Source organism: Oncorhynchus mykiss, chromosome 6 (assembly GCF_013265735.2).
Source record: "Oncorhynchus mykiss isolate Arlee chromosome 6, USDA_OmykA_1.1, whole genome shotgun sequence".
Classification (NCBI taxonomy): Eukaryota; Metazoa; Chordata; class Actinopteri; order Salmoniformes; family Salmonidae; genus Oncorhynchus; species Oncorhynchus mykiss.
Window position 1 is genome coordinate 9223377 of NC_048570.1, and position 72089 is coordinate 9295465.

At 42.6% G+C, this 72089-nt stretch overlaps 1 protein-coding gene across 3 annotated transcripts; it reads left to right on the forward strand.

Moving 5' to 3' along the window:
* The first annotated feature begins 5193 nt into the window (after nucleotides 1-5193).
* Nucleotides 5194-50618, forward strand: LOC110525088 (pikachurin). Of its 3 annotated transcripts, XM_036979361.1 has the most exons (24): nucleotides 5194-5765; nucleotides 12563-12672; nucleotides 15905-15991; nucleotides 17248-17274; nucleotides 19591-19708; nucleotides 24992-25127; nucleotides 27946-28112; nucleotides 29975-30090; nucleotides 31531-31951; nucleotides 32644-32744; nucleotides 32844-32944; nucleotides 33195-33339; nucleotides 33696-33885; nucleotides 35304-35429; nucleotides 36313-36556; nucleotides 36796-36907; nucleotides 40617-40733; nucleotides 42805-42985; nucleotides 43440-43463; nucleotides 43828-43906; nucleotides 44214-44357; nucleotides 46632-46715; nucleotides 47415-47518; nucleotides 48685-50618. In XM_036979361.1, the coding sequence occupies exons 1-24, from the start codon at nucleotides 5660-5662 to the stop codon at nucleotides 48834-48836; spliced, it is 3192 nt and encodes a 1063-aa protein (XP_036835256.1). In that variant the 5' UTR covers nucleotides 5194-5659; the 3' UTR covers nucleotides 48837-50618. The 3 variants fall into 3 exon arrangements, with proteins under 3 accessions (XP_036835256.1, XP_036835257.1, XP_036835258.1); XM_036979362.1 differs by lacking the exon at nucleotides 43440-43463 and having other exon boundaries at nucleotides 48685-50617; XM_036979363.1 differs by lacking the exons at nucleotides 5194-5765; nucleotides 12563-12672; nucleotides 15905-15991; ... (11 more) ...; nucleotides 36313-36556; nucleotides 36796-36907 and adding an exon at nucleotides 38908-39350 and having other exon boundaries at nucleotides 48685-50595.
* Nucleotides 50619-72089: the final 21471 nt, after the last annotated feature.

Below are 72089 nucleotides of genomic sequence, written 5' to 3' on the forward strand. Positions count from 1 at the left end.
GGGATGATTTTCAGCGGCAGGGACTGGGAGACTAGTCAGGATCGAGGCAAAGATGAACAGAGCAAAGTACAGAGAGATCCTTAATGAGAACCTGCTCCAGAGCACTCAGGACCTCAGACTGGGGCAAAGTTTCACCTTCCAACAGGACAATGACCCTAAGCACACAGCCAAGACAACACAGGAGTGGCTTGAGTGGACCAGCCAGAGCCCAGACTGGAACCTGATCGAACATCTCTGGAGAGACCTGAAAATAGCTGTACGGCAATGTTCCTCATCTAACCTGACAGAGCTTGAGAGGATCCGCAGAGAATAATGGGAGAAACTCCCCAAATACAAGAAGACTATGCTGTAATCGCTGCCAAAGGTGCTTCAACAAAGTACTGAGTAAAGGGTCTGAAATCTTATGTTTAGTGGCAAGAAAAAGTATGTGAACCCTTTAGAATTACCTGGATTTCTACATAAATTGGTCATCAAATTTGATCTGATCTTCATCTAAGTCACAACTATAGACAAACATAGTGTGCTTAAACTAATAAATGATTGTATTTTTCTATGTTGAATACACAATTTAAACATTCACAGTGTAGGTTGGAAAAAGTAGGTGAACCCCAAGGCTAATGACTTCTCCAAAAGCTAATTGGAGTCAGGAGTCAGCTAACCTGGAGTCCAATCAATGAGACAAGATTGGAGATGTTGGTTAGAGCTGCCTTGCTCTATAAAAAACACTCACAAAATGTGAGTTTTTTATTCACAGGAAGCATTGCCAGATGTGAACCATGCCGTGAACAAAAGAGATCTCAGAAGACCTAAGATTGAGATTTGTTGACTTGCATAAACCTGGAAAGGGTTACAAAAGTCTCTAAAAGCATTGATGTTCATCAGTCCACGGTAAGACAAATTGTCTATAAATGCAGAATGTTCAGCTCTGTTGCTACTCTCCCTAGTGGCCGTACTGCAAAGATGACTGCAAGAGCACAGCGCAGAATGGTCATTGAGGTTAAGAAGAATCCTAGAGTGTCAGCTAAATATTTACAGAAATCTCTGGAACATGCTAACATCTCTGTTGACGAATCTACGATACGTAAAACACTAAACAAGAATGGTGTTCATGGGAGGACACCACGGAAGAAGCCACTGCTGTCCAAAAAAACATTGCTGCATATCTGAAGTTTGCAAAAGTGCATCCTGGATGTTCCACAGCACTACTGGCAAAATATTTGGTGGTTTGATGAAACTACAGTTGAGTTGTTTGGAAGGAACACCCAGCACGGTGTGGAGAACAAAAGGCACAGCACACCAACATCAAAACCTCATCCCAACTGTAAAGTATGGTGGAGGGAGCATCATGGTTTGAGGCTGCTTTGCTGCCTCAGGGCCTGGACAGACTGCTATCGTTGGTGGAAAAAGGAATTCCCATGTTTATCAAGACATTTTGCAGGAGAATGTTAGGCTATCTGTCCGCCAAGTGAAGCTCAACAGAAGTTTGGTAATGAAACAGGACAGTGACCCAAAACACAGAAGTTAATCAATAACAAAATGTTTTCAACAGAAGAAAATACGCCTTCTGGAGTGGCGCTGTCAGAGTCCTGACCTCAACCCAATTGAGATGCTGTGGCATGACCTCAAGAGAGCAGGTCACACCAGACATCCCAAGAATATTGCTGAACTGAAACAGTTTTGTAAAAAGGAATGGTTCAAAATTCCTCCTGACGGTTGTGCAGGTCTGATCCGCAACGACAGAAAACGTTTGGTTGAGGTTATTGCTGCCAAAGGAGGGTCAACCTGTTATTAAATCCAAGGGTTCACATACTTTTTCCACCCTGCACTGTGAATGTTGACACGGTGTGTTCAATAAAGACATGAAAACGTACAATTGTTTGTGTGTTATTAGTTTAAGCAGACTGTGTTTGTCTATTGTTGTGACCTAGATGAAGTTCTAGTTCTGATGACCAGTTTATGCAGAAATCCAGGTATTCCAGGTATATCCAAAGGGTTCAGATACTTTTTCTTGTCGCTGTCAATGTGATATATCCTTCTTTTTTTTCAATATAAATCAGCTAACATTTCTGAAAAATCTATTTTAGAATAAGGCTGTAACCTAACAAAATGTGAAAAAGGTCAAGAGGTCTGAATACTTGCATTTTTGCCCTCGGAACAGCCTCAATTCATCTGGACATGGATTCTAAAAAGGTGTCGAAAGCGTTCCACAGGGATGCTGGTCCATGTTGACTCCAATGCTTCCCACAGTTGTGTCAAGTTGGCTGGATGTCCTTTGGGTGGTGGACCATTCTTGATACACATGGGAAACTGCTGTGTTAAATAAACAGCAGCGTTGCAGTTCTTGACACAAACCAGTGCTCCTGCCTGGCACCTACTACCATACCCTGTTCAAAGGCACTTAAATATTGTGTCTTGTCCGTTCACCCTCTGAATGGCACAGATACACAAGTCATGTCTCAGTTGTCTCAAGGCTTAAAGATCCTTATTTAACCTGTCTCCTCCCCTTTATCTACACGGATTGAAGTGGATTTACAAGTGACATCAATAAGGGATCATAGGGTTCACCTGGATTCACCTGGTCAGTCTATGTCAGGGAAAGAGAAGGTGTTCTTCATATTTTTATTGTAGACTAACCCTAGACTGAAGGTGTTCTTAATGTTTTTATTGTAGACTAACCCTAGACTGAAGGTGTTCTTAATGTTTTTATTGTAGACTAACCCTATCTGAAGGTGTTCTTAATGTTTTTATTGTAGACTAACCCTAGACTGAAGGTGTTCTTAATGTTTTTATTGTAGACTAACCCTAGACTGAAGGTGTTCTTAATGTTTTTATTGTAGACTAACCCTATCTGAAGGTGTTCTTAATGTTTTTATTGTAGACTAACCCTAGACTGAAGGTGTTCTTAATGTTTTTATTGTAGACTAACCCTAGACTGAAGGTGTTCTTAATGTTTTTATTGTAGACTAACCCTATCTGAAGGTGTTCTTAATGTTTTTATTGTAGACTAACCCTAGACTGAAGGTGTTCTTAATGTTTTTATTGTAGACTAACCCTAGACTGAAGGTGTTCTTAATGTTTTTATTGTAGACTAACCCTAGACTGAAGGTGTTCTTAATGTTTTTATTGTAGACTAACCCTAGACTGAAGGTGTTCTTAATGTTTTTATTGTAGACTAACCCTAGACTGAAGGTGTTCTTAATGTTTTGATTGTAGACTAACCCTAGACTGAAGGTGTTCTTAATGTTTTTATTGTAGACTAACCCTAGACTGAAGGTGTTCTTAATGTTTTGATTGTAGACTAACCCTAGACTGAAGGTGTTCTTAATGTTTTGATTGTAGACTAACCCTAGACTGAAGGTGTTCTTAATGTTTTTATTGTAGACTAACCCTAGACTGAAGGTGTTCTTAATGTTTTGATTGTAGACTAACCCTAGACTGAAGGTGTTCTTAATGTTTTTATTGTAGACTAACCCTAGACTGAAGGTGTTCTTAATGTTTTTATTGTAGACTAACCCTAGACTGAAGGTGTTCTTAATGTTTTTATTGTAGACTAACCCTATCTGAAGGTGTTCTTAATGTTTTTATTGTAGACTAACCCTAGACTGAAGGTGTTCTTAATGTTTTTATTGTAGACTAACCCTAGACTGAAGGTGTTCTTAATGTTTTTATTGTAGACTAACCCTAGACTGAAGGTGTTCTTAATGTTTTTATTGTAGACTAACCCTAGACTGAAGGTGTTCTTAATGTTTTGATTGTAGACTAACCCCAGACTGAAGGTGTTCTTAATGTTTTGTCTACTCAGTGTAGACTAACCCTAGACTGTATCTCATTCTATTTTACTTTCTTTCATTTTTCTTTTTTTCTATTCGACTTTCTTATCTTGGTTTCATTAGAAAATAAGAGATCAACTTGACTCTCCTATAACCCTATAGAGGAAAAATAGTAGAATATTTCTGTGCTTCGGTAATGAATTCAACAATTTCCTCTTGACTTCTCCTTGTGATTCCTCATTTCCTTCCCAGGCAAGGAAGGTTACGGTTGTGGTGACCTGCAGGGGAAAATAATAGAGGTTGAAGAGGAGTGTTGATAAGACTGACCACAGAACAGTCATTGACATTGTCAGTGTAGATTTAACAGACTAATCCCACAACATGGATTCCACACCGAACAAGGTGTATCTGTGCCATGTTAGAATAATAGAATGTGTTTGACATGGATTTACGTCCTGACTGGCACCCTATTACCAATATTGTGCACTACTGTGACCAGAGCCCTATTGGCCTTCGTCAAAAGTAGTGTAGCGTAATATATAGATAGGGAATAGGGTGCCATTTGGGATTTATCTCATGGAATAATTAAAACGGTTTGATACGGGACATTTGAAAGGAGGCTTCTGAACTTTATGATGAGCAGGATTATCACAACAGAGTAGACATCTTCTATGTTATGAAGAGCTTTGATTGGATTTATTATGTTATTAAATTGATCGGAGGTAGTTATTAATCCTATCCATTATGGGGTTCCGATTTGCACGTGTGTGTGTGTGTGTGTGTGTGTGTGTGTGAACGCTATACTAGACAACATGCTGCGCTACAACAAATATTAACCTCCTAATTCTACATTTCACATGTTCCTTCATTTCGATTAGAGATGATTCATTTGCTACACGGCTTTGCAAGATGGCCTCTGTTTTCAATAAAGTAACAATACATTTCCCGGGGAAATAAGACAGGAGTTCTTCATGGGATTCTTCTATGGGGGAGGAGGGAATTGGCAAATTTACTTAAACCATTTGTCTGATCTCCCCAGAAAACGTATCTACCAGTGAGCATTAACTCACAGCGAGAGAACCCAAGTAATTTCCCAACAAGAAAATTGAGTTTACCAATCAGTCCTTTTACTTGGTCAAATTAGTTATACCCGAGTCAGCGGGTCATTGTTTTGAAATGAGAGTCAGCACTACATACAGTAGCATAGCCTATGGAAGACTACAATACCTTCATATGCTCATTCTCCAGTCATTTGTTTTTTACAATATTTGTGCAAAAAAGCCTAATTCTCTTTAAAAGTTCATATGAAATATTGAATTTAATTCATTAATTCATTGATTATTTGTTTTCTGTTACGCGCGCGGTCAGTGTGTTTCTATATTAGTCTGAGTGGCTGTAGTGAGCTGCCAAGTCTCCAGCTGGGTGGATTAGACTCCTGTTATCCTCTTAGCTCTAAATGTCCCCACGTTTCGGCTCTCTACTGCCATTTCGCAAACTTCTAAATCACAAGACGAATGACAAGAAGAAGAGTGTCGCGCGTAAAATTAGTACCCACTCGGAATTCCAGATTGTGTTTTTTTTTACGTTTACGCAGGACACTTGTCTCCATTTGCGCGTCGACAATGTCACAGTAACTCGTGGTGCGTTCAATTGATCTTAATAGCTTGCAATCTTATCCGTGTCAAACCTCAGTTGCCTTCCAAACATAATTTCGTTTGCATTCTTTGAGAGCAGGTTGTGGAGGAACTTTGAATGACTAATTGTCTTTGTCATCAGAAACTTTGATCAGTTGCGTCTCTCGTCAGTTCTTATAATTAAGCGCAAGGAGTTTTTTGTTGTTGCATGTAGCCTAAAATGACCATTTGACCTTTTTAACTTTAGACAAAGATATGGAGTTTACCAGTAAACAGAGGAGCGTTTTTTATATATTGTTTTTTTCAATATGCATGATCAACGTTTCTTTTTCTGCGAAAAGGACAAACGTTCGAAGATCGGGTAAGTTGACTATTGATCATATTCTCGATTGATATGTAGGCCTAGGTCAAGAGATGTTTCTCCTGATTTTAATAAACATCAAAGACAAAATCATACATATTATAATTTTGTGAATATTCATTTGGCCTACATCAATTACAGCAGAATCAAAAGGAACTATGACCAATTTTCTGATTGTCTTTTCCATATAGTACATGAATTGTTACATGTTTTGGAATACAGTAGGACAATTAGCCATATTACTATATGGTAATAAACTCATAATAACGCTAATCTGAAACAAGTCTGTGTCATCATACTAGGTGACAGACACATTATCATACTAGGTGACAGACACATTATCATACTAGGTGACAGACACATTATCATACTAGGTGACAGGCGCATTCTCATACTAGCTGCCAAGTGCCAGGCACATGTCAGTGTTGTTCCTGTCAGTAAGGAAGGGGATTTGCAGAAGTACACAATTTATACTGAGTAGTGGTGGTTGAGAGAATAGAGGAACATGGTATATTTGGTGTATATGTTGTATGACTTGATTTACCACATGAGGACCTTTGGATACCCAAAGACTCCTGTGCTGAGCACACATGCTGCATTGGTTATTACATGGGCACACACAGAGGCTTTACACCTCCCTTCCTCCATTTTACACATCCCTTACCAGCTACAGTTTGTCTAACCACTGTATGACATGCACCATAAAAAATGCACAGCCCTTGAAACGTAAAACATAAAAATGTGCCCTCTTGTACTTATTAACAAAGTGGCATGATTGCAGAGTGACGGATATTACTCTGGCAAAACCTACTGCACCAGACCTACTGTGTAATGTAATGTAAACTTACTGCCCCAGGCCTACTGTATAATGTAATGTAAACTTACTGCCCCAGGCCTACTGTATAATGTAATGTAAACTTACTGCCCCAGACCTACTGTGTAATGTAATGTAAACTTACTGCCCCAGGCCTACTGTGTAATGTAATGTAAACTTACTGCCCCAGGCCTACTGTATAATGTAATGTAAACTTACTGCACCAGACCTACTGTATAATGTAATGTAAACTTACTGCCCCAGACCTACTGTATAATGTTGTGTAAACCTATTGCACCAGACCTACTGTATAATGTGATGTAAACTTACTGCACTAGACCTACTGTATAATGTAGTGTAAACCTACTGCACCAGATCTGCGGAATAATTCAGTGTAAACCTACTGCACCAGATCTACTGAATAATGTAATGTAAACCAACTACACCATACCTACTGTATAATGTGATGTAAACTTACTGCACCAGATCTACTGTATAATGTGATTTAAACTTACTGCATCAGACCTACTGTATAATGTGATGTAAATTTGCTGCACCAGACCTACTGTGTAATGTAAACTTACTGCACCAGACCTACTGTATAATGTGATGTAAACTTACTGCACCAGATCTACTGTATAATGTGATTTAAACTTACTGCATCAGACCTACTGTATAATGTGATGTAAATTTGCTGCACCAGACCTACTGTGTAATGTAAACTTACTGCACCAGACCTACTGTATAATGTAATATAACCTTACTGCATCAGACCTACTGTATAATGTGATGTAAATTTGCTGCACCAGACCTACTGTGTAATGTAAACTTACTGCACCAGACCTACTGTATAATGTGATGTAAACTTACTGCACCAGATCTACTGTATAATGAGATGTAAACTTACTGCACCAGACCTACTGTATAATGAGATGTAAACTTACTGCACCATACCTACTGTATAATGTGATGTAAACGTACTGCACTAGACCTACTGTATAATGTGATGTAAACTTACTGCACCAGACCTACTGTATAATGTTGTGTAAACCTACTGCACCAGACCTACTGTATAATGTGATGTAAACTTACTGCACCAGACCTACTGTATAATGTTGTGTAAACCTACTGCACCAGTCCTACTGTATATTGAGATGTAAACTTACTGCACCATACTTACTATAATGACTACCAAGTTAAAATGTCCCTCTTACTGCAGTCAAAGAACGACATCCTTGGATGTGCCTTACTCTGTTGTTAAATCAATCAATCAATCAATCAATCAATCAATCAATCAATCAATCAATCAATCAATGTATTTATCCTTAGGCCCTTTTTACATAAGCAGTTGTCACAAAGTGCTTATACAGAAACCCCGCCTACTTTTATAACACCTCACAGGTGTTATTTAAGTCAGTTATTCATTTGACATTCATCTCAATTAGTAACCGTTCACTGGCCATCAATGAACATTATCACTATAGAGGAGCATTCAGAATGTTGCAGTGTGTTCATTTTACTGCAGCTTGGTGACCTGATGTTGGTCAGCAGGAGTGTATCAGAGCATACCTTCATCAACAACAACAACAAATATGTCTTTCATGGATATTAAGTGCTACAAAGTTTGGGTTCTAGTCTACTGTGCCTTTCTCTATTTCCTGTGATAGTGTGTTGCTCTGTCCGCCTGACCTCTAAGGCTTTTGGATTGAGACTATTATATCTCCCTGTAGTGTAGACTGTGCTCAGAGCAGTTGTTTCTGACACACAGCTTGTATCCTGATCTCTTTCGGGCAGCGACGGCGGTATGTCTTTGTATTCTGCGGTGTGTTTCCAGTCATTCTGATCACATTCTACGAGGAGGTTGACAGGGACGTGTCCACATGAATCACATCCCCTCTAAAACACAAGACTGGGGGCGGCGTCCCAAATCGCACCCTTTTTTCCTACATAGTGCTACATAGGGAATAGTGTGCCATTTGAGACAGTCGACACTCTTAGAAGAAAAAGGTGCTATCTAGAACCTAAAATTATTATTTTGGCTTTCCCGATAGGAGAACCCCTCGAAGAATCCTTTTTGGTTCCAGGTAGAACCATTTTGCACAGAGGGTTCTACATGAACCCAAAATTATTCTACCTGGAGCCAAAAATAGTTCTCCTATGGGGACAGCTGAAGAACCCTGTTGGAACCTGTCTACCTGTCGGCATCTGAAAAATGACGGACTAATTTAGCCTTAAAGCTAAAGGATCATCAACTAGACTCAGCCGACGTTTTTGCCCGATGTTTATTTGAGCGGCTGGTCAGCGAACCGCAACATAATTACAAATAGTTTGTAGACTTCAAGTTGACCGCAAGAAGCCCAAACAGATATAAAGGCTAGTTGGGGAACCCTGCCTTAAAAGGACAGTTGGGGAACCCTCTTTAAAAAGGCTAGTTGGGAACCTTGCCTTAAAAGGCTAGTTGGGAACCCTGCCTTAAAAGGCAAGTTGGGGAACCCTGCCTCAAATGGCCAGTTGGGGAACCCTGCCTTAAAAGGCTAGTTGGGGAACCCTGCCTCAAATGGCCAGTTGGGGAACCCTGCCTTAAAAGGACAGTTGGGGAACCCTGCCTCAAATGGCCAGTTGGGGAACCCTGCCTTAAAAGGCAAGTTGGGGAACCCTGCCTCAAATGGCCAGTTGGGGAACCCGGCCTTAAAAGCCTAGTTGGGGAACCCTGCCTCAAATGGCTAGTTGGGGAACCCTGCCTTAAAAGGCCAGTTGGGGAACCCTGCCTCAAATGGCCAGTTGGGGAACCCTGCCTTAAAAGGCCAGTTGGGGAACCCTGCCTCAAATGGCCAGTTGGGGAACCCTGCCTTAAAAGGCAAGTTGGGGAACCCTGCCTCAAATGGCCAGTTGGGGAACCCTGCCTTAAAAGGACAGTTGGGGAACCCTGCTTTAAATGGCCAGTTAGGGAACCCTGCCTTAAAAGGCAAGTTGGGGAACCCTGCCTCAAATGGCCAGTTGGGGAACCCTGCCTTAAAAGGACAGTTGGGGAACCCTGCCTCAAATGGCCAGTTGGGGAACCCTGCCTTAAAAGGCCAGTTGGGGAACCCTGCCTTAAAAGGCAAGTTGGGGAACCCTGCCTTAAAAGGCCAGTTGGGGAACCCTGCTTTAAAGGACAGTTGGGGAACCCTCTTTAAAAAGGCAAGTTGGGGAACCCTGCCTCAAATGGTCAGTTGGGGAACCCTGCCTTAAAGGCTTGCAAAGTTGCCTTTTAGTCTTCTTCAGAAAAACATAGTAGCTTGAGGAAAGGGAAACAAAAGGATGATTGACAAACTCTTGTGTGACATAACTGTCTTTTTTTATCCTGGACGCTGCACAGTCTTGGTGTAACGTACCGGGAAATGCTTTGTAACATCCTAAAAACGATCTTAAACCACTACATCTTACTACAGACCCCCACATTATCACATCATGTACTGTCTGCATGGAGATCCGTGAGCATTCTATTCTATTCTATAATTTCAATTCTATTCAATTTGATTCTAAGAATCAGTTCTACATGACCTACCCAAGTGCACCTGGGGACAGGAACAAGTCAACTTCACATACTGCATTATCTGCTCAGAGAGCAGTGCAGGCTCCCTACATGTCCTTTCCATTTGGCCATGGAGGTCTGCTCCCTATCAGACATTTACCCCAGTGGAAATATGTCCTTGCTTGGCCCTCTTCTCCTCTCCCCTCCCCTCCTCTCTTCTCCTCTCCCCTCCTCTCTTCTCCTCTCCCCTCCCCTCCTCTCTTCTCCTCTCCCCTCCCCTCCTCTCTTCTCCTCTCCCCTCCCCTCCTCTCTTCTCCTCTCCCCTCCCCTCCTCTCTTCTCCTCTGCCCTCCCCTCCTCTCTTCTCCTCTCCCCTCCTCTCTTCTCCTCTCCCCTCCCCTCCTCTCTTCTCCTCTCCCCTCCCCTCCTCTCTTCTCCTCTCCCCTCCCCTCCTCTCTTCTCCTCTCCCCTCCCCTCCTCTCTTCTCCTCTGCCCTCCCCTCCTCTCTTCTCCTCTGCCCTCCCCTCCTCTCTTCTCCTCTCCCCTCCTCTCTTCTCCTCTCCCCTCCCCTCCTCTCTTCTCCTCTCCCCTCCCCTCCTCTCCCCTCCCCTCCTCTCCTCTCCTCTCTTCTCCTCTCCCCTCCCCTCCTCTCTTCTCCTCTCCACTCCCCTCCTCTCTTCTCCTCTGCCCTCCCCTCCTCTCTTCTCCTCTCCCCTCCTCTCTTCTCCTCTCCCCTCCCCTCCTCTCTTCTCCTCTCCCCTCCTCTCTTCTCCTCTCCCCTCCCCTCCTCTCTTCTCCTCTCCCCTCCCCTCCTCTCTTCTCCTCTCCCCTCCCCTCCTCTCTTCTCCTCTGCCCTCCCCTCCTCTCTTCTCCTCTCCCCTCCCCTCCTCTCTTCTCCTCTGCCCTCCCCTCCTCTCTTCTCCCCTCCCCTCTCTTCTCCTCTCCCCTCCCCTCCTCTCTTCTCCTCTGCCCTCCCCTCCTCTCTTCTCCTCTCCCCTCCCCTCCTCTCTTCTCCTCTCCCCTCCCCTCCTCTCTTCTCCTCTGCCCTCCCCTCCTCTCTTCTCCTCTCCCCTCCCCTCCTCTCTTCTCCTCTGCCCTCCCCTCCTCTCTTCTCCCCTCCCCTCTCTTCTCCTCTCCCCTCCCCTCCTCTCTTCTCCTCTGCCCTCCCCTCCTCTCCTCTCCTCTCCCCTCCCCTCCTCTCTTCTCCTCTCCCCTCCCCTCCTCTCTTCTCCTCTCCCCTCCCCTCCTCTCTTCTCCCCTCCCCTCTCTTCTCCTCTCCCCTCCCCTCCTCTCTTCTCACTGCTCTGGAAAGGTCTGTTCTAAGTGCAGTGCTGACATTAGGTTCCAGCGAGTGAGTCACAGCGGAAGTTTTGGTACATGTATCTACTATGTAGTGTTTTATTCTGGCTGCCTGGGTTTGTCTGTATCCCAAAATGGCACCCTATTCCCTACATAGTGCACTACCCATGGACAATGGTCAAAAGTAGTGCACTATATAGGGAATAGGATTCCATTTCAGCGCTCAGAGATCCATTCAGACAGAAAGGGTACCCAGTTATGTGTCCTCTTCAGGAGCCATACTGATGACACAAGTGTTAACTCTCCACACTTTCACATCAGGGAAAATAATTAGGCAAAGACCAATGAGACCATCAGCATCACAAGGAATTTACTATGAAGAATGGGGCTGATTGTGATTATTAGCCATGGCAGAGCAAATGCATCTTTTGTGTCGTCATTCAATAAGCCTTATTAAAGGTGCTGTCTGAAATATAAATGAAATCACCTCGGAAGTCTGGGGTGTGGAATACACCATTCCTGTGGTCACTTCCACACCCCAGACTTGCATCAGAGCTTTATTATATGGGTGTTTACTCAAGAAGGGCATTATATGAAGAGATTCATTAGGTCTTCTGAAAATTCTGATGCCGAGGCATTGTCATGTCAAATATTAGCAGTGTATCTGTTACGGCAGTCAAACACATCATTTTTATAACAGACTGTGTGCGTTTTGACTCTTGAACTCATTCACAGAGGGACAGTATTTGTACTGTATTTATGATTACATATTGGTTGTAGATCACTCTTACAGTGGGGCAAAAAAGTATTTAGTAACCAACCAATTGTGCAAGTTCTCCCACTTAAAAAGATGAGAGAGGCCTGTAATATTCATCATAGGTACACTTCAACTATGACAGACAAAATTAGAAAAAAAAATCCAGAAAATTACATTGTAGGATTTTTAATGAATTGATTTGCAAATGATGGTGGAAAATAAGTATTTGGTCAATAACAAAAGTTTATCTCAATACTTTGTTATATACCCTTTGTTGGCAATTGACAAAGGTCAAACGTTTTCTGTAAGTCTTCACAAGGTTTTCACACACTGTTGCTGGTATTTTGGCCTAATGAGTCCCACTGCCTTTTCACTTTGACTCATTGTGATGACATCATTTCCTGTCCCATACAGAGCGCCTCAGCCCTCCTTTGGACATCCAGTTGGAGATGGTGAACTGCACAGCCTTCAGTGTGCGGTGGAAGATGCCCCGGCGTCATGTTAGCACCATCACAGGCTACAAGGTAACAGTTGGCTTACATACACCGACACAGTGGTCACGTTTCGGGCCGACCACTTTGCAGTCGTCTGTCACATCTCACAGTGCCTGGTTTAACATATCATATGATATTGCAATCTGATACCCGCATCAGCTCGACAGCAATGTCGTGGGTCTGGAACGTGACCATACACAGTACACGGAACGTGGTGTGCAGTTCACTACCCAGAACAGATGGATGTTTTCAAGCAGACTTATTTGTTTAATGTTACATGAGATGAGGTCAAGCATAACTGTCTCTATCTGCAACTGTGTGAATGGCCGCATTCCAAATGGCATCCTGTTCCCTTTATAGTGCACTACTTTGGATCAGAGCCCTCTGGGCCCTGGTCAAAAGTAGGGCTGGGAATGGCCCGGGATCTCACGATACTTAGGTACCGATACGATATGTATTGCGATTCTCATGATTCTATATGTATTGTGATTCGATACTGTGATTTTATTGCGATTTGATGTTCCAAACATATTGCTCACCATATGTACCGGGAAAACGAGGATGTCGATTAAGGCAGCCCCCCCGCTCCTCTCTGATTTAGAGGGGTTGGGTTAAATGCAGAAGACACGTTTCAGTTGAATGCATTCAGTTGTAGAACTGACTAAGTATCCCCCTTTCCATAATAAGCACGGTGGTGGATGTCTGCTGCAGAGAGACCATGAGAACATTAGTTTTGATTAGTCACGGAGCACTCATGGAAATAAAAGACATATTGGCCCACTATTTAAAAAGAAGATGGATAACATGCTACAGGATCAAAAATATAGTTTAGGTGTAGGTACAGCCTACTAGCTCTTGCTAACGCTACCTAGCAACAAAAAAAACATATATCCAGTGCCTTTGGGAAAGTCATCAGACCCCTTAACTTTTTATTATTCTAAAATGGATTAAATAAATAAAAATTCCTCAGCAATCTATACACAATACCCAATAATGACAAAGCTCATTTTATAAACTTGACTAAAAATAAAAAACTGAAATAATAATACGTATTTAGACCCTGAGACTCAAATTGAGCTGACGTACATCCTGTTGACATTGATCATACTTCAGATTTTTCTACAACCTGATGGAAGTCCACCTGTGGTAAATTATATTGATTGGACGTGATTTGGAAAGGCACACACCTGTCTATATAAGGTCCCACAGTTGGCAGTGCATGTCAGTGCAAAAACCAAGCCACGAGGTCAAAGGAATTGTTCGTAGAGCTCCGAGAGAGGATTCTTTTGAGGCACAGATCTGGGGAAGGGTACCAAAACATGTCTGCAGCAGGTTCCCAAGAACACAGTGGCATAAGTTTGGAACAACCAAGACTCACCCTAGAGCTGGCCGCCCGGCCAAACTGAGCAATCAGGGGAGAAGGGCCTTGGTCAGGGAGGTGACCAAGAACCCGATGGTCACTCTGATAGAGCTCTAGAGTTCCTCTGTGGAGATGGGAGACCCTTCCAGACGGACAACCATCTCTGCAGCACTACATACACCAATCAGGCCTTTATGGTAGAGTGGCCAGGCGGAACACACTCCTCAGTAAAAGGCACATGACAAACCGCTTGGAGTTTGCTGAGAGGCACCTAAAGACTCTCAGACCATGAGAAACAAGATTGTCTGGTCTGATGAAACAAAGATTGAACTCTTTGTCCTGAATGCCAAGCGTCACGTCTGGAGGAAACCTGGCACCATCCGAATGGTGAAGCACGGTGGTGGCAGCATCATGCTGTGGGGTGTTTTTCAGCGGCAGGGACTGGTCAGGGTCGAGGCAAAGATGAACGGAGCAAAGTACAGCGAGATCCTTGATGAAAACCTGCTCCAGAGCACTCAGGACCTCAAACTGGGGTGAAGGTTCAACTTCCAACAGGACAATGACCCTAAACACACAGCCAAGACAATGCAGGAGAGGCTTCGGCACAAGTCTCTGAATGTCCTTGAGTGGCCCAGCCAGAGCCTGGACTTGAACCCGATCAAACATCTCTGGAGAGACCTGAAAATAGCTGTGCAGCAACGCTCCCCATCCAAGCTTGAGAGGATCTGCAGAGAAGAATGGGAAAATTTCCACAAATACAGGTCTGTCAAGCTTGTAGCATCATACCCAAGAAGACTTGAGGCTGTAATCGCTGCAAAATGTGCTTCAACAAAGTACGAGTAAAGGGTCTGAATTTTTATGTAAATGTCATTTTTCAGTTTTTTTTTATAAATTAGCAAACGATTTTGCTTTGTCATTATGGGGTATTATGTGTAGATTGATGAGGGAAAAAAATTATTTAATACATTTTAGAATAAGGTAACGTAACAAAATGGGTCTGAATACTTTCTGAATTAACTGTATATACACTGAACAAAAATATAAACCAACATGCAACAATTTCAAAGATTTCACTGAGTTAAAGTTCATATAAAGGATTCAGTCAATTAAAATAAATTCATTAGGCCATAATCTATGGATCTGTGTGTTCAGTGTGTCCATATCATTTTTTACAAATCAACACTTAACATTGTGATATGTAACTGTATCGATGTTTCCCCCCATCACTACTCAAAGTAGTGCACTAAGTCGGGAATAGTGTGCCATTTGGGACACACCGTGTCTCTTATTTGACAGCAGTCTGATGACCTTGTGGTGAACGTCAGCTAAGGCCTCATTACCATCGTGGATCAAGAAGCATTGATGCTCCTGTTTCTTCATAAAGAGAAGAGAGGACACTATTTCTGCTCCTCATCCACATAAAGAGAGGACAGGATTATATTTCTGCTCCTCATTCACATAAAGAGAGGACAGGATTATATTTCTGCTCCTCATTCACATAAAGGGAAGCTTATTGTACTGGACCCAGGCTTTAGCTGTAAGACACGTACACACACACACACAAACAAACACACACACACACACCTGTACACACACACCTGTACACACACAAGTACATGCACACACACACCTGCATACATGCCATTCATGTGCGCACACACACACACACACACACACACACACACACACACACACACACACACACACACACACACACACACACACACACACCCTCTGCCATACACTACCCCACTTACCATTCTCTCCACTTCACAGAAGGGCACTTCACCTTGTTGCCACCTTGTACATTTTCTAAGCCTGACGATAGTATACTGCACAATCTTGAACCCAGGCTGTGTGTGCGTGTGTGTGTGCGTTTGTGTGTATGTGTGTGTTTGTCAGGTGTTCTACACAGAGATGAGGAACAGTCGGCCAGTGAGTACTGCCGTGACGCTGGAGGTGCCTCTCAGTCTGGACATGCTGACCACCGTAAGTAATGTGTCCTCTCCTCAGAGTGATGGCAGTGATACTGTTAGCTGTATATGTGTGGACATGTCCTTACAGTTACTGTAACAGTATGGATGTGTCCTTACAGTAACTGTAACAGTATGGACATTATGGACATGTCCTTACAGTACCCATAACAGTATGGACTTGTCCTTACAGTAACCATAACAGTATGGACATTATGGACATGTCCTTACAGTAACCATAACAGTATGGACATGTCCTTACAGTAACCATAACAGTATGGACATGTCCTTACAGTAACTGTAACAGTATGGACATGTCCTTATAGTAACCATAACAGTATGGACATGTCCTTACAGTAACTGTAACAGTATGGACATTATGGACATGTCCTTACAGTAACCATAACAGTGTGGACATGTCCTTACAGTAACTGTAACAGTATGGACATTATGGACATGTCCTTATAGTAACCATAACAGTATGGACATGTCCTTACAGTAACCATAACAGTATGAACATGTCCTTACAGTTACTGTAACAGTATGGACATGTCCTTACAGTAACCATAACAGTATGGACATGTCCTTACAGTAACCATAACAGTATGGACATTATGGACATGTCCTTACAGTAACCATAACAGTATGGACATGTCCTTACAGTAACCATAACAGTATGGACATGTCCTTACAGTAACTGTAACAGTATGGACATTATGGACATGTCCTTACAGTAACCATAACAGTATGGACATGTCCTTACAGTAACCATAACAGTATGGACATGTCCTTACAGTAACCATAACAGTATGGACATGTCCTTACAGTAACCATAACAGTATGGACATGTCCTTACAGTAACCATAACAGTGTGGACATGTCCTTACAGTAACTGTAACAGTATGGACATGTCCTTATAGTAACCATAACAGTGTGGACATGTCCTTACAGTAACTGTAACAGTATGGACATTATGGACATGTCCTTACAGTAACTCTAACAGTATGGACATGTCCTTACAGTAACTCTAACAGTATGGACATGTCCTTACAGTAACTGTAACAGTATGGATTTGTCCTGACAGTAATTGAACAAATAAATGGGTGATAGAAGTAGATGATTAGGCATCTGGTGGAATTCTTTTAAAAGTATACGTTTTTTTAATCCGTTTTGAGGACATAGTGTTTCTTGGAAAACAAATAGTTGACTGTTTTATGCTACTTAATCCAACATAATTATTTATTTATTATTTTGGCTCTTATTCTCTCTTAGGGGCAGTTGGATGGACAAGCAAGTTTTGTAAGTAATATTCAGACAGAACTGTGCTACTTGTGCCAAACATATTTGAGTGTAAAACTTTAACGTTACATAATTGTTATCTAATGTAATCTCATCCACAAGTGTTTGTATGTACAGTACCAGTAAAAAGTTTGGACACACCTACTCATTCAAGTGTTTTTCTTTATTTGTACTATTTTCTACATTGTAGAATAATAGTGAAGACATCAAAACTATGAAATAACACATATGGAATCATGTAGTAACCAAAAAGTGTTGAACAAATCAAAATATATTTATATTTGAGATTCTTCAAAGTAGCAACCCTTTGCCTTGATGACAGCTTTGCACACTCTTGGCATTCTCTCAACCAGCTTCATGAGGTAGTCACCTGGAATGGATTTCAATTAACAGGTGTGCCTTGTTAAAAGTTAATTTGTGAAATTTCTTTCCTTCTTAATGCATTTGATCCAATCAATTGCGTTGTGACAAGGTAGCGGTGGTATACAGAATATAGCCCTTTTTTGGTAAAAGACCAAGTCCATATTATGGCAAGAACAGCTTAAATAAGCAAAGAAAAACTACAGTCCATCATTACTTTAAGACATGAAGGTCAGTCAATCGGGGAAATTTCAAGAACTTTTAAAGTTTCTTCAAATGCAGTTGCAAAAACCATCAAGCGTTATGATGAAACTGGCTCTCATGAGGACCGCCACAGGAAAGGAAGACCCAGAATTACCTCTGCTGCAGAGGATAAGTTCATTAGAGTTACCAGCCTCAGAAATTGCAGTCCAAATTAATGCTTCACAGAGTTCAAGTAGCAGACACATCTCAACATCAACTGTTCAGAGGACACTGCGTGAATCAGGCCTTCATGGTCAAATTGCAGCAAAGAAACCACTACTAAAGGACCCCAATAATAAGAAGAGACTTGCTTGGGCCAAGAAACACAAGCAATGGACATTAGACCGGTGGAAATCTGTCCTTTGATCTGATGAGTCCAAATTGGAGATTTTTGGTTCCAACCGCCGTGTCTTTGTGAGACGCAGAGTAGGTGAACGGATGATCTCTGAATGTGTGGTTCCCACCGTGAAGTATGGAGGAGGAGGTGTGATGGTGCTTTTCTGGTGACACTGTCAGTGATTTATTTAGAATTCAAGGCACACTTAACCAGCATGGCTACCACAGCATTCTGCAGCGATATGCCATCCCATGTGGTTTGCGCTTAGTGGGACTATAATTTGTTTTTCAATAGGACAATGACCCAACACACCTCCAGGCTGTGTAAGGGCTATTTGACCAAGAAGGAGAGTGATGGAGTGCTGCATCAGATGACCTGGCCTCCACAATCACCCGACCTCAACCCAATTGAGATGGTTTGGGATGAGTTGGACCACGGAGTAAAGGAAAAGAAGCCAATAAGTACTAAGCATATGTGGAAACTCCTTCAAGACTGTTGGAAAAGCATTCCAGGTGAAGCTGGTTGAGAGAATGCCAAGAGTGTCACATGGAATGACGCTGGAAAGACGAAGCAGGTATGGGGAGTAAAACATTTAATAAATAACGGACATGGAACAAGACAGGAACAGCGTCAGCAAACTAATACTACAGATAAAAACAATACAATGCAACAGTGGGGAACAGAGCTGGGGAACTGACAAATATAGGGGAGGAAATAAACAGGTGATAACTGAGTCCAGGTCCAATATCGCTGATGCTCATGACGAGGGAAGGCAGGTGTGCGTAATGGATGGAAGGAGTGCGTGATGCAGGGCAGCCTGGCACCCTCAAGCACCAGGGAAGAGGGAATAGCGGGAGCAGAGGTGACAGTAACCCCCCCCCTCGCCACCCAGCATCCCACCTCGGTGAACCGGCCGAGACATGGGCGCTGGGCAAGCCGCTTGGGGCGTGGGAGCCCAACAAACCGGCAGGAGCGTGAGAGCCTGGCGAGCCGGATGAGGCATGGAAGCCAGACAATCCGGCTGAGGCAAGACACCTGTCAATCCCGCTGCAGCGAGGTAGACGGGATGCAGGGCAACCTGACGCCCTCGAGCGCCAGGAGCAGACGTGACAAAGAGTATGCATTCTACTTTGAAGAATCTAAAATATATATTTTATTTGTTTAACACTTTTTTGGTTACTAAATGATTCCATGTGTTATTTCATAGTTTTCATGTCTTCACTATTATTCTACAATGTAGAAAATAGTTTAAAAAAAGATAACCGTTGAATGAGTAGGTGTGTCCAAACTTTTGACTGGTGCTGTGTGTGAACGGAAGTTTCAGAGCAGACAAGCTTACTATGCACTCTCTCACTCTCTCGCACCCTTTCTCCTAGGATGTGGACATTGGTAACCTTAAAGTTGCCACCCAGTACAGAGTTAGTGTTGGTGCATATGGATGGGCAGGCGAGGGCCGACCTAGCATGCCCAGGGACATCAGCACTTCTTCACAAGGTAATCAAGGGTGACAGCAAAGGTGACCACAATACTGTGCTGTATTTTTTTTTTACTCTACAAGCTAGACCTGTCTGAGGTGTGCTGTCACTGCTTATCCATATATTTTATATTTATATATTCTTATCCCATTCCTTTACTAGATTGTGTGTATTAGGTTTTGTTGTGGAATTTGTTAGATATTAGGTTCTGTTGTGGAATTTGTTAGATATTAGGTTTTGCTGTAGAATTCTTAGATATTACCTGTTAGATACTGCTGCGCTGTCGGATCTAGAAGCACAAGCATTTCACTACACTCGCAATAACATCTGCTAATCATGTGTATGTGGCCCAATAACATCTGCTAACCATGTGAATGTGACCAATAACATCCGCTAACCATGTGTATGTGACCAATAACATCCGCTAACCATGTGTATGTGACCAATAACATCCGCTAACCAGGTGTATGTGACCAGTAACATCCGCTAACCAAGTGTATGTGACCAATAACATCCGCTAACCATGTGTATGTGACCAATAACTTCCGCTAACCAAGTGTATGTGCCCATAACATCCGCTAACCATGTGTATGTGACCAATAACATCCGCTAACCATGTGTATGTGACCAGTAACATCCGCTAACCATGTGTATGTGACCAATAACATCCACTAACCATGTGTATGTGACCAGTAACATCCACTAACCATGTGTATGTGACCAGTAACATCCGCTAACCATGTGTATGTGACCAGTAACATCCACTAACCATGTGTATGTGACCAGTAACATCCGCTAACCATGTGTATGTGACCAGTAACATCCGCTAACCAAGTGTATGTGACCAGTAACATCCGCTAACCAAGTGTATGTGCCCATAACATCCGCTAACCATGTGTATGTGACCAGTAACATCCGCTAACCAAGTGTATGTGCCCATAACATCCGCTAACCATGTGTATGTGACCAGTAACATCCGCTAACCAAGTGTATGTGACCAGTAACATCCGCTAACCAAGTGTATGTGCCCATAACATCCGCTAACCATGTGTATGTGACCAGTAACATCCGCTAACCAAGTGTATGTGACCAGTAACATCCGCTAACCAAGTGTATGTGCCCATAACATCCGCTAACCATGTGTATGTGACCAGTAACATCCGCTAACCAAGTGTATGTGCCCATAACATCCGCTAACCATGTGTATGTGACCAATAACATCCGCTAACCAGGTGTATGTGACCAGTAACATCCGCTAACCAAGTGTATGTGCCCATAACATCCGCTAACCATGTGTATGTGACCAGTAACATCCGCTAACCATGTGTATGTGACCAGTAACATCCGCTAACCAAGTGTATGTGACCAGTAACATCCGCTAACCAAGTGTATGTGCCCATAACATCCGCTAACCATGTGTATGTGACCAGTAACATCCGCTAACGAAGTGTATGTGACCAGTAACATCCGCTAACCAAGTGTATGTGACCAGTAACATCCGCTAACCATGTGTATGTGACCAGTAACATCCGCTAACCATGTGTATGTGACCAGTAACATCCGCTAACCAGGTGTATGTGACCAGTAACATCCGCTAACCAGGTGTATGTGACCAGTAACATCCGCTAACCATGTGTATGTGACCAGTAACATCCGCTAACCAGGTGTATGTGACCAGTAACATCCGCTAACCAAGTGTATGTGACCAGTAACATCCGCTAACCAAGTGTATGTGACCAGTAACATCCGCTAACCATGTGTATGTGACCAGTAACATCCGCTAACCAAGTGTATGTGCCCAGTAACATCCGCTAACCAGGTGTATGTGACCAGTAACATCCGCTAACCAAGTGTATGTGCCCAGTAACATCCGCTAACCAAGTGTATGTGACCAGTAACATCCGCTAACCAGGTGTATGTGACCAGTAACATCCGCTAACCAGGTGTATGTGACCAGTAACATCCGCTAACCAGGTGTATGTGACCAGTAACATCCGCTAACCAGGTGTATGTGACCAGTAACATCCGCTAACCAGGTGTATGTGACCAGTAACATCCGCTAACCAGGTGTATGTGACCAGTAACATCCGCTAACCAGGTGTATGTGACCAGTAACATCCGCTAACCAGGTGTATGTGACCAGTAACATCCGCTAACCATGTGTATGTGACCAATAACATCCGCTAACCAGGTGTATGTGACCAGTAACATCCGCTAACCAGGTGTATGTGACCAGTAACATCCGCTAACCAGGTGTATGTGACCAGTAACATCCGCTAACCAAGTGTATGTGACCAGTAACATCCGCTAACCATGTGTATGTGACCAGTAACATCCGCTAACCAAGTGTATGTGGCCAGTAACATCCTCTAACCAAGTGTATGTGGCCAGTAACATCCGCTAACCAGGTGTATGTGACCAGTAACATCCGCTAACCATGTGTATGTGACCAGTAACATCCGCTAACCAGGTGTATGTGACCAGTAACATCCGCTAACCATGTGTATGTGACCAGTAACATCCGCTAACCAGGTGTATGTGACCAGTAACATCCGCTAACCAGGTGTATGTGACCAGTAACATCCGCTAACCATGTGTATGTGACCAGTAACATCCGCTAACCCAGTGTATGTGGCCAGTAACATCCGCTAACCAGGTGTATGTGACCAGTAACATCCGCTAACCATGTGTATGTGACCAGTAACATCCGCTAACCATGTGTATGTGACCAGTAACATCCGCTAACCATGTGTATGTGCCCATAACATCCGCTAACCATGTGTATGTGACCAGTAACATCCGCTAACCAAGTGTATGTGACCAGTAACATCCGCTAACCAAGTGTATGTGACCAGTAACATCCGCTAACCAGGTGTATGTGACCAGTAACATCCGCTAACCAAGTGTATGTGACCAGTAACATCCGCTAACCATGTGTATGTGCCCATAACATCCGCTAACCAAGTGTATGTGACCAGTAACATCCGCTAACCAGGTGTATGTGACCAGTAACATCCGCTAACCAAGTGTATGTGACCAGTAACATCCGCTAACCAGGTGTATGTGACCAGTAACATCCGCTAACCATGTGTATGTGACCAGTAACATCCGCTAACCATGTGTATGTGACCAGTAACATCCGCTAACCAAGTGTATGTGACCAGTAACATCCGCTAACCATGTGTATGTGACCAGTAACATCCGCTAACCAAGTGTATGTGACCAGTAACATCCGCTAACCAAGTGTATGTGACCAGTAACATCCGCTAACCATGTGTATGTGACCAGTAACATCCGCTAACCATGTGTATGTGACCAGTAACATCCGCTAACCATGTGTATGTGACCAGTAACATCCGCTAACCATGTGTATGTGACCAATAACATCCGCTAACCATGTGTATGTGACCAGTAACATCCGCTAACCATGTGTATGTGACCAGTAACATCCGCTAACCAAAAATATGTGCCCATAACATCCGCTAACCATGTGTATGTGACCAGTAACATCCGCTAACCAAGTGTATGTGACCAGTAACATCCGCTAACCATGTGTATGTGACCAATAACATCCGCTAACCATGTGTATGTGACCAATAACATCCGCTAACCATGTGTATGTGACCAGTAACATCCGCTAACCAAGTGTATGTGCCCATAACATCCGCTAACCATGTGTATGTGCCCATAACATCCGCTAACCAGGTGTATGTGACCAGTAACATCCGCTAACCATGTGTATGTGCCCATAACATCCGCTAACCATGTGTATGTGACCAGTAACATCCGCTAACCAAGTGTATGTGACCAATAAAATGTGATTTGATTTTGATGTGTATGTGTTAATGCAGTGGTTCCCAAACGTGGGGTCTGAAACTCAAATGAGGTCCCTTGAGAAAATCTGTAATCTTTTTTTTTTTTAACACTACCTTTTAGTGTCAACTAAGATCCCTTTTACACCTTATACATTATTGTGTGTAAGGATAACCAGCGGGACCTAACATTCTGTGAATAATGAACCTACAGCGGTAATACACAAGGAATATATAAGGAATATACATTTTTATAAGTTGGATCCCCTGAATTTTCTAGTGTCAACTTTTTTTGTTGTTGTGTGCAGAAAAAGTACAAGAAATCTGTGTTAATGTCATGTATGGTATACAGTATGTGGTGGTATATTAATATCATGTATGGTATACAGTATGTGGTGGTATATTAATATCATGTATGGTATACAGTATGTGGTGGTATATTAATATCATGTATGGTATACAGTATGTGGTGGTATATTAATATCATGTATGGTATACAGTATGTGGTGGTATATTAATATCATGTATGGTATACAGTATGTGGTGCTATATTAATATCATGTATGGTATACAGTATGTGGTGGTATATTAATATCATGTATGGTATAAAGTATGTGGTGGTATATTAATATCATGTATGGTATACAGTATGTGGTGGTATATTAATATAATGTATAGTATACAGTATGTGGTGCTATATTAATATAATGTATGGTATACAGTATGTGGTGCTATATTAATATCATGTATGGTATACAGTATGTGGTGGTATATTAATATCATGTATGGTATACAGTATGTGGTAGTATATTAATATCATGTATTGTATACAGTATGTGGTGGTATATTAATATCATGTATGGTATACAGTATGTGGTGGTATATTAATATCATGTATGGTATACAGTATGTGGTGCTATATTAATATCATGTATGGTATACAGTATGTGGTGCTATATTAATATCATGTATGGTATACAGTATGTGGTGCTATATTAATATCATGTATGGTATACAGGATGTGGTGGTATATTAATATCATGTATGGTATACAGTATGTGGTGCTATATTAATATCATGTATGGTATACAGTATGTGGTGCTATATTAATATCATGTATGGTATACAGTATGTGGTGCTATATTAATATCATGTATGGTATACAGTATGTGGTGCTATATTAATATCATGTATGGTATACAGGATGTGGTGGTATATTAATATCATGTATGGTATACAGTATGTGGTGCTATATTAATATCATGTATGGTATACAGTATGTGGTGGTATATTAATATCATGTATTGTATACAGGATGTGGTGGTATATTCATTTTCTTCCTGTTGTCATGTTGTTGTTTATTGTTTCCTTCCTTGTAATTCCCCCTCTAGGATGAATTTATTTGACTTTGTACATCGAGCATGATCTTACATTGAGTTCAGCGGGACATTTAAATGTCACATGACAGGGTTGTTCTTTCCCATCCGCAGAGATGTGTATGCCTCCGTCCCCTCCCACACAGCCCACTGTCGTGGCCGTATCGGACACAGAGCTTGCGTTGTCGTGGACACAGGGTGAGAGTGAGGGAAGTGCACCAGTTCTACACTTTCTTGTTGCTTACATCAGGTACGTTTATACAGTGACTATTTAGCTTACGCTTAGCGGTAAACAATACTAGTCAGTCTTCTACTTTTTTTTTTAACCTTTATTTAACTAGGCAAGTCAGTTAAGATCAAATTCTTATTTACAATGACGGCCTACCCCGGCCAAACCCTCTCCTAACGACGCTGGGCCAATTGTGCGCCACCTTATGGGACTCCCAATCACGGCAGGATGTGATACAGCCTGGATTCGAACCAGGGACTGTAGGGACGCCTATTGCACTGAGATGTAGTGCCTTAGACCGCTGCGTCACTCGGGAGCCCAGATGTGCCTAGATGTGGTCTGTTTTAGTGTACATCCAAGTAAATATCTTAAGAATATCCAAAATGACAACAAGGTTTATTTATGTCAGTACCCGAAATGTAAAGGTTATTAAGATTCCTTGCCACTACTGTGTCGACCTCTGAAAACCCTTCCGGCCTCCCGAGTGGCGTAGTGGTCTAAGGCACTGCATCAGTGCTAGCTGTGCCACTAGAGAGTCTGGTTTCAAGTCCAGGCTCTGTCGCAGCCGGCCGCAACCGGGAGACCCATGGGGCGGCGCACAATTGGCACAGTTATTTTTATTTCACCTTTATTTAACCAGGTAAGCTAGTTGAGAACAAGTTCTCATTTACAACTGCGACCTGGCCAAGATGAAGCAAAGCAGTGCGACAGAAACAACAACAACACAGAGTTACATGGAATAAACAAGCGTATAGTCAACACAATAGAAAAAAAAGGAAGTCTATATACAGTGTGTGCAAATGGCATGAGGAGGTAAGGCAATAAATAGGGCATAGTAGCAAAGTAATTACAATTTAGCAGATTAACACTGGAGTGATAGATGAGCAGATGATGAGCAGATGATGGTGTGTAAGTAGTGATACTGGTGTGCAAAAGAGCTGCAGAGTAAATAGAAACAATATGGGGATGAGGTTGGGTGGGCTATTTATAGATGGGCTATGTACAGCTGCAGTGATCGGTTAGCTGCTCAGATAGCTGATGATTAAATTTAGTTTGGGAAATGTAAGTCTCCAGCTTCAGCGATTTTTGCAATTCGTTCCAGTCACTGGCAGCAGAGAACTGGAAGGAAAGGCGGCCAAAGGAGGAATTGGCTTTGGGGATGACCAGTGAGATATACCTGCTGGAGTGCGTGCTACGGGTGGGTGTTGTTATCGTGACCAGTGAGCTGATATAAGGTGGAGCTTTACCTAGCATAGACTTATAGACGACCTGGAGCCAGTGGGTCTGGCGAAGAATATGTAGCGAGGGCCAGCCAACTAGCGCATACAGGTCACAGTGGTGGGTGGTATAAGGCGCTTTGGTAACAAAACGGATGGCACTGTGATAGACTACATCCAGTTTGCTGAGTAGAGTATTGGAAACTATTTTGTAGATGACATCGTCAAAGTTGAGGATCGGTAGGATAGTCTGGAAGGAGAGTTTACAGTCTAGCCAGACACCTAGGTATTTGTAGTTGTCCACATATTCTAGGTCAGAATTGTCCAGAGTATTGATGCTAGTCGAGCAGGTGGGTGCGGGCAGCGAATGGTTCAAAAGCATGCATTTGGTTTTGCTAGCGTTTAAGAGCAGTTGGAGGCCACGGAAGAAGTGATTAGGGGAGGGTTCCATTGTTCACTAGCGACTCCTGTGGCGGGTCGGGCGCAGTGCACGCTGACACGGTCGCCAGGTGCACGGTGTTTTCCTCCGACACATTGGTGCAGCTGTCTTCTGGGGTAAAGTGGGCATTGTGTCAAGAAGCAGTGCGACTTGGTTGGGTTGTGTTTCGAAGGACGCACAGCTCTCGACCTTGACCTCTCCTGACTCCGTAGGGGAGTTGCAGCGATGGGACAAGACTGTAACTACCAATTGGATACCATGAAATTGGGGAGAAAAAGAAGAAAGAAAAGAAAAGCCCTCTGAAGACAGTAATGTTTTTATTCCTTTTTGCAGATTTGTTCCACTCTAGAATGCATGTTTCAGTTTCTCAACTCTACCGAACCACAGGGGTTCTATTTGAACAGCTGTTTTCTTCACACAGTCCATTTAAAATGAGAAGTATTGATTTAAAAAAAATACCATTGACTGAGGAAAGCGAGATGGACCGTAATAAAAGTACCAGCTGTACATGTTCGACTCTGATCTCCTCACCCTGCCAAGCTTCTGACAAGACAATTGTCTGATTTGTAATATCTTCATGTTCCCAGCCAATAGAGTAAGATACTGTTTCACGCCTGCTAGAACAAGCAAGTACTTGGATTCGGGTTGATCCGTTGCCCGATTCTAATATCAAATGGCAACTTTGAAAAAAGGTAGAAATGGTTGTTTAAATGGAGCTACATCAATATATCTCTTATATTTCTAGACCACAGCATATATTCAATTTCACATGAACATTTGCTGAAAACACTATCCCGGTGTTGCCTGCCAATCAGTTGAGAATGAGTTGTGTTAAGACGAGTGTGTTTAGACTCAACTTTGACCTGTGAACCATGTTGGGACTGGAAGTGTGCAGGACAGGTGTGCAGTGCGTGGTGAGAACCCTGTAAGCTAACCTGTAAGTTATGCAGTCAGTGGCCCTTAGTTAAGTAGAGCATGAGGCTGGAGAAACACACCCGTTCACAAGGTGCAGACTAACGCAGACCATGAATTAAGTTGCACACTCCATATTCCTCCCAGTTAAAAAATAATAATAAATGCATTATTTCATGAGATATTATTTTTTTCTCTCAATGCATGACCTGAATAGTGTTTTAGTCAGTGCACCAGTGTAATTCCTATATGAATGGTCTCCTCTATACAGGCCTGAGATGGACACAGAGTGGACCTACATCAGGGAGCCCATTGAAGCCAACTCCATGGTACTGAAAGGGTTAAGCCCCGACACGGAGTACCAGTTTGTGGTCCGAGCCGTCAACGTCCATGGGGTGAGCCCTCCCAGCGCTATCAACAACCCCATCCGCACCCCTGGTAACTGCCCCGCCACTGTGTGTGTGTGTGTGTGTGTGTGTGTGTGTGTGTGTGTGTGTGTGTGTGTGTGTGTGTGTGTGTGTGTGTGTGTGTGTGTGTGTGTGTTTTCTGTCCATTTCTTTAAGTCCATGGAGATAAAGCGATAGACTTAGACCGGGTCCAGAGGTTTGTATTTTCCTGTTGTAATAATGTAAATTACAATTGGTGTGGGGGGAGGTTTATGGGCTGATTGCTATTGATGTGAGAGAATCACAAATGGCACACTATTCCCTACATAGTGCACTACTTTTGACAGATCCCTATGGGCCCTGGTCAAATGTAGTGCACTATATTAGGTAAACATACGTTATAAATACAGGTTGGAGCTAAGACTCCCAATAGGTACTGGAGACAAGTTTAACCCTTTATAGAACAGAGAGAGGTTCCTGATGCCATGTTGTGAGGAGGACTGTGGGGGCTGTTGTCCTGTCAATCCAACTCCTAGAGCCTTGTGGGTGGGCGGATGGCGCGCCGACACATGGTGGCAATCACAGGGTTAAACTGGACTGAATGAAGCATCTTAAGTCCTGTTGGTTTGGATAGAGAGGCTGTCCCAACACACTGCGTCACAAGCCTGCCCCCCCTCACAGGGCGAAAATCGGGTTACGCCCTGGCCTCATCAGACAGGATTAAGAGCGGGGGGATGGGGGAGGTTTGACCCCCGTGGAGAAGGGCGGGTTTGTACAGGACTTGACTAGCACCCATATCTCCAAATTACCTCCCTGCATGACCAAAAACATGGGGCACGTGAGGGGAGGGAGGCAGGGAGGGGAGCGTTACACATCCCCATTTGTAGTTCCCTCCCACAAAACAAAGAATAAAGAGGACAGGATAATTTTAATGCCAATCATCTTTACCATAACACATTGAGGACTCATTCTGTTTTCACTCTGATTGAAAACGTTTTCTCCTTACTAAACACAACCCCTTTTATTTCCACTTCTACATTATGGTCAGGAGTAACCTTACCCCACTCCTACATTATGGTCAGTAGTAACCTTACCCCACTCCTACATTATGGTCAGTAACCTTACCTCACTCCTACATTATGGTCAGTAGTAACCTTACTTGACTCCTACATTATGGTCAATAGTAACCTTACCTGACTCCTACATTATGGTCAGCAGTAACCTTACCTCACTCCTACGTTATGGTTAGGAGTAATTATTTTGAGGTTGTTCTGCACACACACGCACAGACACACAGTATTATATGTGAAATAAATAATTTAGGTTGGGGATTCTAAACATCATAGTGTTTTTGTTTCCTACTGTCTGGCCGGACTCAGCCTGGTCTCTGTCTGCATGGTCAGTCGTATATCTGGGGGACAGGTTCCAGTATGTGGTGAAAAAAGCTCTCTACACTGTGACAGGTAGACCTAGGACAACTACTCTATTAGCCTGGTCCCAGATCTGTTTGTGCTATTATGTAAACTCCTTGTCATAACTTTGACACGACAGCATAAGCTGATCTAGGACCAGGCTACTACTGTATATCATCCATCCCTATAAAGGGGATCATCCACCAACATTTATTAGCTAATCATCATCATCCTCAGCACCATGGGCTCCCTGTGTGTTTGCTGCCCACTCGACCAAGTCCCGACCATAGAGTTGGATAGAGTACTCGCCACAAGGCCCGTGTTAGCATGGCTGGCTATTTCGAACTCTATGTTCCCCACCTGTCCATCTGTCTGGAGAGTCAGACTAACTGTGACATTGTGACTCACTGTGCTCTTGTCATAGTCTCATGATGCTGATATTGTACTTGTACTGTACACTGTGTCGATTTAATTCTATACATAATAGTGTCCATGTCCATAGGCACAGCAGAGGTTGGCAGCAGCGGCTATGGCCAGCGCTACATCACAGACGGCAAGATCAAAGATGAAGACGGATTTGACATAGACGACTCTGACTACGATGTCTTCATTGAGGAGGTGGGTCATCAGGGCTCTGGGGTTATGTTTTCCTTAGGTACAGATCTAGGATCCTCTTACCCTCTCTCAATCCTAACCTTAACCATTAGTGGGGGAAAATAAAAACTGTCCCAAGATCAGTGTCTAGGAGCAAATTCACCCTAGACCGGTCACAGGGGCCCTAGAAACCAGGGGCCCTAGGAAAGCCACCCTACCAATCTTATCCTTATCTCAGTCATATCCCAATCCGGCTATTCTCAGGGCAAATATTTAACAACCGTATGTTCCCGGTTTCCTTGTTCAAAAAGCACTTTTAATGCAGATTATCCATTGAGATTTTTTTTTGGTCCAGGGATAGGGTTAATTTGGGTACAGGAATAGTGTTCATTTGGGTCCAGGAATAGGGTTCATTTGGGTCCAGGAATAGGGTTCATTTGGGTCCAGGAATAGTGTTCATTTGGGTCCAGGAATAGGGTTCATTTGGGTACAGGAATAGGGTTCATTTGGGTCCAGGAATAGTGTTCATTTGGGTCCAGGAATAGGGTTCATTTGGGTACAGGAATAGGGTTAATTTGGGTACAGGAATAGTGTTCATTTGGGTCCAGGAATAGGGTTAATTTGGGTACAGGAATAGTGTTCATTTGGGTCCAGGAATAGGGTTCATTTGGGTCCAGGAATATGGTTCATTTGGGTACAGGAATAGTGTTCATTTGGGTCCAGGAATATGGTTCATTTGGGTACAGGAATAGGGTTAATTTGGGTACAGGAATAGTGTTCATTTGGGTACAGGAATAGGGTTCATTTGGGTACAGGAATAGGGTTCATTTGGGTACAGGAATAGTGTTCATTTGGGTCCAGGAATAGGGTTCATTTGGGTACAGGAATAGGGTTCATTTGGGTACAGGAATAGTGTTCATTTGGGTCCAGGAATAGGGTTCATTTGGGTACAGGAATAGGGTTCATTTGGGTACAGGAATAGTGTTCATTTGGGTACAGGAATAGTGATCATTTGGGTACAGGAATAGGATTCATTTGGGTCCAGGAATAGGGTTCATTTGGGTACAGGAATAGTGATCATTTGGGTACAGGAATAGTGTTCATTTGGGTACAGGAATAGGGTTCATTTGGGTACAGGAATAGGGTTCATTTGGGTACAGGAATAGTGTTCATTTGGGTCCAGGAATAGGGTTCATTTGGGTCCAGGAATAGTGTTCATTTTGGGTACAGGAATAGGATTCATTTGGGTACAGGAATAGGGTTCATTTGGGTCCAGGAATAGGGTTCATTTGGGTCCAGGAATAGGATTCATTTGGGTCCAGGAAAGCAGCTCTATAAGTATAACTATACATTTGGCAACACTGTTTGTTTTAGGCATGCACCCAGTCTGTCCAATAACTAATCCAGCAAACTAAACTAACTAACTAAGTGGCATCCCTCTTACTCCATCTTGCCGTTTCGAAGCTGAAGCCGTTCCCTGCCATTCCCAACGGTGACAACCAGAGATCCCAGCTCCGTTCCCGGTCTGGAACGCCGTCCTCTCAGCCAGGCGGGAACGTCATCTACAGGATGGGCATGGCCACACCCAACGCCATCCTCCTCCCCTCACCCCCCTCTGACCCAGAGCTGGGCTCCCCACTTACCCCCGTCACCCCTGAGCTGATCACCATGAGCCCCACCACCGACGGCCCTTCCTCCACCACCCTGCCTCACACCACCCCCACGCCCCCCATGACCCAGTGGATGGGCCCCGTGCCCAGGCTGTACGACCTAGCCTGTGAGGACACGGTGTGCCCCCCCGACAGCTTCTGCCTCAGTGACTACGACAGCGGAGGCTCCCGTTGCCACTGCAACCTGGGCCGCAGTGGTGACATCTGCTCCTACGGTGAGTCAGTCCAGGTCAGGACAGGGGGAGTTAACCCTGTGATGACAGGACTTGGACCTTGGATTAGGACAGGGACTTGCCAGCTTTCTTCTCCCCCTGCTCCTCTTCCTTCTGCTCTTCATGCTTCTCCTCCCCCTGCTCCACTTCCTCCTGCTCTTCAGCAGGAGGTACCCCAGAGACAGTGGCTGAGTTTGGGTCTATAGACATCCTTCTGGAAATGATCTGTGTCCTCTCTTTCTCTGAAAATGTCTCTCTAGTGGAGATAGGGTCTGTGGATAGGGTGTCTCTTGTGTAGGCCTAATTCTGTGTCATGAACATAAATTGATCATGTGGAGCACAGGGAGAAGGGGGGAAGGGGGGTCAGAGTTTCGAAAATGTTTGTGTTTCACCTAAATTCAACTGGGTCGTATTCATTATTCACCAAACAGAAGAAACAAATTAAAACAAGGATGGACTATACCTGAGCTTGTCCAATAACCAACACTCTTTTTGCTTTCCGTTGTACAGCCTTTTGCCACGGTGTGCCCTAATGAATACCATCATGATCTTCCACCTGGTTCTGCCTTGCACTCCTATGTTTTTGAGCCCCAGTATTTGAATTCAGTTGAGTGTGTTGCATGTTCACACTGACTTGATCGATGCCATTGTAAAACACAGTGATGAGCTGGTGTTTCCTGCTCTGTGTTTGCCAGGAGTGACGGTGCAGTTCCCAAGGTTCTATGGCCACTCCCACATGACCTTTGAACCTCTGAAGAACTCTTACCAGACCTTTCAGATGACCCTTGAATTCAAGGTACAGTACTATACCGCTGGTTGTGTGTCTGTGTGTGTGGTCCGTGCATGTCTGTGTGTGTATTTCCGTCTGTATCTGTGTGTGTGTGTTGTGTGTTAGGCAGACTCGGAGGATGGCTTGTTGCTGTACTGTGGGGAGAATGAGCATGGCCGTGGAGACTTCACCTCTCTGGCTCTTGTACGAGGCAAGCTGCATTACAGGTGTGTGACCAGTGTGGTTGCGGCGGGTTTGTCAGGGTGTAGGGTGAATTTGCCCCTTGATGCTGATCTTGTGTCAGTCTTGCATTTTCCCCAACAATAATTAAGGTTATTATTGGGGGAGGAGAAGCTGATCCTAGATCTGTACTTAGGGGGAAATTCATCCCAGACTGTGTGACAGTGATTAGGCATGCTGTGATAGGGTCAGTGTGGTTGCGGCGGGGGAGACAGACAATGTGTTGTGGTTTTGCAGGTTTAACTGTGGCACTGGGGCAGCTCAGATAGTCAGCGAGACTCGCATGGTGCCGGGACAGTGGCACACTGTCACCGTATTCAGGGACGGCATGAGTGGCTGGCTGAGAATGGACAACGATACGCCCATTTCAGGACGCTCACAGGTGAGGGCAGAACACACCAGTGGCGCCAGCAAGATTTTAGATTGGGTCGATATTTCACTGAGATAGAAGTATGATCTATAACGGTCAGTGTATCAAATGCCACCTGATTCCCTACATAGTGGACCACTTTTGACCAGAGCCCGATGGGCTTCCTTTTGGACTCTGGTCAAAAGTAGTGCACACTATAGAGAATAGGGTGTCATTTGGGATGCATACCTCCATGATTGACAGGTGATAATCCCTCTCATTAGAGAGCTTTAGTGCATCGCCTTTTCTATTTCTCTTTTTACGTTTAGCCAGGATTAGCTATAGATTTGCTTGACTGTAATGGTTGACCCTCTCTTTCTCCCCCACAGGGACAGTACACCAAGATCACATTCCGAAGCCCGTTGTACTTGGGAGGGGCTCCCAGTGCCTATTGGTTGGTCAGGGCCACAGGGAGCAACCGGGGCTTTCAGGGCTGCATCCAGAGTCTGACCATCAACAACAAGGCTACGGATCTCAGACCCTGGCCCCTAGGCAGCGCTCTGAGCGGGGCAGACATCGGTAAGGGAGGGGGGTCCGATCCATACACGTCTGGATGTCCAGCTGGCTTATATCCTCTTCATTCCCAATGGTTTCTGATGTTTCTTTGTTTTTCATTCAAGTCTTATAATCGTAGTCTTCTACCTCTAGTTTTAGTTCTAGCACTTCTAACAGAATTTGTCACTTGGTCCAAATCCCATGAATATTCGGATGTACTGTAGTCTATCATCCCATGTCTTTGGCCATGTCTGTGGAATGAATCTGTCCCCAGGTCAGATTTGAGCTGGAGAGTTGTCTGGCTTTCTGTAGGTCAACAGTCAGACACCATATTGATTAGTGCATTTATACCGGGTGTGGAGTTGAATGGACAGTCAATGTTGATGAGAGTCGACAGAACGAGGGAGATACACCGCTGGTTCTCACTCTGTGTCAAAGTGGTAACTCACACTGTAGCGCCACATAGGTGAAATCAATGAGGTGATTTGTCAAAAGAAATATGATATGAAATACACATCCCATCCCATAATGATGATATGTAGAATAGGGATAGACAGCAGTGAAAAAATAGACTTCACTTACGCTTGGCTCTTCGTCTGTGGTAATGTCATCCACATTCCATCTATTGGTCAAGTCTGGCTGTACAAGTAAATTCATTTAGAGTTAGAGGGCAGTTAAAGAGATAGTTCATTTAGAGTTAGAGGGCAGTTAAAGAGAGAGTTCATTTAGAGTTAGACGGCAGTTAAAGGGATAGTTCATTTAGAGTTAGAGGGCAGTTAAAGAGAGAGTTCATTTAGAGTTAGACGGCAGTTAAAGGGATAGTTCATTTAGAGTTAGAGGGCAGTTAAAGAGAGAGTTCATTTAGAGTTAGACGGCAGTTAAAGGGATAGTTCATTTAGAGTTAGAGGGCAGTTAAAGAGAGAGTTCATTTAGAGTTAGACGGCAGTTAAAGAGATAGTTAATTTAGAGTTAGACGGCAGTTAAAGGGATAGTTCATTTAGAATTGGAGGGCAGTTAAAGGGATAGTTAATTTAGAATTAGATGGCAGTTAAAGGGATAGTTAATTTAGAGTTAGGGGGCAGTTAAAGGGATAGTTCATTTAGACTTAGGGGGCAGTTAAATGCATAGTTAACTTAGAGATGGGGGCAGTTCAAGGGATAATTCATTTAGAGTTAGGGGGCAGTTCAAGGGAGAGTTAATTTAGTTAAGGGTCAGTTAAAGGGATAGTTAATTTAGAGTTGGGGGCAGTTAAAGAGAGTTCATCATCATCATAAAACACAAAACACATCATCAGAAATGTAGCTTTGTTCTGAAAGTGAAAACTTGACTGCACAATTTCTTGGGATTGTATTAACAGTGGACACCTTTTTTGTTGTTGTTGTTGTGAACTGTTTCTTTAAACCCTGCAGCGCCTATGTGTATCCTTTCCGTTTGTTCCCCAGGTGAGTGCAGTGACAGTGTGTGTGAGATGATCACCTGCGACAACAGAGGAATCTGCTTTGCCAACCGAGCGGACGGGTACATCTGTCTGTGCCCTCTGGGCTTCAGAGGCATGCTCTGTGAAGAGAGTGAGTCACCTTTCTGTCCTCTAGTCTGCGTCACACATGGCCCATAGGGCTCTGGTCAAAAGTAGTGCACTGTGTAGGGAATAGGGTTCCATAGGACTCTGGTCAGAAGTAGTGCACTGTGTAGGGAATAGGGTGCTATTTGGGATGCATAATACTGTACTTCTCTACAACACAAACTGTATAATGCCAATTGTGAATAAATGTAGATATTAAATACTGACTTCTGCCCATTCAATTATACTTGACATCCGACATAGACATGTTTCTTTCTTGTGCTACTTAGATAAATCAGCCACACCCTGTATGCTACTTAGATAGATCAGCCACACCCTGTATTCTACTTAGATAGATCAGCCACACCCTGTATGCTACTTAGATAGATCAGCCACACCCTGTATGCTACTTAGATAGATCAGCCACACCCTGTATTCTACTTAGATAGATCAGCCACACCCTGTATTCTACTTAGATAGATCAGCCACACCCTGTATGCTACTTAGATAGATCAGCCACACCCTGTATTCTACTTAGATAGATCAGCCACACCCTGTATTCTACTTAGATAGATCAGCCACACCCTGTATGCTACTTAGATAGATCAGCCACACCCTGTATTCTACTTAGATAGATCAGCCACACCCTGTATGCTACTTAGATAGATCAGCCACACCCTGTATTCTACTTAGATAGATCAGCCACATCCTGTATGCTACTTAGATAGATCAGCGTTTCGATTTTGAAACATTTTCCAACTCCTCTCCCCTAACCCTATCGCAAACCTGTCACCCTATCCCAAACCTGTCACTTTATCCCAAACCTGTCACCCCATCCCAAACCTGTCACTCTATCCCAAACCTGTCACTTTATCTCAAACCACTGCCAGGTTTCCTGCTGTCTCTGCCGCTCTTCAACGAGACCATGTTTTCGTACGCAAGCGCCCCTTGGCCCCAGTCCCTCCTCAGTTACCTGTCCTTCATGGAGTTTGAGATCACCTTTCAGCCGGCCAGGCCTGACGGTACGCTGCTCTACAGCGACGACGCCAGCAGCCGGGACTTCTTGGCCATCAACCTGGTGGAAGGATACGTGGAGTTCCGCTTTGACTGTGGCTCTGGAGGGTCTGTCATTAGGTACAGGCTTCATTGAAAGATCTGTTTACAGGATATGACTCTGTTACGACTGTTTTGTAATGTTTGTAGACTTGTGTTGGCAACTCTTTGTTCATATGTATAGGAAATGATGACTGTTTGACCCATGCTTTTCCTGTCTGTGTGTGTCTGTGTCTGTGTGTGTATGTGTGTCTGTCTGTTTATGTGCGTGTGCATGTGTCTCTGTGTGCGTACGTGCGTGTGTGTGCATGTGTGTGTAGGAGTGAGGAGCAGGTCAGTATAGGCACATGGCATGAGCTGCGGGTCTCTCGTACAGCCAAGAGTGGCATCCTGCAGGTGGACAACCAGAGGCCCATGGAGGGCATAGCTGAGGTACAGGACTGGACTAGGATTTGACATTTCCAATAACTTTCCCAAAAATTCCCAGGTTTTCCAGAAATCCTGGTCGGAGAATTACAGATGTCCTACCTTTTCTATCCTGATCCCTGGGAATTGTTCGATTGGGATTTCCAGAAAACATTTTGTCAGCCGGTTATTGTCATGCGAATTGACCGTTAATTAACATGAACATGTTTAGCATCTTCTGGCTTGCACACATACAAGCCACTGATGCCAGACCTTTGGAACATCTACATTTTAAAAAGTCAAACAAATTAATTGAATATAATACACCATCACAATAAATACATTATTTATTTTAGGCAGGTCTAAAGAAACATTATGATATGAAGAAAATGTATTTCAGAAAAACTGAATATGAGTTGGCCCATTGTATGTTATCTGGCTATGTGCCATGCCTAGGCTGTAGGATTATTCATTTAGCAGACAAGATAGGCTTAAGTCCTGTGCCATTATTTTATATTATATGATTTAATAGTTAGAAGAATATAATCCAATATTTTTCCCAGTCCGGAACAAGTGTACATATGAAGTGTCCTATGTTGAGCATTAAAGTGATCATTTGAAACAGGTCCTATACACTGGTCCTATACACTGGTGCTATACACGGGTGCTATACACTGGTCCTATACACTGGTGCTATACACTGGTGCTATACACTGGTCCTATACACTGGTCCTATACACTGGTGCTATACACTGGTCCTATACACTGGTCCTATACACTGGTGCTATACACTGGTCCTATACACTGGTCCTATACACTGGTGCTATACACTGGTGCTATACACTGGTCCTATACACTGGTCCTATACACTGGTCCTATACACTGGTGCTATACACTGGTCCTATACACTGGTCCTATACACTGGTCCTATACACTGGTCCTATACACTGGTGCTATACACTGGTCCTATACACTGGTGCTATACACTGGTGCTATACACTGGTCCTATACACTGGTCCTATACACTGGTCCTATACACTGGTCCTATACACTGGTCCTATACACTGGTGCTATACACTGGTGCTATACACTGGTCCTATACACTGGTCCTATACACTGGTGCTATACACTGGTCCTATACACTGGTCCTATACACTGGTGCTATACACTGGTGCTATACACTGGTGCTATACACTGGTCCTATACACTGGTGCTATACACTGGTCCTATACACTGGTGCTATACACTGGTCCTATACACTGGTCCTATACACTGGTCCTATACACTGGTTCTATACACTGGTGCTATACACTGGTCCTATACACTGGTCCTATACACTGGTCCTATACACTGGTGCTATACACTGGTCCTATACACTGGTGCTATACACTGGTCCTATACACTGGTGCTATACACTGGTGCTATACACTGGTCCTATACACTGGTGCTATACACTGGTCCTATACACTGTTGCTATACACTGGTCCTATACACTGGTCCTATACACTGGTCCTATACACTGGTCCTATACACTGGTCCTTACACTGGTGCTATACACTGGTGCTATACACTGGTCCTATACACTGGTGCTATACACTGGTCCTATACACTGGTCCTATACACTGGTCCTATACACTGGTCCTATACACTGGTCCTATACACTGGTGCTATACACAGGTCCTATACACTGGTCCTATACACTGGATTTAGAGTTCTTTGGCAACATTAGTTGTGAATGATACAAACCTTATAATGTCTTAGAAATCAAACATATATGGGCTGCATGATGCGACTATAGGCTGCTGATGATTTGAGAAAGTCGCAAAAACATTGTTGCCGCCCATAGCATTGAATGGAAGGAAAGCCAGCGAGCATTTGGCCTCCCTTGATAAAGAAATATATAAAATAATAGCCAATCAGCGTTGAGCTAAACTGAGTGAGCTCAGCTGTGATTGGTCCTGGTGCACACAAAAAAAGTAAAGGGAAGCCAGCTTGGATTTGTCTTCAGACCAATCACATCACATCACGAGCCAAACGTCATTATTGACAGAAAAAAACATGAATTGTTGTATCTCGTTGTGTTGTTGTCCTCCGGTGGCTAGCGAGCTAAAATCATCCCTTTCCTAAAGTAGCCATGGATGATGATGATGGACTAAAGTAGCCATGGATGATGGTTGTATTTAATTCTCCGTACTGGCCAATGATTAAGGCGGTGGTTCTGATCCAACCATTAATTCATACATTGTTGTGCCCCTGGCCTGAGGATGGAAGTTGAAGATGTAGCTAGACTTAGTATGCTAATGTTAACTAGCTGGCCTGGCGTGCCGTTGCCCATGAAGTTAAGCTAGCGAGCAAGTATTTTAGCCAAGTAACCTAGGACAACAAAAAATAATAGCGTGTACTGTATGAAAGAGCCATATACTGTTTAGGCAACATGAAAGAGGAGGACGGCATTGGCGTTTTCCTACAAGTACGAGTAAATACACGTTTTCACACATACATGCACACACAAACACACACAGAAATCAATACCATGGACAGCCATGTCATATTTAGCTTACGTTGATTGGACTAAATCGTTTTTGGTATATTTTAGTTGTCACTGTATTAGACTAAGCACGGGTGATTAGATGATGTTGAAATAGTGCTGGAATAGGGGAGGCAGCTCCTGTTTTCTTTTCGACTTGCGGTAACTCTCTGTGGTCCTAAATCAATAGTTGTTTTTAATAGTCTGAAAATGTAGGGAAACATGACCTTGCTGTAAGTCATGTAACCGTTTGTTACATGCAATATGTTTTGTTGACTTCGCCGGACAGATGTGGCTCTCCGGTTTTGTCATGAAACAAATTTGTGGTTGAATTTATTTTGTCACTGTGTCCAGAGTGCATAAAAGGAGATTACCATGACTCAATACTCACGTGGAATTTTACTGCGTTTTTTTTGTCCAATTTTAACTGAATTTGACATTTCTCATAACTGCCTGTAATATGGTCACCACAACATCCCTACACTTGACCATGTAGCCTGACCATGTAAAAAGTCTAGGGCACAGTGTTTTCCTAGGTCAGGAGGCATGGTAAGGAGCAATTCTACTGTGACTTCACTCTACTGTGACTCTACTCTACTGTGACTCTACTCTACTGTGAATACGGTGACTCTACTGTGAATACTATGACTCTTCTGTGACTCTACTGTTACTCTACTGTGACTCTACTCTACTGTGACTCTACTGTGACTCTACTCTACTGTGACACTACTGTGAATACTATGACTCTACTGTGACTCTACTGTAACTCTACTCTACTGTGACTCTACTCTACTGTGACTCTACTGTGACTCTACTGTGAATACTATGACTCTTCTGTGACTCTACTGTGACTCCACTGTGAATACTATGACTCTAATGTGACTCTACTGTAACTCTACACTACTGTGAATCTACTCTACTGTGAATACTGTGACTCTACTGTAACTCTACTCTACTGTGACTCTACTGTGACTCTACTCTACTGTGACTCTACTGTAACTCTACTGTGCCTCTACTGCGACTCTACTCTACTGTGACTCTACTGTAACTCTACTCTACTGTAACTACTGTGGCTCTACTCTATTGTGACTCTACTATAACTCTACTGTGACTCTACTCTACTGTGACTCTACTGTAACTCTACTGTGACTCTACTGTGACTCTACTGTAACTCTACTGTGACTACTGTGACTCTCCCTCCTCCTCCAGGGAGCCTTCACTCAGATCAAGTGCAGCTCTCCTCTGTTCATCGGCGGAGTTCCACAATATGACAAAACCAAGAGCGCCGCGGCCGTGCTCCGCCCCTTCAGCGGCACCATCCAGAAGGTACACTGTTACTGTATAGATGACTCAGGTTGAGGGGCTGTGCCCTGTCACACCGGATGCGTCCCAAATTGCCCATAGGGCTCTGGTCAAAGATAGTGCGCTGTGTAGGAGAATTGGGTGCCACAGTCTCTCCGGGGGTCCGTTCAGTTCGATTACATGTTTGCTACATTGTGTAACGTCTTGTACTGAACGACACGTTTCTTGAACATTCTTGACTTTGAGGTACGTTTGCTTCGTTTGGTGGGTGAGGCGAGGTGTGTCTTGAAGCAGAACGTATTTAAAGGGCAGGGGCTATTCCGACAGCGTTCCCCAAGCCACAACCCAACCCCGTTTTTTTTCTCAACTGGTTGTTCAGAACCTAACCCAGACGATGCTAGGCCAATTGTGCGTCGCCCAGAGCCTGGGCGCGAACCCAGGGACTCTGATGGCACAGCTGGCGCTGCAGTACAGCGCCCTTAACCACTGCGCCACCCGGGAGGCCCCCTGTTTCTGTTTTTAATTGAACGTTGCATTATGTGTTTTCATACTGAACGCAGCCCAGCTGTTAGGTTCTTACTGCATGTGTCCCAGAGTTCCTAGTAAATGATGAGTCAGATAAAGAGTCAGATAAAGAGCCAGATAAAGCATCAGATAAAGAGTCAGATTTTGAGTCAGATAAAGAGCCAGATAAAGAGTCAGATAAAGAGTCAGATAAAGCATCAGATAAAGAGCCAGATAAAGCATCAGATAAAGAGTCAGATAAAGAGTCAGATAAAGAGCCAGATAAAGCATCAGATAAAGAGTCAGATAAAGAGTCAGATTTTGAGTCAGATAAAGAGCCAGATAAAGCATCAGATAAAGCATCAGATAAAGAGTCAGTTAAAGAGTCAGATAAAGAGTCAGATAAAGAGTCAGATAAAGAGTCAGATAAAGAGCCAGATAAAGCATCAGATAAAGAGTCAGATTATGAGGCAGATAAAGAGCCAGATAAAGCATCAGATAAAGCATCAGATAAAGAGTCAGATAAAGAGTCAGATAAAGAGCCAGATAAAGAGTCAGATAAAGCATCAGATAAAGAGTCAGATTATGAGGCAGATAAAGAGCCAGATAAAGCATCAGATAAAGAGTCAGATAAAGAGTCAGATAAAGAGTCAGATAAAGCATCAGATAAAGAGTCAGATAAAGAGTCAGATAAAGAGTCAGATAAAGCATCAGATAAAGAGTCAGATAAAGAGTCAGATAAAGAGTCAGATAAAGAGTCAGATAAAGAGTCAGATAAAGCATCAGATAAAGAGTCAGATAAAGAGTCAGATAAAGAGTCAGATAAAGAGTCAGATAAAGAGTCAGATAAAGCATCAGATAAAGAGTCAGATAAAGAGTCAGATAAAGAGTCAGATAAAGAGTCAGATAAAGAGTCAGATAAAGAGTCAGATAAAGCGTCAGATAAAGAGTCAGATAAAGAGTCAGATAAAGAGTCAGATAAAGAGTCAGATAAAGAGTCAGATAAAGAGTCAGATAAAGCATCAGATAAAGAGTCAGATAAAGAGTCAGATAAAGAGTCAGATAAAGAGTCAGATAAAGAGTCAGATAAAGCATCAGATAAAGAGTCAGATAAAGAGTCAGATAAAGAGCCAGATAAAGAGTCAGATAAAGAGCCAGATAAAGAGTCAGATAAAGAGCCAGATTTTGAGTCAGATAAAGAGCCAGATAAAGCATCAGATAAAGAGTCAGATAAAGAGTCAGATAAAGAGTCAGATAAAGAGTCAGATAAAGAGTCAGATATCCCACAAACACAACAGATTTGTCTTTTCAAATACATATTAAAGTGTTGGGATGGCCCATTTGACCACAGTATTTTTTTGTGTATATTTCTCCTATTGTTGTTAATGTGTGTACTGTGGCAAGTTGACATATATTTTACAACGGTCAACTCAATTCATTAATGTATTTGTTCGTTTGTTAATTCATTCAGTACTTCATTCATTAATTTGTTTGTGTAGGAGAAGGAAACAATACAATGATTGTTCATTTAATGTTCTCCTCTTCTACCTGCCCCCCCCCCCACCCCCCTCCCCTCTACTTGTTGTGTCAGCTGGTTCTGAATGACCACAGCATCCCACTGACCAAGGACTTTGCTCTGGGGGTGAATGTGGAGAACGCAGCCCACCCATGTGTGCAGAGTCCCTGTGCCAACGGCGGCACCTGCAGGCCCAAATGGGATGGCTACGAGTGTGACTGCCCTCTCGGCTACGATGGCCGGCACTGCCAGAAGGGTGAGAGACAGAAAATAAATTGTTCACACGTCCACATTTTCCACAAGTTATAGGCTACATTCCGTAGGACATTCCGTAGGACATTCCGTAGGACATTCCGTAGGACATTCCGTAGGGCATTCCGTAGGACATTCCGTAGGACATTCCGTAGGACATTCCGTAGGGCATTCCGTAGGACATTCCGTAGGGCATTCCGTAGGACATTCCGTAGGGCATTCCGTAGGGCATTCCGTAGGACATTCCGTAGGACATTCCGTAGGACATTCCGTAGGACATTCCGTAGGACATTCCGTAGGACATTCCGTAGGGCATTCCGTAGGACAAGGTAGATTTTCAACATGTTGGTGTAAAAATATTCTGCATTTAAATTGACATTTTAATGTATGTAATATAATTGAACAACATAATCTCTCCTAAACCGTCGTCTTATCTGTTTTATGCTTTCGCTGTGCAGAATGTGGGAATTACTGTTTAAACAGTAAGTTTTCTATCACCATTATGTTCGTAAATACTCGGCTACCTCTGTTCATCTACCATATCAGACTTTAATAACGCTGTTTGTACACTTTTTTTGTTTACCTAGGGTGTATTTACTAGGAACCGCACAGAACAAACAGACAAAAACCAGGAAGGAACTCTCATGAATTTGTAAATCAGAAACTCTCAAATTCGTTGCAAAACGTGTTCAGTTGCAAAATAGTTTTGTTACAGTGTGCACTAATGAATACACCCCTGTTCATTATCCTGTGCAGCGTTGTCTGTGTCCTGGTTCCCCCTCAGTTAGTACCATGTTTAGGAGGACATCTAGTGGCCACATTGTGTAAATGTTATTTTCTTTTCAGCTGTCACAGAGGCCATTGAGATTCCACAATTCATTGGCCGCAGCTACCTCACATACGACAATCGTGAAATCCTGAAAAGGTTTGTCTACGTGTGTGTGTGTGTGTGTATGCATGTACGTGTGCTCTAGAGTGAAAACACTACCACTAAAATAGTACTTTCTGAAGCATTAGGTTCAGACAGAAATACTATGACTTCAGCACTAGTTGAGTTATACTGCATGACATAGTTTCTGTATATTAGCTTTAGTCAGATGATGTACACTACACAGTCAGCCAATGTGAGTATAACACAGTCAACTAGAAAGCCCTCTGGGTTTGTGGGATTCTAAGGAAAGTGCTGAGTGTGCCACTCTGTGCTGACATATCCTGTGTGTTTCCCACCCCAGGGTTTCGGGCGTCAGGACCAACATGTTTATGCGCTTTAAGAGCACGGCGAAGGATGGTCTGTTGCTATGGCGAGGCGACAGCCAAGTGAGGCCCAACAGTGACTTCCTGTCTTTAGGACTGCAGGACGGAGCACTCATTTTTAGGTGAACCCCTGACGTTACACATCACTCGAGTCCACACCTTCCCTTTCCCTAATGGTAAACCCCTGATGTTACACATCACTCGAGTCCACACCTTCCCTTTCCCTAATGGTAAACCCCTGATGTTACACATCACTCGAGTCCACACCTTCCCTTTCCCTAATGGTGAACCCCTGACGTTACACATCACTCGAGTCCATACCTTCCCTTTCCCCTAATGATGAACCCCTGACGTTACACATCACTCGAGTCCACACTAGAGGTTGACAGGTTAATGGGCATGGCCAATTAATTAGGGCTGATTTCAAGTTTTCATAACAATCGGTAATCTGCATTTTTGGACACCGATCACGGCCGATTACATTGCACTCCACGAGGAAACTGCGTGGCAGGCTGACCACCTGTTACGCGAGCACAGCAAGGAGCCAAGGTAAGTTGCTAGCTAGCATTAAACTTATCTTATAAAAACATAATCAATCTGAACATAATCACTAGTTAACTACACATGGTTGATGATATTACTAGTTTAACTAGCTTGTCCTGCGTTGCATATAATTGATGCGGTGCCTGTTAATTCATCATCGAATCACAGCCTACTTCGCCAAACGGGTGATTTAACAAGTGTATTCGTGAAAAAAGCACTGTCGTTGCACCAATGTACCTAACCATTAACATCAACACCTTTCTTAAAATCAATACACAAGTATATGTTTTTAAACCTGCATTAGTTAAAAGAAATTCATGTTAGCAGCCAATATTAACTAGGGAAATTGTGTCATTTCTCTTGCCTTCTGAGCAAGCAGAGTCAGGGTATATGCAGCAGTTTGGACCGCTGGCTCGTTGACCATTTCTTCCTAACAAAGACCGTAATTAATTTGCCAGAATTTTACATAATTATGACATTACATTGATGGTTGTGCAATGTAACAGCAATATTTAGACTTAGGGATGCCACCCGTTCGATAAAATACAGAACGGTTTTACTTATTTCACTGAAAGAATAAACATTTTGTTTTCGAAATTATAGTTTCAGGATTTGACCATATTAATTACCAAAGGCTCATATTTCTGTGTGTTTATTATATTATAATTAAGTCTAGGATTTGATATTCGATAGAGCAGTCTGACTGGGTGGTGGTAGGCAGCAGCAGGCTCGTAAGCATTCATTCAAACAGCACTTGTCTGCGTTTGCCAGCAGCTCTTCGCAATGTTTGAAGCACAGCGCTGTTTATGACTTCAAGCCTATCACCTCCGGAGATTAGACTGGCAATACTATAGGGCCTATAAGGACATCCAATAGTCAAAGGTATATGAAATACAAATGGTATAGAGAGATATAGTCCTATAATTCCTATAATAACTACAACCTAAAACTCCTTAACTGGGAATATTGAAGACTCATGTTAAAAGGAACCACCAGCTTTCATATGTTCTCATGTTCTGAGCAAGGAACTTAAATGTTAGCTTTTTTACATAGCACATATTGCACTTTTACTTTCTTCTCCAACACTTTGTTTTTGCATTATTTAAACCAAATTGAACATGTTTCATTATTTATTTGAGACTAAATGTATTTTTATTTATGTATTATATTAAGTAAAAATAAGTGTTCATTCAGTATTGTTGTAATTGTCATTATTACAAATATATATATATAAAAATCGACCGATTAATCGATATCTGCTTTTTTTTTGGGTCCTCCAATAATCGGTATCGGCGTTGAAAAATCAGACCTCTAGTCCACACCTTCCCTTTCCCTAATGCTTCCTGCAGAAGAAAAGCCTCCTCTGGTCATGCTGTGGTAAGACAGCACAAAAGGTCTGGGACCAGGCTGGTAAAAACATTGCCCAGCCTTTTCTTTCCGTATCTTTGGGACAGTTTCCTGGATACAGATTAAGGCCAAGATTTATTGCAATTCGCGTTAGATCCGCAATATAGGGCAATTTGCATTTAAATGTAATTTCCGATAAGAGATTGACATATGCAGCGTTCCCCGTGAATGCGTTCCCCGCGAATGCGTTCCCCGTGAATGCGGGACCATTGCCTTTGAAAGGCTCATAGCACGAAAAAGATGAATCCCAGCTTAAACCTTAAAACTACTCTTAGACTAAAAAAGTAAGCTCCGTACACCATTTTGTTAGTCCAGGACTAGGCATAATCAGCGTCTGGGAAACCAACCGTTTGAGTTGAGCCTTGTCGAATGTGCATCGTTTCATTCCTGGCTGTGGGATGATTGTAGCAGTAGTTCATTCCAATGTTGTCTTCCTGTGTCTGTAGCTATAACCTGGGCAGTGGTGTGGCCAATGTGATCGTCAACGGAACCTTCAGCGATGGAAGGTGGCACAGAGTGAAGGCTGTCAGGTGCTTTTCAATGCCTTTCTCACTTGGAAATGAAAAGAAGAAAAATACATTACATTCTACTAGGGTTTCTGGGAATAAAACATAATGTGTCTTATCGCAGGTGGCAAACTTGTATGACATTGTAGATTCATCTCCCATTTGATCTAGTATCTGTTGTAACGTTTTGTGCATATGGAATCAGGCAGTGTCTAAGACATTTTGGGAAGAATTTGGAGGTCTGTCTCATTGCTTCAATTGGACTTCTTTAGACAAGTCTGGGAAATAGACATAAAACTGTGTGTGTATTTATGTTTAACCGCGCGCGTGTGTGTGTTTCTCTGCCTTGATGTGTGTGCGTATCTCAATGTAGTCTCTAGGCCAGTGTACAGCGGCTTCATGGGCACAAAAAATACTTGAGGAATGACAGTATATGACAGGATTGACAGTAAATGACAGGAACGACAGTAAATGTACATGTATTGTACACCAAGACCCCATCAATGGACAGCTTTATGTAACTTTATGTAACTTTATGTAGAATACATCCAGACTTAGGGTCCAAATTGATTGATTCTCTCATGACCTGCTTAGCTCCATTTTATTGAGGGGGTAGAAAGATGAAAGAAGTAATTACTCTCTTCCTATCTGGAACCTCTCATCCATTCTTCTCCCTCCCCTCCCTTTCGTTGTGCGTCCTTCCTGTTGTTGTGTGTTCTTCAGGGACGGCCAGACTGGGAAGCTGACAGTCGATGACTATGGGGCCCAGACTGGCAGGTCACCTGGGAAGATGAGACAGCTGAACGTCAACGGGGTCTTGTATGTCGGTATGTCACCACCACAGCTATTTAGTCACCTATATTATTTGTGGGGTTGCACATTGTGTCACTCCAACTCTGAAAGTTCTGTGACTCCCTGGCTGACAGTTTCACTAACTCCATTCTCAATTGCCGCTGATTCAGATTTCATCCAAAGTGCAATGTCATCGTATTTTTAAGAAACTATTGTGTAGTTTACACTAAATCATCATTAGTCCCCGTTAAAAGTGACTGGGCAGGGAAGTAGGTGCAGCCACGGCAGGTAGCCTGGCGGGTAGGAGCGTTGGGCCAGTAACCCAAAGGTTGCTATATCGAATCCTCGAGCTGACAAGGTAAAAAATCTGTCGTTCTGCCCATGAGCAAGGCAGTTAACCTACTGTTCCCCGGGCGCCGATGACGTGGATGTCGATTTAAGGCAGCATCCTGCAACTCTCTGATTTAGAGGGGTTGGGTTAAATGCGGAAGACAGATTTCAGACTATTCATTCCATGGATAGTCTCCTGGATTCTCATTGCATCCTCAGTTCCAATGTCTGTCTGTCTGTCAGGCGGTTCCTCAGTTCCAATGTCTGTCTGGTGGTTCCTCAGTTCCAATGTCTGTCTGTCTGGTGGTTCCTCAGTTCCAATGTCTGTCTGGTAGTTCCAATGTCTGTCTGTCTGTCTGGCTGGCGGTTCCTCAGTTCCAATGTCTGTCTGTCTGGCGGTTCCTCAGTTCCAATGTCTGTCTGTCTGTCTGTCTGTCTGGCAATTCCTCAGTTCCAATGTCTGTCTGTCTGGCGGTTCCACTGTCTGTCTGATGGTTGGAAGACTAAATGTAAGCTAGTACAACCTATGTTGATCATGATATGATGATGATGATGGTTAAGATAGCAATAACAACAATGATAATAGTTATGACTGTGATGATAATGGTTATGATGGTGATGATAATTGTTATGATGGTGATGACGATGATGACAAAGAAAATTATCATGATTATAGTGATGGCAATTTGGGTGATGGTGATGATGATGATTTTAATGGTTATGATGGTGATGATAAGGGTGGTCATGGTCAGAAATGCCATATTGTAATTATGGTGATGATGATGATGATGATGATGTTAATGGTCATGATGGTGATGATGAAGACGAGTAGAATTAGAACTTTAATGCCTGATGTCTCTGCTCTGCCTAGGGGGGATGAAGGAGATTGCTCTGCACACTAACCGGCAGTACAGTGGAGGTCTGGTGGGCTGCGTCTCACACTTCACCTTGTCCACCGACTACCACCTCTCCCTAGTGGAGGACGCTGCCGATGGCAAGAACATCAACACTTGTACCAACTAAAAGTCCTGTGTGTACAGGGCCCGTAGTCATTAAGCATCTCAGAGTAGGAGTGCTGATCTAGAATCAGTTTAGCCTAGATGAGAAAGCATGGACAGGGGGACCTGATCCTATATCAGCACTTCTACACTGAGATGCTTTGTGAATACGAGCCTTGGGCTTTCTGTCCACTCAGCAGCAAGACACGTTCACCCAAGGACCCAATAACACAAGTGCAACGAGACTGGAGAGACCTTGCTAGAACCTCCTGAAATGTAAGGTTGCAACTTTGACATCCGAAGGACAATTTCATGGGATGGTTTCGACGATATCCATATATTTTTTTCTACATCCTTATTGGATGATTTGGAGAACCAAAAGATGTAGTAATGAAGGATGTTTTTGATAAAGTGACATGATGTTTGTAGAAAAATAACATTTTTTTAGTTGTATTTTTGAAGCCTGCTCTTGGCACACAGAGTCATGTTATTGTGATTGTTGTGTTGTGTTGTGGTGTCTGTATCAACAAGTCCATAGACTACAGTGTTTTTGACTTCAATTCATGTGAGTTGTTTGCAGGTTGCTAGTGTTTGGTGGCACCTTAATTGGGGAGGACGGGCTCGTGGTAATGACTGGAGCGGAATCAGTGGAATGGAATCAAATACAACAAAGACAAGGTTTCCATGCCATTTACTCCGTTCCGGCCATTATTATGAGCCGTTCTCCCCTGCTGGAAGGTGATGAAGAAGCCGTGAGTGTCTAGGTATTTCTTTCTTTCCCCTGTCTGGATATCAGGACATTTTCCTCTTTCAGTATCCATGTCTCTCTGCTTTTTCTCTACAGCAAAGAAATATGCCAGATGGACACTATCATTATTGCAAAGAAAAATATACAAGTCCCCAGTGTTTCCCAAACTTGGTCCTCGGGACCCCAAGAGGTGCACGTTTAGTTAACACTACACAGCTGATTCAAATGATCAAAGCTTGATGATTAGCTGACTATTTGAATCAGCTGTGTAGTTCTAGGGCAAAAAAACAAAACGTGCCCCCTTTGGGGTTCCGAGGACTGAGTTTTGGGGAAACCCTGGTATAAGTCAACCAAAATAATGTGTGGAAAACACTATCACCCTCTTCATTTGATATTATGTACTGCACATGTCAGCCTTTCAGTTGTGTTGTCGCTCCTGTTTTGAACCGAATGAGTTTCCCCAGTTGTGTGTATTTGAAACCGCAAATACCAATAGTACATTTAGTTACCATGTCATCTCAGGCCTAGACTTACTGCAATAAGACGTTCACCACCGAGAACATTCTGACAGTGTTCTGTGTTGATATTTTGTCTGATTTTGGGAAAGTTTTTGTTGCTAAAATGTTCATGTTTGATTTAAAACATAAAATAATACTCAATGTCCAGAGAACATTGCTAACGATAGATATTTGAAATAAAAAATGTGATTGATTTCAATGAAGTTGAACCAGGTAGCCGTTATCTAGCTAATATGTTACCGTTTTATTTTAACTGTGCTATGGTAACTACTGCATCCCACAGAAATCAATGAAGACATTGCCACAGCTTTTAAGTTCCCTCTTTTTGTGAAGATGATGGTTTTTTACCATGCTCCTTTTGATGTTCCTTTGATGTCATTATATATATTTTGTCTATGGCCTACTGCCAAATCTTTGAATAATTGCTCCCCTTCTGACTGCTAAGAATAAAATGACTGGCTGAAGTGGACTATTTTACAAAATTGCCTCCACAAATAGTCAGTGAAAGAAAATGTTGGTTTGACACAAACACATTTTTGTTCTTATATCGTCGTGGGAACCTAAAATATCTTTCCATTCCAAATCCTCTTTTCCTTTAACCCATACCCTACCCTAACTCCTAAACCTGTTACCCTAACCCGAATTCTAACCCTAACCATTAAGCTTAAAATAGCCTTTGTCCTCATGGGGAAAGTGGGAAATCTGTACAAGGGATCATTTTCTTTGTTCTACTATTCTTTTGGGGACTTTTGGAGATTTTATGTCCCCACAAGGATAGAAGAACAACCCCCCCCCCCCACACACCATACACACACACTTTTCTGTTGACGAACTTGAAGCTGCTTGAGTCTCACCTCGTCCTTCACCTCTTGACCGCTCCTTCTGTGAAAGAGAAGAACAGTACAAGAATCACAGCAGGAACTGCCTCCGTTGGATCGTTTCTTGACGTATTGTTGGCTTGGAAAAATCTGACTGTTTATTACTTTGGATGTGTGTTATGAGTTGTTTGTTTGAATTCCCTTTGGATGAGTCTTTCGACATCCCTGTGATGAATGACACACTTGAGCAACTTGAGCATCGTCCTACAGTTTGTTGTCGTGCACTGTGACTTCACTTGTTTCTATTGGGTTGCAAAAATATATATATATTTTTTTCAGAGAGCTGTGTTGACATGCCAGGATGGATCTCCAAAACAAATCTGGCTTTATACCTGCGGTCTGAACAGGTAGAAAGCCAAGGTTGGTGATTTACTGCCACCTGGAGTTATGGAGTGTTTGATCTTTGATCCTTCTTAACCCATAGAAAGATCCATCCAGATTACTACTTCAAAACGGTGAAAGCCGTTGCAATGGCGCTGCCCATGCGAAAAACAGGCTTTGGGGCCAAGTGCGCCCTCTATCCAACTATGGAGCCGGGTGCACATCACACACATGTCCATTAACAGATTGCAGCAGCTACTTTCTTGAATGAGATCAAAAGGGCGCTCCAGCAGAGAAGGGAGCATGATTTCACATCCCCAAAATGCCATTGAATAGTAGACATAGAGGTTACATTTGATTTGAATCAATAGCTGGGCGATTATTTTGTGAATCTGAAATGTCACGCCACATCACATCCCAACATTCCCCCTTTGACCTGGTTTCTCTCCCCTGCTGGGTGTTACCAATAATATCAGTGCTACAAATCAATGACGTTCCTCCACGCCCTGGGCCAGACAGGCCAGTTAGCTGTTCATGCGGGGATCCACAATCTAGTCTAATTTCCACTGCATCTCTGACCTAATTCCCTTCTTTCAAATGGTGCACTTGACCACTTTATCGTTTGAGTTGAACAACAGTGGAAACTCCTTTCATTCCGATGCGCCTTACACCAAATTCTATATTCCTTTAAATCCACGACAGGGAGTATGCTAATGCTTTCTGGAAGAGGAGATCTGGGACGCTAGCTAAAGATAGGAGCAGACATGTATCCCCAAAACCCAGAAATATGTTCAGACATTCACGAAAAAGGCTTTGCCATTAGAGTGATGAAATAATGTGTATGGGCTTTTCCTGGTAACTGAAGTTTATATGCTGATAAACACTGATGATAAGCCAAACCCTTTATGATGGTTGAATGATCTCCAATGAAACAGTGTGATTATGACCCTGGTTTAGCTCAAACTGCAGGACACTACAGTACATTTTGTGACTCTGTAATAATGTGTTAGTTAATTAATAAATGATGAATGAACAATTCTAGTCAGGTTATGCTGCCTGTAGCCACTCAGAAATGTCCAAATTGAGATTATTACATTATTCAATAATATACAATAATATAATTTAATTTACTTTGAAATGCTGTCACTAAGCATATGATACACACATTTTTAAATAGCTGCCTTGTGCTCGCTACTGGTGTATTTTTAGAATATATATCAATTATGCAGCATGTTCAGAGACACACTGTTATTGGTGAGGCTGTCAGGGCATCTGATTTTCATTGTGCTCAGAGTATTCCTGTAACATTGTCCTAAAAGTATTTCTGTAACAATGACCTAAGAGTATTTCTGTAACAATGGCCTAAGAGTATTTCTATAACAATGGCCTAAGAGTATTTCTGTAACAATGGCCTAAGAGTATTTCTGTAACAATGGCCTAAGAGTATTTCTATAACAATGGCCTAAGAGTATTTCTGTAACAATGGCCTAAGAGTATTTCTGTAACAAGGACCTAAGAGTATTTCTATAACAATGGCCCAATAGTATTTCTGTAACAATGGCCTAAGAGTATTTCTGTAACAATGGACTAAGAGTATTTCTGTAACAATGGCCTAAGAGTATTTCTGTAACAATGACGTAAAAGTATTTTGGAAACACTATCAATTGTTCAAGTACTGTTCCCATACTACCCCTTCTGAGGGGAAATGGCAAAAAAAATTGGTCATACTTGAATGTGCTACAATTTATACAATTTCAGGCTGTATGTGTCATTCATGAAGTCTTTATGAGCACTACATAAGTGCTTCACATGATGTTGTTAGAAATAAGCAAAGCCATACTGCATAGAAGGTGAAATCATTACACAGGGTGCTTTGCCACACTTCATACAGCATGACATGCTGATGATTTCTGAAGAATTTATGCCTTATAAAGCGTTTATGAAGGCTTCAATTAAAGCATAGTATTATGTAGTATGTACTGTAGAAGTAGTATGTAGTATTATGTACAGCAGTATGTAGTAGTATGTAGTAGTATGTAGTAGATGTGTGTAGTAGTTTGTAGTAGTAGTAGTAGTATGCAGTAGTGTGTGGTATTAGTATCTAATAGCATGTAGTAGTATTATGTAGTAGTAGGTAGTAGTAGTAAACTCAGCAAAAAAAAGAAACGTCCTCTCACTGTCAACTGCGTTTATTTTCAGCAAACTTAACATGTGTAAATATTTGTATGAACATGACAACATTCAGCAACTAAGACATAAACTGAACACGTTTACATAAACTGAACAAGTGACAAACAGAAATGGAATAATGTGTCCCTGAACAAAGGGGGGGTAAAAATCAAAAGTAACAGTCATCATCTGGTGTGGCCACCAGCTGCATTAAGTACTGTAGTGCATCTCCTCCTCATGGACTGCATCAGTTTGCCAGGAATTGCTTTGAGATGTTCTTCCACCAAGGCACCTGCAAGTTCCCGTTTCTGGGGGGGAATGGCCCTAGACCTAACCCTCCGATCCAACAGGCCCCAGACGTGCTCAATGGGATTAAGATCCGAGCTCTTCTTTGTCCATGGCAGAACACTGACATTCATGTCTTGCAGGAAATCACTCACAGAACGAGCAGTATGGCTGGTGGCATTGTCATGCTGGAGGGTCATGTCAGGATGAGCCTGCAGGAGGAGGATGTCTTCCCTGTAATGCACAGCGTTGAGATTGTCTGCAATGACAACAAGCTCAGTTCGATGATGCTGTGACACACCGCCCCAGACCATGACGGACCTTCCACCTCCAAATCGATCCCGCTCCGGAGTACAGGCCTCGGTGTAACGCTCATTCCTTCGATGGTAAACGCGAATCCGACCATCATCCCATGTGAGACAAAACCGTGACTCGTCAGTGAAGAGCACTTTTTGCCAATCCTGTCTGGTCCAGCGACGGTGGGTTTGTGCCAGTAGGCGACGTTGTTGCCCTTGATGTCTGCCTTACAACAGGCCTACAAGCCCCCAGTCCAGCTTCTCTCAGCCTATTGCGGACAGTCTGAGCGCTGATGGAGGGATTGTGCGTTCCTGGTGTAACTCGGGCAGTTGTTGTTGCCATCCTGTGCATGTCCCACAGGTGTGATGTTCAGATGTACCGATCCTGTGCAGGTGTTGTTACACGTGGTCTGCCACTGCGAGGACGATCAGCTGTCCGTCCTGTCTCCCTGTAGCGCTGTCTTAGGCGTCTCACAGTTCGGACATGGTAATTTATTGCCCTGGCCACATCTGCAGTCCTCATGCCTCCTTGCAGCATGTCTAAGGCACGTTCACGCAGATGAGCAGGGACTCATCTGACTCTTTTTTTTAGAGTCAGTAAAAAGGCCTCTTTAGTGTCCTACGTTTTCATAACTGTGACCTTAATTTCCTACCGTCTGTAAGCTGTTCATGTCTTAACGACTGTTTCACAGGTCCATGTTCATTCATTGTTGATGGTTCATTGACAATGCATGGGAAACACTGTTTAAACACTTTACAATGAAGATCTGTGAAGTTATTTGTATTTTTACAAATTATCTTTGAAGGACAGGGTCCTGAAAAAGGGATGTTTCTTTTTTTGCTGAGTTTATTATGTAGTAGTGTGTAATAGTATTATGTAATAGTATCTAATAGTATGTAGTAGTAGTATCTAAGAGTATGTAGTAGTATTATGTAATAGTATGTAGTAGTATTTAGTAGTATGTAGTAGAGGTGTGGTGTAGTAGTAGTATGTAGCAGTGTGTAGTAGTAGTATCTAATAGTATGTTGTAGTAGTATCTAATAGTATATAGTAGTATGTAGTAGTATTATGTGGTAGTATACAGTAGTGTGTAGTAGTATTATGTAGTAGTGTGTAGTAGTAGTATGGAGTAGTAGTGGTATGGAGTAGTACCATTATGAAGTATTATGTAGTAGTATCTAATAGTATGTTGTAGTAGTATCTAATAGTATATAGTAGTATGTAGTAGTATTATGTGGTAGTATGCAGTAGTAGTAGTATGTAGTAGTGGTATGGAGTAGTACCATTGTGAAGTATTTTGTAGTAGCAGTATGTGGTAAATTACTATAACCAAACAAATATTGCAGATGATAAAGGATGGGTATTAACGGTAAATGTAGGCTTCTACTGGTGATGTAAGTAATGGGGAATTGATAGACACAACAAATAATGCACACAATGAAGTTATGAAATGCTGAATACCCACAAAATGGCAGGAAAGAGCTCCTTCTAGAGAGAGATGCCTTGTGCATCGGAGTCACAATCCCCATATTCTTGGAACGTGGTATCCCTGCTTCTTCCTCAATGGATTAGTCCACTGAGACAGGCACAAATTACACAGGTGTCTTGTGTGCCATGAAAAAAACTATATATATATGCGATTACTAAAAAAAAAGATATATATGTTTTCAATACCCCTTTTGTGAAGCAGTAGGCTATTCCATATAAGGCACCCAGACTTTAAGAAAGTTTCACAGTATACCCTTAATCCGGTAATAAATCAAATCTAGTGAATCATAACTTGACATTTCTGCCATCCATTGTGACATTGTATGGAGGATAACCAACCTTCTAACCGACCTAGCTGCTACAAATGCTAGGTTACAATGTTTCTTCTGATACTGTAACAGTCTCCAGTATCAGTGGGGCGGCAGGGTAGCCTAGTGGTTAGAGCGTTGGACTAGTAACCAGAAGGTTGCGAGTTCAAACCCCCGAGCTGACAAGGTACAAATCTGTCGTTCTGCCCCTGAACAGGCAGTTAACCCACTGTTCCCAGGCCGTCATTGAAAATAAGAATTTGTTCTTAACTGACTTGCCTGGTTAAATAAAGGTAAAATAAAAAAAAATCAACACTTACAAACGAACCAAAACAGGGAGAAGGGAGAATCTGTAGACATGCTGAGATAAAAGAACATACTCTTTGCCAGAATTCAGCCAGCCTTCACAAGATCATAACATAATGTAGGCCATATGTCCCCTTTTGTGTTTTACACCTCCAGCAGAGAAATTACATTTCTGAGTGCCAACATCACAATGTGTGCAGCAATATCCTCTGATGGATGTCTGTTACACAAACCACTAACTGGGCCATACAACACCAAGCTTCTCATTCCTGGATGACCTCTATGGAAGGGTTGGGCCATACAACACCGAGCTTCTCATTCCTGGATGACCTCTATGGAAGGGTTGGGCCATACAACACCGAGCTTCTCATTCCTGGATGACCTCTATGGAAGGGTTGGGCCATACAACACCGAGCTTCTCATTCCTGGATGACCTCTATGGAAGGGTTGGGCCATACAACACCGAGCTTCTCATTCCTGGATGACCTCTATGGAAGGGTTGGGCCATACAACACCGAGCTTCTCATTCCTGGATGACCTCTATGGAAGGGTTGGGCCATACAACACCGAGCTTCTCATTCCTGGATGACCTCTATGGAAGGGTTGGGCCATACAACACCGAGCTTCTCATTCCTGGATGACCTCTATGGAAGGGTTGGGCCATACAACACCGAGCTTCTCATTCCTGGATGACCTCTATGGAAGGGTTGGGCCATACAACACCGAGCTTCTCATTCCTGGATGACCTCTATGGAAGGGTTGGGCCATACAACATCGAGCTTCTCATTCCTGGATGACCTCTATGGAAGGGTTGGGCCATACAACACCGAGCTTCTCATTCCTGGATGACCTCTATGGAAGGGTTGGGCCATACAACACCGAGCTTCTCATTCCTGGATGACCTCTATGGAAGGGTTGGGCCATACAACACCGAGCATCTCATTCCTGGATGACCTCTATGGAAGGTCGTGCCAGGTGAGGAAAGGGTTGCAGTGAGGCGAAATCGGCCGACGTTTGTAATTGTATGGGACAATGTGACATTTCACCACCCCCGTACAGTCACAGAGTGGTTTACAGCCCATCCCAGGATGGTGTCACTTTTCCTCCTTCCTTACTCTCCATTCTTCAACCCCATAGAGGAGTTATTTTCCTCATGGAGGTAGAAGGTTTATGATCAAATGTCCCTCCTGGACGCAATGAATGATGCCTGGACATATCTGCAGAAGATTGCCAGGGATGGACCAGGCACTCCAAAACATTATTTCCTAGGAGTATTGCCCAAGATGACATAAGATGTGTAGACAGGGTTGACTAGTATTGCTACTGTATCTGTATTGGTAGATGGTGTATGTACAAATTATTCTATTTTGGAATCACTCAGTGACAAAAAAATAACAAAACATATGGAAGCATTTTGAATCATGTCTGATACATTCCTGTAACATATACTGCAGTGAATTCTAAACAGTAGAGAGGTGTTATTCTTGTTTTGTAAAGAACATTGCGTCCAGCTGTTGTTAGTGATGTTTAGGTCATTGTTTTATGAGTGACAACGTGTGCTTGTTGAGTGACAACCATTGCTAGTGTTATGGGAATAATGAGTTGATTTGAGACACGTATGGAGTGTTTTAGGGCATTTTGAATGTGAAATGAACTGCTGTGCTAAGCTGAAAGTTGGTTAGGAGAACTGTGTGAAGAGTTTTGAAAAAGTGACCTAAGTATTGAGAAATAGGTCCTAGCGATTGTAAAAAACTGTAACAAGAATTTAATCTTTCTGCCATAATCAGATATGTCTATGTCCTGGGAAATGTTCTTGTTACTTACAACGTCATGCTAATCACATTAGTGCACGTCAGCTCAACCGTCCCGCGGGGAGTGGGGGGGGGGGGGGACACACCGATCCTGTAGAGGTTTTAAACTGCAGTATTTTATGTCGGAGATTATGTGAACATGTCTGGGCATTCAAACATATCTGTATCCATTCACCATCATCATCAATATTGTGTTGTGTACTGACTGTGCACCATGCCAGTGTAGTCTGTAGAGCTGTTAATACAGTGTCAGTGTGAAAAGTAGGGAATTAGCTAGGGAAACTGACAGATCAATAACATACATTGCTATACTGACTCGGATGAGCAATATCGGAGTGGCATAGACTAAATACAGTAGAATAGAATATAGCATAAGATGAGTAAAGAAAAAATATGTAAACATTTTTAAAGTGACTAGTGTTCCATTATTAAAGTGGCCAGTGATTTCAAGTCTATGTATACGGGGCAGCAGACTAAGGTGCATTGTTACGTAACAGGGTGGAAGCCGCCTCGTGATGGCTATTTAACAGTCTGATGGCCTTGAGATAGAAGCTGTTTGTCCGTCTCAGTCCCAGCTTTGATGCACCTGTACTGACCTCACCTTCTGGATGATAGCGAGGTGAACAGGCAGTGGCTTCTGTGTTTGTTGTCCTTTATGATCTTTTTGGCTTTCCTGTGACATCGGGTGCTGTAGGTGTCCTGGAGGGCAGGTAATATGCCCCCGGTGATGCGTTGAGCAGACCGCACCACCCTCTGGAGAGCCCTGTGGTTGTGGGCGTTGCAGTTTCCAAACCAGGTGGTGATACAGCCCGACAGAAAGCTCTCAATTGTGCATCTGTAAAAGTTTGTGAGGGTTTTAGGTGCCAAGCCAAATTTATTCAACCCCCTGAGGTTGAGGAGGCGCTATTGCCCTTCTTCAAGATGTCCACCATTGTTAGTAGCTACTACAGCCACCATTGTCCACCATTGTTAGTAACTACCACAGCCAGAAGGCACCTTTTCAACCACACTGTCTGTGTGGGTGGACCATTACAGATGATCAGTGATGTGTATGCCAAGGAACTTGAAGCTTTCCACCTGCTCCACTGCGGTCCCGTCGATGTGGATAAGGGCATGTTCCCTCTGCTGTTTCCTGAAGTCCACGATCAGCTCCTTTGTTTTGTCGACATTGAGTGAGAGGTTATTTTCCTGCCACCACACTCCTAGGGCCCTCACCTCCTCACTGTAGGCTGTCTCGTCATTGTTGGTAATCAGTAATCAACTACTGTTGTGTCGTCTGCAAACTTGATGATTGATGATTGAGTTGGAGGTGTGCGGAGCCACTCAGTCATGGGTGAACAGGGAGTACAGGAGGTGGCTGAGCACGCATCCTTGTGGGGCCCCTGTGTTGAGGATCAGCGAAGTGGAGGTGTTGTTTCCTACCTTCACCCCCTGGGGGCGGCAGTGCGTTGGTGAATGCAACGTCTGTGAATCTATTGGGGCGGTAAGCTATTTATTATTTTTTTATTTTATTTTATTTCCCCTTTATTTAACCAGGTATGCCAGTTGAGAACAAGATCTCAGTTACAACTGCGACCTGGCCAAGATAAAGCAAAGCAGTGCACCACAAACAACAACACAGAGTTACACATGGAATAAACAAATGTACAGTCAATAACACTATAGAAAAGTCGATATACATTGTGTGCAAATGAGGTAAGATTAAAAAATTGAAGTGTGTCTAGGGTGTCAGGTAAGGTAGAGGTGATATGATCCTTAACTAGCCTCTCAAAGCACTTCATGATGACAGAAGGGCCGATAGTCATTTAGTTCAGTTACCTTTGCTTTCTTGGGTACAGGAACAATGGTGGACATCTTGAAGCAAGTGGGGACAGCAACCTGGGATAGGGAGAGATTGAATATGTCCGTAAACACTCCAGCCAGCTGGTCTGCTCATTGTGTTTAGATTGATGTGAACAAAATGTAATTGAACGAATTTTAGAATAAAGCAGTAACGTAACAAAATATGGAAAAAGTTAAGCGGTCTTTCCGAATGCACTGTATAGTCTTGTGAGTGTGCATAGAGTCCGTGCAAGATAGGGCTAATGCAGATAGTCCAGGTAACCATTTAATTATTTGATGGCTATTTAGCAGTCACGGCTTGGGGGTAGAAGCTGTCTCGGTGGAGAGCCGATGCTCAGGGTCTGTTTGCTATATGGTAGCTTTAAGGACACCTCTTTCCATGACAGACTGACCAGGTGAATCCAGTCACTTCTTTCCATGACAGACTGACCAGGTGAATGCAGGAACCTATTACCATGACACAGACTGACCAGGTGAATCCAGGAACATATTACCATGACACAGACTGACCAGGTGAATCCAGGAACCTATTACCATGACACAGACTGACCAGGTGAATGCAGGAACCTATTACCATGACACAGACTGACCAGGTGAATCCAGGAACATATTACCATGACACAGACTGACCAGGTGAATCCAGGCACCTATTACCATGACACACACTGACCAGGTGAATCCAGGAACCTATTACCATGACACAGACTGACCAGGTGAATGCAGGAACCTATTACCATGACACAGACTGACCAGGTGAATCCAGGAACATATTACCATGACACAGACTGACCAGGTGAATCCAGGCACCTATTACCATGACACACACTGACCAGATGAATCCAGGAACCTATTACCATGACACAGACTGACCAGGTGAATCCAGGAACCTATTACCATGACACAGACTGACCAGGTGAATCCAGGAACCCATTACCATGACACAGACTGACCAGGTGAATCCAGGCACCGATTTCCATGATATAGACTGACCAGGTGAATCCAGGCATGTCTTTCCATGACACCGAGTGACCAGGTGAAACCAGGCACCTCTTTCCATGAAATAGACTGATCAGGTGAATCCAGGTGAAAGCTATGATCCCTTGTTGTTGTCACTTGTTAAATCCACTTCAATCAGTGTAGATGAAGGGGAGATAAAGGAAGGATTTTTAAGCCTTGAGACAATTGAGACATGGTTTGTGTAATGTGTGCCATTCAGAGGGTGAATGGGCAAGACAAAAGTGCTTTTGAATGGGGTATGGCAGAAGCCCCCCCGGTTAAAGTCTAGAACTGCAATGCTGCTGGGTTTTTCACGCTCAACAGTTTCCCGTGTGTATCAAGAATGGTCCACCACACAAAGGACATCCAGACAACTTGAACCAACTGAGGGAAGCATTGGAGTCAACATAGGTCAGCATCCCTGTGGAACGCTTTCGACACCTCTTAGAGTCCCCGACTAACTAATTGAGGCTGTTCTGTGGGCAAAAGACGGGTGCACCTGAATATTAGGAAGGTGTTCTTGTTGTTTTGTACACTCAGTGTACAGCTTGGGTGGAAGGAGTCTTTGGACATTTCTCAGGCCTTTCTCTGACTTCACCCGATACAGGATGGCAGGGAAGGAGCTCAGCCCTGTGATGTACTGAGCTGTCCGCACCCACCTCTGTTGCACTTTGTTGGGACATCTGCAGAATTCACAAGAGATTAAAAATAGAAAGGATCAGCTCATCATTTATTTGAGCTGAAAATGTGAAAATACTTCTTGACGTAAAATGAGAGTAATCTGAAGAAAACAGACTCCAGGGAATAGACTACCATGCAACCAGCTCAATCCAGAAATATCACGAGTTCCTACAGTATTACAATTGAGGAGTCCTTCAAACGACCAACGACTTGAATAATGTATGTTAAAAACTGTTAGCTTGGATTGAGAGTAAGAAGTTATGTTCCTTACATGCTTCTATGCGTTCCATTTTATTGCTGATGAAACCAGGGATGGCTCTGCCAATGGTCTCCACTACAATGTGCTTTCATCTCGGCTCTTAATCCAAAAGAGACAACGGATAATCCCTAATTTATGGACAGATTTTTAGGGCCAATATAAATGGAATATGAATTTAATTGTTAACGCTTCATCGTACCAATGTTTACAGTAGGTGTGGCTGTTGTTAGAAAACCTTAAACTGCACTAAGTCAACCTCTGGATCTCTTACATAGTAACATTCCCTTAATGGAATACAGATGCTGCTTGTCCTGCGCTGCTTTGAATAAAGAAACACGTGTGTACATCACTGCACTCAACAAGGCTGCTTTTTATGGTCAATTTTTTTCTTACCCGTTTAATCTGTTTTTATTAATATTGGTTAATCCCCTCAAAATCAAGCACATTCATTTTATTATGACACAATTCCATTCCCCATGTAATTCATTATGACACCATTTCATTCCCCATAGAATAGACCCATCATTATGGTGCAGGTTTTAGTAGAATAGACCCATTATTATGGTGCAGGTTTTAGTAGAATAGACCCATCATTATGGTCCAGGTTTTAGTGGAACAAACCCATCATTATTGTCCAGGTTTTAATAGAACAAACCCATCATTATGGTCCAGGTTTTAGTAGAACAGACCCATCATTATGGTCCAGGTTTCAGTAGAACAGACCCATCATTATGGTCCAGGTTTTAGTAGAATAGACCCATCCTTATGGTCCAGGTTTCAGTAGAACAGACCCATCATTATGGTCCAGGTTTTAGTGGAACAAACCCATCATTATTGTCCAGGTTTTAATAGAACAAACCCATCATTATGGTCCAGGTTTTAGTAGAACAGACCCATCATTATGGTCCATGTTTCAGTAGAACAGACCCATCATTATGGTCCAGGTTTTAGTAGAAGAGACCCATCCTTATGGTCCAGGTTTCAGTAGAACAGACCCATCATTATGGTCCAGGTTTTAGTAGAATAGACCCATCATTATGGTCCAGGTTTTAGTAGAACAGACCCATCATTATGGTCCAGGTTTCAGTAGAACAGACCCATCATTGTGATCCAGGTTTTAGTAGAATAGACCCATCATTATGGTCCAGGTTTTAGTAGAATAGACCCATCATTATGGTCCAGGTTTTAGTAGAACAGACCCATCATTATGGTCCAGGTTTCAGTAGAACAGACCCATCATTATGGTCCAGGTTTTAATAGAATAGACCCATCATTATGGTCCAGGTTTTAGTAGAATAGACCCATCATTATGGTCCAGGTTTTAGAAGAACAGACCCATCATTATGGTCCAGGTTTCAGTAGAACAGACCCATCATTATGGTCCAGGTTTTAGTAGAATAGACCCATCATTATGGTCCAGGTTTCAGTAGAACAAACCCATCATTATAGTCCAGGTTTCAGTAGAACAAACCCATCATTATGGTCCAGGTTTGAGTAGAACAGACCCATCATTATGGTCCAGGTTTGAGTAGAACAGACCCATCATTATGGTCCAGGTTTAAGTAAAACAGACCCATCATTATGGTCCAGGTTTTAGTAGCCAGACTCATCATTATGGTCCAGGTTTTAATAGAACAGACCCATCATTATGGTCCAGGTTTGAGTAGAACAGACCCATCATTATGGTCCAGGCTTAAGTAGAACAGACCCATCATTATGGTCCAGGTTTTAGTAGAACAAACCCATCATTGTGGTCCAGGTTTTAGTAGAACAGACCCATCATTATGATCCAGGTTTTAATAGAACAGACCCATCATTATGGTCCAGGTTTCAGTAGTCAGACTCATCATTATGGTCCAAGTTTTAATAGAATAGACCCATCATTATGATCCAGGTTTTAATAGAACAGACTCATCATTATAGTCCATGTTTTAATAGAACAGACCCATCATTATGGTCCAAATTTTAGTAGTCAGACTCATCATTATGGTCCAGGTTTTAATAGAATAGACCCATCATTATGGTCCAGATTTTAGTAGTCAGACTCATCATTATGGTCCAGGTTTTAATAGAACAGACCCATCATTATAGTCCATGTTTTAATAGAATAGACCCATCAGTACGGTCCAGGTTTTAGACATGGTAACTAAATTGTATTAATCAAAGCACATTTCTTGTCTATCATGTTTTTCACATAGCACTCATGATCTAACCTAAGTCATGTCCAAAATGGCACCCTATTCCCTATATAGGGAATTACTTTAACCAGAGCCCTAAGGGTATTGGTCAAAAGTAGTGCATTATAAAGGCTCTAGGGTGTCGTTTGGATCGTAAGCCTAGATTCCCCATTTTAAGAGAAAGCCAGGCACGCTTAAGAGGCTTAGATAGAATTACATGTCACTGAAATTTCTCTGATGATGCTCTGTAAATGAGGGAATAAGGGATGGGATCCTCGTGCTGGTATTAAACAAGTATTTTTACTTACAGTAGCCTACCCACGCACAAATCAAATCTCCTTGTTCAGAAGGAACAGACGGCCGTCAAGATTGATGGAACCGCGCGTTCTCATCAAATGCAAACGACGGCTCATCAAATGGAAGTCTGTCACTTTCGAGACTTTAGCCTTGATTAATTCGCAGTGTCATATGATGCATATGAGGGGGGTGGATTACCCGTATAAATAAGATTGCCAATTCTATTCCCCTTTATCCAGTGTGAAATGCGCTAAACGTGCGATTAATGAGGTTTAACTGTGTACAGTTGCATGAGGTTATCTTAATACATAGTACATGTACACAGTACAACAAGCGATTAGGGTTGGGAGAGTTGGTCATAATCGTTCACATTTAGATCTCAAATTCATCCACGTAATAACAGCAGCAGGCTGTCGACAGCAGATTCGCCAGCCCGCCAGGAAACTACTGCATCCCAAATAGAGATGGACTGGAATGCTATTTTCAGGCATCCCAACACAAATCAGCACAGAGGAAAGCCATTCTACTACAATGATGTAATTTGGAGTCTATGTTATGTGCATTAATAGCTGCGCAGGGGTTTCGAAGTAAGGGATAATCAACGAGGGGCTAAGCGTTCCATGGAAAATAATGAAAGACATGGAAGGTGTGTTGCGTAGTGCAGTTATTCCCAAACTGGGAATACCTGCACAATGCCATCCAGGGTACGCCTAATATATATATATATATACTTTTTGTTACATTTCCAAACAGTACACTTATATTTTTCCAACAGGGCTATACATTTGGGTGAGGTTTTTTTCTCGCCTGAGTAGCCTTGTTACACTGCAACAAAAAAATATTAAACCATCTAATGTTCAGTGAAATAACAACACAATGTCAAATACAGATAGCCTAGTCCATGTCAAATACAGGTAGCCTAGTCCATGTCAAATACAGGTAGCCTAGTCCATGTCAAATACAGATAGCCTAGTCCATGTCAAATACAGATAGCCTAGTCCATGTCAAATACAGATAGCCTAGTCCATGTCAAATACAGGTAGCCTAGTCCATGTCAAATACAGATAGCCTAGTCAGATAGCCTAGTCAATGTCAAATACAGGTAGCCTAGTCCATGTCAAATACAGGTAGCCTAGTCCATGTCAAATACAGATAGCCTAGTCTGTGTCAAATACAGATAGCCTAGTCAATGTCAAATACAGATAGCCTAGTCCATGTCAAATACAGATAGCCTAGTCAGATAGCCTAGTCCATGTCAAATACAGATAGCCTAGTCCATGTCAAATACAGATAGCCTAGTCAGATAGCCTAGTCCATGTCAAATACAGATAGCCTAGTCCATGTCAAATACAGGTAGCCTAGTCCATGTCAAATACAGATAGCCTAGTCTGTGTCAAATACAGATAGCCTAGTCCATGTCAAATACAGGTAGCCTAGTCCATGTCAAATACAGATAGCCTAGTCTGTGTCAAATACAGATAGCCTAGTCTGTGTCAAATACAGATAGCCTAGTCCATGTCAAATACAGATAGCCTAGTCTGTGTCAAATACAGATAGCCTAGTCCATGTCAAATACAGATAGCCTAGTCTGTGTCAAATACAGATAGCCTAGTCCATGTCAAATACAGATAGCCTAGTCAGATAGCCTAGTCCATGTCAAATACAGATAGCCTAGTCCATGTCAAATACAGATAGCCTAGTCCATGTCAAATACAGGTAGCCTAGTCCATGTCAAATACAGATAGCCTAGTCCATGTCAAATACAGATAGCCTAGTCAATGTCAAATACAGATAGCCTAGTCCATGTCAAATACAGATAGCCTAGTCCATGCCAAATACAGATAGCCTAGTCCATGTCAAATACAGGTAGCCTAGTCCATGTCAAATACAGATAGCCTAGTCAATGTCAAATACAGATAGCCTAGTCCATGTCAAATACAGGTAGCCTAGTCAATGTCAAATACAGATAGCCTAGTCCATGTCAAATACAGATAGCCTAGTCCATGTCAAATACAGATAGCCTAGTCCATGTCAAATACAGATAGCCTAGTCCATGTCAAATACAGGTAGCCTAGTCAATGTCAAATACAGATAGCCTAGTCAATGTCAAATACAGATAGCCTAGTCCATGTCAAATACAGATAGCCTAGTCAATGTCAAATACAGATAGCCTAGTCCATGTCAAATACAGGTAGCCTAGTCCATGTCAAATACAGATAGCCTAGTCCATGTCAAATACAGGTAGCCTAGTCCATGTCAAATACAGATAGCCTAGTCAATGTCAAATACAGATAGCCTAGTCCATGTCAAATACAGATAGCCTAGTCAATGTCAAATACAGATAGCCTAGTCCATGTCAAATACAGATAGCCTAGTCAATGTCAAATACAGATAGCCTAGTCCATGTCAAATACAGATAGCCTAGTCAATGTCAAATACAGATAGCCTAGTCCATGTCAAATACAGGTAGCCTAGTCCATGTCAAATACAGGTAGCCTAGTCCATGTCAAATACAGATAGCCTAGTCAATGTCAAATACAGATAGCCTAGTCCATGTCAAATACAGATAGCCTAGTCAATGTCAAATACAGATAGCCTAGTCCATGTCAAATACAGGTATCCTAGTCCATGTCAAATACAGATAGCCTAGTCAATGTCAAATACAGGTAGCCTAGTCAATGTCAAATACAGGTAGCCTAGTCCATGTCAAATACAGATAGCCTAGTCTGTGTCAAATACAGATAGCCTAGTCAATGTCAAATACAGGTAGCCTAGTCCATGTCAAATACAGATAGCCTAGTCCATGTCAAATACAGATAGCCTAGTCAATGTCAAATACAGATAGCCTAGTCAATGTCAAATACAGGTAGCCTAGTCAATGTCAAATACAGATAGCCTAGTCCATGTCAAATACAGATAGCCTAGTCTGTGTCAAATACAGATAGCCTAGTCCATGTCAAATACAGGTAGCCTAGTCAATGTCAAATACAGGTAGCCTAGTCCATGTCAAATACAGATAGCCTAGTCAATGTCAAATACAGATAGCCTAGTCCATGTCAAATACAGATAGCCTAGTCCATGTCAAATACAGATAGCCTAGTCCATGTCAAATACAGATAGCCTAGTCCATGTCAAATACAGATAGCCTAGTCCATGTCAAATACAGATAGCCTAGTCCATGTCAAATACAGATAGCCTAGTCTGTGTCAAATACAGGTAGCCTAGTCCATGTCAAATACAGATAGCCTAGTCAATGTCAAATACAGGTAGCCTAGTCCATGTCAAATACAGGTAGCCTAGTCCATGTCAAATACAGATAGCCTAGTCCATGTCAAATACAGGTAGCCTAGTCCATGTCAAATACAGATAGCCTAGTCCATGTCAAATACAGATAGCCTAGTCCATGTCAAATACAGATAGCCTAGTCAATGTCAAATACAGGTAGCCTAGTCCATGTCAAATACAGATAGCCTAGTCCATGTCAAATACAGGTACTCTAGTCCATGTCAAATACAGATAGCCTAGTCAATGTCAAATACAGATAGCCTAGTCCATGTCAAATACAGATAGCCTAGTCCATGTCAAATACAGATAGCCTAGTCAATGTCAAATACAGATAGCCTAGTCAATGTCAAATACAGATAGCCTAGTCCATGTCAAATACAGATAGCCTAGTCTGTGTCAAATACAGGTATCCTAGTCAATGTCAAATACAGGTAGCCTAGTCCATGTCAAATACAGGTAGCCTAGTCCATGTCAAATACAGATAGCCTAGTCCATGTCAAATACAGATAGCCTAGTCCATGTCAAATACAGATAGCCTAGTCCATGTCAAATACAGATAGCCTAGTCCATGTCAAATACAGGTAGCCTAGTCAATGTCAAATACAGGTAGCCTAGTCCATGTCAAATACAGATAGCCTAGTCAATGTCAAATACAGATAGCCTAGTCAATGTCAAATACAGATAGCCTAGTCCATGTCAAATACAGGTAGCCTAGTCCATGTCAAATACAGATAGCCTAGTCAATGTCAAATACAGATAGCCTAGTCAATGTCAAATACAGATAGCCTAGTCAATGTCAAATACAGATAGCCTAGTCCATGTCAAATACAGGTAGCCTAGTCCATGTCAAATACAGATAGCCTAGTCAATGTCAAATACAGATAGCCTAGTCCATGTCAAATACAGATAGCCTAGTCAATGTCAAATACAGATAGCCTAGTCCATGTCAAATACAGATAGCCTAGTCAATGTCAAATACAGATAGCCTAGTCCATGTCAAATACAGATAGCCTAGTCAATGTCAAATACAGATAGCCTAGTCAATGTCAAATACAGGTAGCCTAGTCCATGTCAAATACAGATAGCCTAGTCAATGTCAAATACAGGTAGCCTAGTCCATGTCAAATACAGATAGCCTAGTCCATGTCAAATACAGATAGCCTAGTCCATGTCAAATACAGATAGCCTAGTCCATGTCAAATACAGATAGCCTAGTCCATGTCAAATACAGGTAGCCTAGTCAATGTCAAATACAGGTAGCCTAGTCCATGTCAAATACAGATAGCCTAGTCAATGTCAAATACAGATAGCCTAGTCAATGTCAAATACAGATAGCCTAGTCCATGTCAAATACAGGTAGCCTAGTCCATGTCAAATACAGATAGCCTAGTCAATGTCAAATACAGATAGCCTAGTCAATGTCAAATACAGATAGCCTAGTCAATGTCAAATACAGATAGCCTAGTCCATGTCAAATACAGGTAGCCTAGTCCATGTCAAATACAGATAGCCTAGTCAATGTCAAATACAGATAGCCTAGTCCATGTCAAATACAGATAGCCTAGTCAATGTCAAATACAGATAGCCTAGTCCATGTCAAATACAGATAGCCTAGTCAATGTCAAATACAGATAGCCTAGTCCATGTCAAATACAGATAGCCTAGTCAATGTCAAATACAGATAGCCTAGTCAATGTCAAATACAGGTAGCCTAGTCCATGTCAAATACAGATAGCCTAGTCAATGTCAAATACAGGTAGCCTAGTCCATGTCAAATACAGATAGCCTAGTCAATGTCAAATACAGATAGCCTAGTCAATGTCAAATACAGATAGCCTAGTCCATGTCAAATACAGATAGCCTAGTCCATGTCAAATACAGATAGCCTAGTCCATGTCAAATACAGATAGCCTAGTCCATGTCAAATACAGATAGCCTAGTCCATGTCAAATACAGATAGCCTAGTCAATGTCAAATACAGATAGCCTAGTCCATGTCAAATACAGATAGCCTAGTCAATGTCAAATACAGATAGCCTAGTCCATGTCAAATACAGATAGCCTAGTCTATGTCAAATACAGATAGCCTAGTCAATGTCAAATACAGATAGCCTAGTCAATGTCAAATACAGATAGCCTAGTCAATGTCAAATACAGATAGCCTAGTCCATGTCAAATACAGGTATCCTAGTCAATGTCAAATACAGATAGCCTAGTCAATGTCAAATACAGATAGCCTAGTCAATGTCAAATACAGATAGCCTAGTCCATGTCAAATACAGGTAGCCTAGTCAATGTCAAATACAGATAGCCTAGTCCATGTCAAATACAGATAGCCTAGTCAATGTCAAATACAGGTAGCCTAGTCAATGTCAAATACAGATAGCCTAGTCCATGTCAAATACAGATAGCCTAGTCCATGTCAAATACAGATAGCCTAGTCAATGTCAAATACAGATAGCCTAGTCAATGTCAAATACAGATAGCCTAGTCAATGTAAAATACAGATAGCCTAGTCCATGTCAAATACAGGTATCCTAGTCAATGTCAAATACAGATAGCCTAGTCAATGTCAAATACAGATAGCCTAGTCAATGTCAAATACAGATAGCCTAGTCCATGTCAAATACAGGTAGCCTAGTCAATGTCAAATACAGATAGCCTAGTCCATGTCAAATACAGATAGCCTAGTCAATGTCAAATACAGGTAGCCTAGTCAATGTCAAATACAGGTAGCCTAGTCAAATAATTAACATCCAATCACATTAACCGTTACTCTCTCGCGGGAAACCTTCACTCTTGCACAGACATTTAGAAACGAAACGTGACCATTGAACCATGAAAAATAAGCCACAGGAGTTTTTTGAGTGAGAATAAAGACGACTTTCGAGTAGTAAGAAATGAATAAAAGCAACAGATACCAGTAATAAGAAGGGTCTGGGCGCGTCTTATATGTTGAGCTACTGAGTGGCTAGGACAGACAAGCCCCATACTATTGTGGAGAATTTAAGTCTTCCTGCTGCCACGGATATGGCTGGGACAATGCTGGGGGGAAAGGCCAAACAACCTATACAGACAATGCCTTCATCAAACAACACTGCTTCACAATGCATCATTGACATGGCAGGAGATGTTTTGAAACAATTACTGTTTAGCATACAAACCAGTGAATTATATGCGTTAATCTGGATGAGTCAACAGACGTGGCAACAGCCTGGCACAGCTCCTGGTATATGTCCGTTACGTTTATGGGGGGTCAGTTAAGGAAGACATCCTCTTCTGCAAACCACTGGAAACCAGGACAACATGAGGGGATTTCTTTTTTTAAGTACTGGACAGCTTTGTGACATCAAATGGACTTTGGTGGTCAAGATGTGTTGGTATCTGTACTGATGGATGTGTTGGTATCTTTACTGATGGCACAAAAGCCATGACAGGGAGACATTGTGGAGTGGTAACACACGTGCAAGCAGTTGCTCCCGACGCCACTTGGGTACACTGCAGCATCCACCAAGAAGCTCTTGCTGCCAAGGGAATGCCTGACAGCTTGAAAGACGTTTTGGACACTACAGTGAAAACGGTTAACTTTGTTAAAGCAAGGCCACTGAACTCTCGTGTATTTTCTGCATTATGCAATGATATGGGCAGCGACCATGTAACGCTTTTCCAACGTACAGAAGTGCACTGGTTATCAAGGGGCAAAGTATTGACACGTTTTTTTGAGAGATGAGCTTAAAGTTTTCTTTACTGACCATAATTTTTACTTGTCTGACCGCTAGCATGATGACGAGTTTCTCACACGACTGGCCTACCTGGGTGATGTTTTTTCTCTCCTGAATGATCTGAATCTAGGATTACAGGGACTCTCCACAACTATATTCAATGAGCAGGACAAAATTGAGGCTATGATTAAAAAGTTGGAGCTCTTTTCTGTCTGCATTTAACAAGGACATAACGCAGGTCTTTCCATCATTGTATGATTTTGTGTGTGCAAATGAACTGAAGTTTACGGACAATGTCAAATGTGATATAGCGAAGCATCTGAGTGAGCTGGGTTCGCAATTACACAGGTACTTTCCCAAAATGGATGACACAAACAAATGGATTCGTTATCCCTTTCATGCCCTGCCTCCAGTCTACTCCAATCTCCACATCTGAACAAGAGAGCCTCATCGAAATTGGAACAAGCGGTCCTGTGAAAATTGAATTTAATCAGAAGCTACTGACAGATTTATGGATAGGACTGCGCTCAGTTTCTTGCCTTGGCAAATTGCACTGTTAAGACACTCATGCCCTTTGCAACCACGTACCTATGTGAGAGTGGATTCTCTGCCCTCACTAGCATGAAAACTAAATACAGGCACAGACTGTGTGGAAAATGATTTAAGACTGAGATCTCTCCAATACAACCCAACATTGTAGAGTTATGTGCATCCTTTCAAGCACACCGTTCTCATTAACCTGTGGTGAGATATTTACACCTTTTGATGAACAAATAAGGTTTTATATGTAAGATGGCTAAATAAAGAGCAAAATTATATTATTATAATTATATTATTATTTGTGCCCTGGTCCTATAAGAGCTCTTTGTCACTTCCAACGATTCGGGTTGT

Excerpts from the sequence above, each read along its gene's own strand:
- LOC110525088 (XM_036979361.1), top strand. The coding sequence starts at position 5,660 with ATGGAGTTTACCAGTAAACAGAGGAGCGTTTTTTATATATTGTTTTTT. Across the intron at positions 43,464-43,827 it reads TGGGAATTACTGTTTAAACA|CTGTCACAGAGGCCATTGAG; the intron begins GTAAGTTTTCTA and ends TTTTCTTTTCAG. Across the intron at positions 47,519-48,684 it reads CAACGGGGTCTTGTATGTCG|GGGGGATGAAGGAGATTGCT; the intron begins GTATGTCACCAC and ends TGCTCTGCCTAG.